This window comes from Lygodium microphyllum, chromosome 27 (genome assembly GCF_053477565.2).
Source record: "Lygodium microphyllum isolate KBCC chromosome 27, Lygodium_microphyllum_v1.1.10, whole genome shotgun sequence".
In the NCBI taxonomy this organism is placed as follows: domain Eukaryota; kingdom Viridiplantae; phylum Streptophyta; class Polypodiopsida; order Schizaeales; family Lygodiaceae; genus Lygodium; species Lygodium microphyllum.
In genome coordinates this window covers 7,432,799-7,504,887 of record NC_141161.1, presented here as the reverse complement: position 1 = coordinate 7,504,887, position 72,089 = coordinate 7,432,799, and positions in this window count along the sequence as shown.

Here is a 72,089-nt window from a genome sequence, read left to right as displayed (position 1 = left end):
AGGACAAGTCTGTTGACCTTGTCAAGATCTCAACTAACCAAAATCTTGTAGACTTGCTCATGAAAAGCCTCTCCACAGAGTGCTTTGTCTTGCTTAGGCTTTCCTCATCCCCTTGTATTTATGTACATGTTGTATTGTCTTTTTTTCCTTCTCACTCCTCACTAAGGCAGATTCACCTTTAAGTGGGAGGTTGTTGGAGGTAAAGGTGCCTTTGCCTAGCCACCCGTGTACTACTACACTGATAGTACCCGCACCTACACACTGCACGCGACGGGCACCCATCACTATCACTTCATTATTTATTCTTCTAGTGACATTTGAATAAAGGGAAGGCTGATCACACATTGTGACTGTTGGAGTTCCAAGATTTGGAGTCTCTCTCTTTCTTTCTCTTGCTTATCCATAGCTCTCACATTCGTGCTCTCTTGCTCTATTCTTCTCACCTTTCAGACTCCCTGGGGGGATTTCCTATGCACTACAATCTTTACTTCTTTGACCTTTTCTGATCCCTCAATGGGTTTGTTAGATGTGTCCTCGCACTTCATGCCCAACAAGATAACTACTAGATCAATCTTTTCTAATATCTCAAATAAGATCTTGAGGCTTCTTTTAACTTCAACTTTTTGACTTGCCAGTATTGTATTTTATGTATTTTTGGCTTAGGTGGGCTAGAAGTTTAGTATTATAGTTGGCAGATTGGGTTGGTTGGGTCAAAGTCACTACTTCCATATGTGTTAGAGTCAAAACTATATGTGATGTTATCTTAGACTTTTGTTGAGTCTTGTTTGATTATGAATACTTTAGTATTCAAATAATGATCATTGAGGTGGTACTCCATTTATTCATAGTCCAAGATCTCAAGGTATTTGAGCCATCCCAACTTTGAGTTTAGTTGCAGAATACCTGTATCAATGAGTAAGCTCTCAATATGAGAGGGTTTGGTGTTAGGAGATAAAACGGGCCCAATACTAGCTAGTAGGCTCCTAAAAAACCCCACACGATCTCATGGCAAGGAGCATATGGATAATATAAATGATTCTTCTAACTAGTGCATTTGTAGACGCAATTTTGGATTGTAGTTCAACTAATTACCCCTCCCAACTCTAAGAAAATGAGTTTTTCCCCTCCCAACTCTAAGAAAAGGAGTTTTTCCATACATGACTATCTCACCTGGAATCACATACATCAAGTGAACCTCCCAATTAACTATTGTGGCCCCTACAAGCTCTCCTAGATCCCACAGATTGGATCCAAGGTGCAATGTCTGAAACATAAAAAACATCGTAACATACTCCTCTCTCAATATATATCATTCCAATATATTTTTCATAACCTCACATAATCTTTCCCCTAAGAATAAATGCACTAACCTATGGCTAGGGATTCTTTTCCACTCCATGTGGATTAACTTATTTTCAAGCAATTGCTATGCATCTAGGACGTTTATTCCAATATTATGCTTTTATATTATTTCCATGCAAGATGGAATGCTCTAAAGTGCATGAATAAAAGAGAAATAAGATCATGTTCCATGTGCACAATAATATATTTTTATGCTTTTCTCCATACAGATTGCAGCGATATAGAAGATAGCACCAAGAAAACTCATGCTACTATTGTCCTTACACTAAATAATTGACCTATATACAAATGACAAATATAAGAAAAACAACATGTTTAGTCTCATTTTTTCCTTCTCACCACTCCGTAGTGACAAATTTTGCAAGTGTTGTCATATTATTAAGTATGTAGTGAAATGAGAGACCACATAGACATAATATGAGTCATGCTCAAGCAATCTCCATGCCATGGAACCCATATAAACATTGCACAAACATATATTTATTATTCGCCAACATTGCTATCCATCAAATCATTCAGTTTTCCTCAATATCCCATTCTCTAGAATTTTACTTAATTTTACTCATAAGAATGCCTTTAAAAGACCCATTATTATTACAAAAAACACACTAATCAAGCATTTTGAAAACATGGTTCTAATTTTGCCTTAGCAAGAATGCTTTATATGCACATATATCATTCTTTTTTTACCATTTTTAAATAAAATAAAACTTATCGTAAGATATTCTATAAAATAACTTTAAATTTTACTATTTTGGGATCACTTAAGTAGCCCATTGACACTCCACACAACCGCTAACAACCACATTCATGTCCTTTTCCTACCACAATAGCAGAGTGCATAGTTGATGCTAGCTCATGTAGATTTCCCCTCAAGCTCATTATGAGCCCATGAACTCCAAGCATAGTATTTATGTATTGAGTTTTCTTAAATCCCAAGGCCTTGGTGAAAATATTAGCAACTTGATCCTCTATGCTAACATAAACCAACTCAATATCACCTACCATGAAAATTTGGTAATGGACCTCTATGTATTTGGTTTGTGCATGATACATTGGATTCCTAGCCAATTGAATGCTACTAAGGTTATCATAGTAGATGATAACCTTCTTGTACACTTGCATCCCTAAATCACCAAGTAGCTTGCATAGCCAAGCTACCTCACATAGTGCAATTATAGTACCTTTGTACTCTACCTTTGTACTAGACAAGGAAATCATTAATTGTTTCTCACTACTTGAAGTAGCAACAATACTACCAACGGAAAATTTAAAACCACCAGTAGATCTCCTGTCACAGATACTACTAGCCCAATCTACATCAGTATAACCATGCAAGTCAAATGGTATGCCTATACAAGAGAATAATGCATAATCTAATGTGGATTTGACATAGTGCAATGTGCACCGCACTACATTCAAATGTGGCCTCAGTGGAAGTTGCATAAATTGACTCTCCAAACCAATTGTGTAGTTTAGGTCTAGCCCATTGATCATCAAATAGATAAGGCTACCCACAATCTTTTGATACATAGTGACATCCTCAATCAACCATGACTAGAGGAGACTCTTGTGGTCCACTCAATGTTAGTGAATTCTAACTTTTTTTAAGCATAGCCACACTCTCATGCTCATTAATCCCAATGACATTCTGCACATTACTATACTAACTACTCATTTCATTAAAAAAAACATCCCCGCTAACTCTCAACTCATGTGTAACAAGGCTATACCATCTATATCCCTTTTACTTAAGAGAATATTGCACAAATATACATTTTACTACTTTGGGATCCAATTTAGTGCACAACTCACTAAGAATATGCACGTAAGCAATACATCCAAATACTTTTAAATGGGATTGATTTTAGCTTTCTAATTGTAAACTTCTCTTTGAAAGTCATACCATGTACATCAACGGTGGGTGTTCTGTTCATAATGTAAACAGTAGTAGCACTTGCTTTAGCCTAATAGTAATGAGGCAAGATGCTTTCTGATGTCAATGCACGAGCCACCTTTGCAATAGGCCTATCAGCTCCATTTTTTTGTGGAGTATATCTACATGTATATTTCCTCTCTATACCATTTGTCTATAAGAAATTAGAAAACTCATTTGAGAGACATTCTCCCCCTCCATTTGGCCTTAGGTATTTAATGTGCAACCCTATCTCCTCAAGTGATGTGTGGCATGAGTATGTGTTTGTGTTGAAGTACGGTCCAAATAGCTATGCCATACTAGAGAAGTAGAATTTGATCACTCTTAATGATGTGGCTATCTTCACCAAGTTGACTTGGATTTCATTGCTCAAGGTAACAAAGGCCATGAAGAATGTGGTTGGGCTATCATGGGGTGACCATACTTTCAATGAAAAAGTAACATGTTTCATGGGTCATGGATTGGACTCTAAACATTTGTTTATTCATGTTGGCTTGTGCTAACTATGGGATATTTTTATGATAAACTTTTTCTTTTTCTCATGTGTACATTGACTCTATTGAGAAGGCATGCTAGAGAAAATATTGGTCAAGACTAAGGATGTGCTTTGTAGATTTCAGTAATGTTCCAAGTGGATTATCTCTGCCTAAGAACTTATCTATCAACCATTACTTTAAGGAGATAAAGATCCATTGCACAAGAGGTTCTTATTTCCATTGGATCTCAAGGTTTTTTTAAAGGAGAAAAGAAAGGATCTCAAAGGATTAGGAAATTTGGACTTGATATAGATGGTGTCTTAACAACTTCTCCACAGGTACTCAGACTTTGTCTTTGCAAAAGGTTGGGACTTACATAATATGAAAGGTTTTAATAATGTTTTATTTGGAAACATGGGTGTAGGTATTTTTAACTATTTGAAGGGACAAGAATACATGGATGCTCTACCTATAAGAACTAGGCATTGCATTGTGTTGGATGAAAACAAGGATGTTTATATGTACCAACCCTCCCATGCACATGCTATCCAAATGGGAGTTGCAGTAATGCCCCTAGTTCATTGATCTAGAGTTGGATACACACTAGAGAGAGAGAGAGAGAGAAGGAGATTTATAAGAATATGAAGATGGACCAAAGGAGAGATGACACATGCATAGAAAAGGGTAAATATTAATGACCCATCACATTAATCATACATCCCCTTGCAAAGACAAGTGTAAACTATTGTGCTAAATGAGAAAATTTTGCTAAAGGTAAAGGAAATGAAAAATTGAATGATGAAGTAAAAACTCAAGACCCTATGGATGTGGAGGAGGACATAGCAACCACTTTGGAGGGAAGCAAAAAAAAAGAGAAAAAAAAATCTATTTTTGGAGGAGCATGCACCACTTTCTCCAATGTCTAAAGAATCCCACACTCACATTGATACATATCCATTGCAAGAAACTTTCCATGTCACATGAAGAATCCCACACTCACATTGATAAATGAGCACATGGTGTGAGCAACACTTGTAGAGAGGCAGTATGTTAAGAAGGGCAAGGGTGTCTCATGGGATTCAAATTTTATCTTTTTGATATTCCATGTAGCATCATTCTATGTAGTGGTGAGCCATGTCCAGAGGAGCTAGGATGACAAAGGAGCTTGCACGATTTTTGGGATTGCCCTTGTTGCCTCTACATTGGCAAATTGTGGTTGGCTCTTGGTCATGGCATCATTTATAGGTACTTGCAATGTAAATCTATGTATTGTATTTGTAAATTGTGGTTGGCTCTTGGTCATGGCATCATTTATAGGTACTTGCAATGTAAATCTATGTATTGTATTTGTAATAGCGAGAGGTGATCAATTACATAACACCTTGTGTTATACTTTATGCAGGGAATTGTAATTGATGGGTGGAGAGTTATACCCTTTTTGTTTTTTTGGAGATATGTTGTTGAGTGGTGGTGGAGCATGTGCCCTATTTTTGGTGTTACAATCTTGGTGGTTCCTAGGATGTGGTCCATTACTTGGAGTTTGCCTTGTGTTTTTGTGTTTTCCTCAATGTTTGCAACACACTAATGTTCTAATACACCTTGTTTTTTTCTGTTATGATATTGATGTTGTTCACCATATGATGCCTTGGAATGGATGCATGTATGTATATGGAAAAGTGCATGTTGCTATTTACACCCTTCACATGCATCTAATGGATAGTGTCATCTGTCACTACATGTTGACTAGAACGAGGGCCAAGAGGCTTGATGGTGGAGATTGGCAATCAGGAATGGAGAGGAGCCATACTTTTCAAATTCTTCTTAGATTTCCTATGCCCTAGGAGGGTGTATGCCTTGAGATGGGTTGTGGCATTGCACCCATTCTCTAGGCATGCATTAGGGCTAGTCATATGTGTGGGTCCCTAGATGTGGGAAGTGGCATCATTAGCTCTTTCTTATAGCCATTGTTAGCATGGGGGATGCAAGGAGTAAGTATGGAGATAATTTCTTATGCACTCAGTGATGAGGTGGATGAGAGAGTGTATGAAAACCCTAAGTCTCTCACTTAGAACCCCTCACCAAGCATCAAGCTTTGTCTTGGAAGTTAGGACGACCGGGTCTAGTGATGATGAGTGGTGTCTCTGCAATTGTCAAATTTAATCTTGAGGCACATGGGAACCACTAGGGCTTTGGTTATAATTCCCATTGCATGCTTGATAGCGGACCAAGATAGAGTAGAAACCTTGCGAGCCTGGAAAGTTATTTTTGGAAGGCCTAGATGCTAACTAAGGGTGGATTAGTGGATGATGTCCAATGGACTTGGACATGGTATCCATGTATTTTGGCTATGGATCTTGATGTAAGGGACATAATGTCCGTGTGGCATTATGCCATGGAGAATGTGTAGAAATAATATATTATTTGCAATTGCTTTTAAAGATTATTTGACATTATCTTTACATTTGTGCCTAAAATTATGTGAACCAACCTCATGTTAATAGATTAATTAGAGAAGTTTTTTTTACATTTTGAAATGATTATGCTAGGTAATTAAATAATTAAGAAACTCTATCATGTAAAGGGAAGAAAGAGGAAGGATCCTTAATGAATCTATCCTATGGTAGGTTGGACTTGATAAGTTAAGAGTTTTCACATAGAATGGTAGAATAAATGGACTAGGAAGAGAAGTACTTAGGACTCTTACTAGGGATTGAATGTTGCTACTATGTCAAAGGAATCCTTCAAGAAATCTAGGCCATTGGTATTCTAAGAGTTGGCTTTATATGTAACACAAGAGATGGATTGTCACTTATTGTTTTCAAAATGAGAGGACTCTCAAGTGAATTGAGTTTATTGACAAACTTCTAAGGATCCCATTTATCCATTCATAATCAAAGCATGGAAAGCCCATTAAAAATTCATTCTAAACTTATTGCAAGTCAATGCAAAAGATCTACCTTATTTGCATGTTGATTTGCATGATAGTTGAGGATTTCTCTTGACTTGAAATCTTGAAGCAATCAAATGTTGATGTTGCTTTTCTATTCGTTCATAGTGTTAGAATATACAATATAGCAAATCCTTTGATATTAAAAATTTGGAAAGTATCTATAGCTTGATGTAAGATAATCTTTAACTAAAATGCATCATTGTGCATTCATCAATGTTAACTCACTCCCTTGCAAAATCATTGTAAGACATAACTACTTGATGAATGATTTAGAGAAGGTTTTCAAATATGATAATTCATTGAAGTATGAAGTTTTGGAATTTATAAGTTTAGATGGTATTGTACACCTTTTAGGCTTATCAACACCATGGAAAAATAAAGCATTAATCATGCACCCTTGAGGAAAGGACAATATATCCATGGTTGGCATCAAGGAAATCATGAATATCATCAAGGGAGGAATAATTATTGATGTCAATAAGCACAATATCAAACAATCAGCATTAAGGACATTTCAATCAGCATTGTAGAGGTGAGAATATCAAGCATCGATACATGATGGTATTCATCATGCTATGGATGGTTAAGAGCTAATGAGACAAAATCCATACACATAAAGCATCAATTCCCCAAGGCATCAAATGTTGGTGTAGTATGCTATTGCATTCAATGGTCTATAAATGTTCAAAACCCTTTCTAATATCATCATTTTTCCCAAAAACTATTAATTTTATTCTAGTTTGAGACATGAACAGACTTTCTTCCATCATCCACTAATAGCATGTTGTCAGATAACTTATTAGTTTGGTCCTTCCATTTTCAGAGACACAATTGTGCCTACTTTCAGCATGTCTCACATTGTTCACAATTGCTACCATTGTCAACACTTGCTAGGCCAAGCTCTCTAACAAAATGACTTTAGCAATGACCAAGACACAAGTGCCAATAGTTGGGTTCTTTGAAGAAGCTAATAGCACTCTACCACACCTATTGCTCAAGCTCCATTAACTTGTGCATACAATCTAGAACTGCACCATGCTACTAAGTGGTGCGCATACTAGTAGTAACAATCACATGTTTGCTATCAGTGCTTCTACTCCATTATCACTAGCAGAATCAATGCCATTGGCAACTCTCAACTCACAAGAGTTTTTCACTCACCAATATCTCTTAACCTCATTCAAGATGCAAACTAAAGTCAACACCTCTCTCTCTCTCTCTCTCTCTCTCTCTCTCTTCCATCATCCTCTATTTCTCCAACTTTAGAGAAAAAATACAAAAAGAAAAGATGATGATTGTGTATTGTAGAGTTCCTTGAGCTATAGAGGCACTATAAGTTGGGTAGAGAAAAAATCTCAAATTGTTGTGAGATTTGACATATAAGCTAAATGATGTATATTCCAAAACTAAGGATCTTAGCCCATTTCTAGTGTGTTTTTGGCCATTTGAGGTCACTCTGGGCCTTGTTTTAGCTCCCTAAGGTTGTAAGCCATAGATTTAGGGCATATTGTATCTTTGGATGTGTCAACCATTCTCAGGTATATAGGTCATAATTTTACAATCTATAAGCTCAAAGGTGTTTGCTAAGAAGCAAACACAAGGTTTATTTGCATACTACTTCTTAAAGATTGCAAAAGACTTGCTTATTATTTGGTACTCCATTTTGCATAATATCTAAGAACAATACAAAACCCACTCAGGGAAGTTACTATATTTATATCTTCTATATCGCGTGCATTCAAGGCCTATTTATAAATATCCTTATCTGTGAATTTTTTATAAATTAAAAATAACCCTATTTTATTCAATTTGTAAATAATCCCTTTGTATTACAACCTTCTCTATGTTAAAAATGTGTAAAATTTGTATTTTTAAAATACCTTCTTCTAAACCCATGTGATGCACACATATATTCATGAGTAACTTACCTGAGAAACCCCATTATTGAGAAGCTAGACAAGAATAACTACACATAATGGAAGTTTTGTGTAATGAACTTTCTTATTGGAAAAGTCTTATATAAGTTTGTTTTGTATGATGAAAATGAGCTAGAATTAAGTGAGCATTCGACTGTAGAAGAATTGAAGGCATGGAAATAATAGAATGCCAAGGATAGTGCTATATTGGTTATTATAGTCATTGATAATAGTATGTTGGGGTCTAATATTATAAACAAGGCCTACACAAAGCCTTGTCAAGCCTAATCAGGTAGGAGCCAAGATATGAAATGGGGGAGTTTTAATGGTTGGGTTTATGGCTACCCCTTCCTGTTATACCCTACAAATTGAAATAAACACTCAAAATAATGCTTCAATACCTCTGAAGCCCGAGTGGGTACTCAGGAAGCCGAGGAGTGATCAAAGCTCGAAGGAGTCGGATATGTCTGCCAAGAGTGAGAACCAATGGTGTAGGTATTTGAATGAATGCTGAAGGAGTCATGGACGAAGCTCCAAATGCTCAAGCAACCATGCTCTGATACCAGTTGAATGGTGAGAAGGATCGAAGCTTGCACGGGAGAGCTATGGCGGGAGAGCGAGAGCAAGAGAGAGAGAGAGACTCACAATGTGGGAACTCCAACAATCACAATGCGTGAGCAGCCTTCTCTTTATTCATCCATCATCAAAAGAATAAAGAATAAAGTGACAACGACAAGCACCTGCCACCTATAGTGTGAAGGTGCGGGTACTGTCAGTGTAGTAATACATGGGCGGCTAGGCAGAGGCACCTTTACCCCCAATACATGCATTCTACTTAAGTTCATGAAGAGGACATAATAGATCCTCCTCAAGAGGTCATGGTAAAGGAACATGTTACTGGTAACTGACAAAACATATTAAATCAATAGTTTGGTGACATGTAGATTTTAGGAGGTTATCGTAATTCTAGAGATAAGGAGAGCTCTAGAGGAGGTGGATGATAGAACAGAAGTTCTAATAATTTTGGTGATGTCTCATATATAGATTTTGGTGTATCAAATCACATAAATAGCTATGCTAAATGGTTTGGATAAATACATGATTTGAAAAGTCTAGATTATATAGGGATGGGTGATGTTTCATGCCATCGGATCTCGCATATTGAAAAACTTTCTTTATATTTGCATGGTGGTCAAAGAAAACCTTCTTCAAATGTATCATATGTGCCATCCATCACAAAATGTTTAGTATCTATTAGTAAAATGATACTGAGTATCTATTGGTCATATGGTTGGTTATGATCTATTGGTCAAATGGTATTTAATATATGTTCGTATGCAATCCTTCACAAAGTATTTAGTATCTATTAATCAGATGGTATTTAATATTTGTTGGTTAGATGGTAGAGAAAGGGTTGTAGATTGTTTCTAATGCTAAGGAATCTTTTGTTGAAAACTCTAATAATAAGTGCAAGTTGATTGCAACAAAAGGAAGTGAAGTTGGCCAAATGTTTTATCTTGGATATTGGAATGCCATCTATAAATATTGCTATATATGCTAAAGGCAAAGAAATATTTTGTTGAAAAATCTAATAATAAGTGCAAGTTGATTGCAAAAGGAATTAGAGTTGACCATTTACCTTGGATATTAGAATCCCATGTATAAATCTTGCTATGCATGCTAAAGGAAAAGATATAGTTGTAGATATTATTGAAATATGGTACAAATATATTGGACATGCAAATGTGCAACAACTAAAATTAATGTATTCCAAAGGATTAATTATAGGTTTGATTGCATTTAGAGTTGTAAAATTACCTAAAATTTATGAAGTATGTCAGTTTGGAAAGTGGGCAAGATTCCATTTTTTGCACGATAGAAATATAAGCACGAATATACTTCATGTTGTGTGTATGAACATGCGAGGGCCTACATAGAATGTAAATATTAGAAGTAACAATTATTTTGCTAAATTTATAGATGATAGAAATGTAAGCATGTATATTCTTGATGTTGTGCATACAAACGTGTGAGGATCTATGCAAAATGTATCTCTTCTAGTAGCAAATATTTTGTTACATTTATTGATGATTAGTCTAGAAATGTAACATACTAACCAAATGGTGGTCTAGGGATAACATTTGTTAGTTTTTGAGGGTCCTATCTTAGTTGTGGCCATCAAGACTCCACTAGAATTAGACTTTTCCAATTGGGCAGCCTTGGGTCTACCTTGCAACAAAGTGTATTTCCCTCAGCCCATGAGGATTAGCTTGAGGGAACCTATTGATCTAAAAGTCTCTAATAACATGCTAGTGCTCAGCTAGGAGAGATCACTTTGCAACGTAACTTGATGGAGGGTAGACTAATTACTACACTTTATTCCAGACTGTGAGAGATGTGAGGGAGAGTTGAAGTTGACCCCTCTACCCATAAGGCATAATATCGACTCCAACCCCCTTTCCTTCCTCCTCCCAAGAAAACAATTAGTTTGTTGTTCTAAGATTTGGCCCTATGAAGTCTTTGATCACTATTTATTATATTTCCATCTTTGGGAAGTATTCGACTAATCAGATCCACCTCCATCAAGTGCTCCTATCGGGGAGGTCTTAACCTACTTTCCCTCCACACAATTAACATGTTTTAGTTTTCCAAGTAGAGCATACTATAAAAGATTATCAACATTTACAATTAGCTTCATTAATTATATCTTAACACAATATTTGTTAAACTTTGTCATTAAGCACATGTACAAAAAAGCAAGTAAGCCTTTCCTTTTCAAAGAGTTGTTTAATAACTTTAGGATACTTACAATCTAGTTCCACTCATAAAAATAGTTTTTTGATAATTCTAGGATATTTACAATCTAGTTCCAAAATTTAAAGTGCAATAATTCTTAAAAACACTCTTCAAAGAAATATATTATTAACAATGGAATATTTACAATACCTCTCCTAGTCAAATGAGCCAAGTGGCAAGCACTAGGATTTATGACTTAGCTAAGGACTTACAAAAAACTTTTAAAGCTCTGTTAGACCTTCTAAGGCCCCTAAGCACAACCAAGATCTCACCTTTGATCTTAAACCATCTATGCTTGGGTACTAGTGGATATTCGAGTCTTCCACAGTTCTATTATTCCTTAGATTCTAGACTCCTTGCATGGTGACTACCCTTAGAACATTCCAATGAGTCAAGGCTTGATAATCATATCTTCCTTTGTCTCCCTAGACAACACAACTGTACAATCTAGAGATTCATTGGAGCCTACTTTCCTCACCCATTGTTGGAGTTGCTTGCATAAGGGCCTCACTTCTTTACACTCCCAAAATAAATGCCTTATTGATTCTACTTCCTACCTACAAAAAACACAAAACGGGATAATAAGCATTACCTTGCTCAGCCTCTCCCGTGTGGTTAGCTTGTTCATTCAAACCTTCTAGAGCATGAAATTAAGTCTTCTTGAAGGAGTAGACTTCTAGACCCTTTTGAACCTTCTCATCCAAGTTCGATTTTTAGTGCAAAGGAACCTTCTTCTCCAATACTCAATTTCCTTCATCAAAAATTTCTTTTCCCTTGGAAACAAAGCCCTTTGGCTCTTGCATTGCCACAATGGCCTCCTAGACTATGCCTTTAGGTATCTAGTGATATTACATTTTGTTGTGACTCTAGAGGAAGGCCAATCTTCTCTAACTTTATCCAAGGAATTTTTCATAGATTTGGCTTCTTTATCGGTCAAGACAAATTTCTATTTAATCACCTATATTGGTTTGAAGGACAGACTAGAGTGGTCCCAAATATCCTCCTATATACATATACCTATCTTCATTAAACTTCTCACCAGTCTAGGGGTTGTTACATTCTAGACTTGACTGGAAGATCAAAGGTGTGCTTAAAATACCACACTACTTGCTTCAATGAAGAGTCACCCCTCCTGTTCTTAGTTCCTCCCTAAGAGGCATTATCAAGGACAATCTACCAAGCTTGCACCAACTTTTCAACAACTTGAGATTGGGGGATACTAATCCTACAACTAGACAGTAGAGGAATATACCAAGCACAAATAGAGACTTGAAGCCTCCTTTCACCAAACTTCTCAAGCCAAGCCTTTAAAACAAAGGACCAGGGACACACTAAATCAATCCTCTTAATTATACCAAACAGTAGTGTGGTTGCTTTGATGCTGAGTTTTGGGTGTCCTAAACCACCCTCTTGCTCACTAGTTGAAATCTACTCCCAAGGTATAGATCTCCACCCTCCCTACCCGTGTTCCTTGCTTTAGAGAAAGTTCGCAAAGAGTTTCTATTCGAGCCTTGGTAATAACTAAAATTCAGCACCATTGTGAGGAAGGTGGTACCTAAAGCAAGCATGAGTTTAATGACCACTACTTTGCCCAAAAAGGAGAGAGATCTATTATTCCAAACCTCAATCTTACTCTTAACCTTCATGATTATCCAATTAGCTCTTCGTTTTGTAGAAACACCAATCTCTAAATAAGGCAGCCCAAATATCTAAAGACTTGCCTCTATTTAATGATCTTGAAGCCTAGGTTCAAAATCCAATTTGGGGATCTCATCAAAGCCAAAGAAAACCAATTTAGTTTTGGTACCACTAATAATAGAACCATGTTGAGAATCAAGCTCGTGATCAGTATCATAGACATGACCAACCTTTTCTAGATAGCTATTTTAGCTGTCATTGTACATGTGTGTTGTAATAATTGAGTCGGTCAGACTCAACCACAGTTAGTGGTAAAGTCAGTTAGTGACGTAGTGTGTTTATCAGTTATGTGATATAAGACTTTACTAAGCATTATGGAATAATGAGAAGAAGAGAACAATGATAGTTCACTACTCTCTGTTTTAGCTCCATGTCTTTGTCTCTCTCTCCCCGTCTGAATCTTGAACATGGTATTAGAGCCTAAAGCCTCAAGGCTTGGCAGTGGCCATTTGACATCAAAGACATCAGATTTGAAAAAACATCATCAAAGGAGACTGTGTCTATAGCCCATTTTTTGGAAGAAGCCATGTCTTACTACAAAAATGGATTTTCAAGAAACAACCCGTTGTTTTTTACCATTTTAACACGGTCTACAACTTTTCAGAAGAATTTTTCTTAATTCTTCACATATTTTGAGATATTTAGCATAGACCTATACAAATTCGTTGTTTTCTGCAGTAAACAGTAGGTGGTTCCACAAAACCGGTGGTTTTCATCCTAAAAATGTATATGACCATGGATTTGAGCATGGTTTTGGAGTATTAAATGCTTAGTTTTGGAGCTTATTAGCTAGTTGGAAAAAATGAACTGGTTGCTGTCCTGAATTTGGAAACTGTATACCTACAGGGTTGAAGTATCTGTGGCACTTATTTGCTATTGACAAATTCTTGGATCATACCACTTGAGTAGTAGATCCTTTTTGGGATACTCTGAGTGCTAAAAGTCCAAATTTTGGACTGATTTGTTGTTGGTTATACGAGGGTATTGGCTGGTTACGATCTAGGGTTTCTTGATGCCAGGAGGCATATTCCACGGTGGATTCCGTGCCACGGTGGATTCCGTGAGGTTTTACGGTGGATTCCGTAAACTTAGATGACCGGGGCTCATACGCAAAGAGGATTCTTTGTGCGAGAAGTTGATGGGGACGCCTGTCCTTTTCGGGCGTTTCATTAATTTAGTGTGTACATGGGTGATTCCATAGCGGGTGATTCCGCAAAATGCATATTAAATTAATAAACGTTTATGAGTTTAGAGTGCGCACTCGTAATAAATTAAGGTTAGGATTTATTTCTAACCAGTTGATTTATTTATGTAGCTGAAGACTGCTAGGTATTCACTTTTGTCGGTTTAATTGTGTTATTTTACTAACGATTGTGAATGCTTCAGTTGATGTGTAGAGATAGCAGCAGTGGCGGAGGAAAGCATTGGAGTCTAGCGGATTTTCGATCTTTGGACTATATTTTGATAGGCGCCACGCCTATATTTGTTATGTCTATAGAGACATCGATTATTTATTATTATTTTGTATGCGTTTATGCGCCTGGATATGTTATTTCTATTTGGACATTGAGATTGGGCGTGCCAGACACTATGGGCACCGTCCATTAGCTTTATTTTCCTATTTTTGGTAGAAAGCAAACTCAAAAGCTAAAAGCTTGTCATATTTTTGTAATTGGGCTATTTTTGAGCATGAAGATTGGAAATATACATTAAATACATGCTTTGTGAAGCGCTCACACAAGGCATGGGGGAGATTGAACCCAATTTGTCTCTTGTCTCATGTCGTGCTTGCTTTTACATTGGTTTTTGTGCTAAAAAGTAGAGTACTTTGTTCTTGGGGACCTTTGGGAATTCACTACGTGAGCTATCTGCGTCCGATCTGCGCACCAGTGGTATCAGAGCGGAGCAGAGATCAAGGGCTTCCAATCGCTACCAATCTCGGGCGAAGGCGGAGCTCCAGGAACAAACGGCCTCTACAGTCAATCTCGTCGCGAACCGTCGATACAGGCAGACTTCTGGCGATCAAGAACCCCTATTTCCACTGTCAGATCGCGAAGGACCACTCTCTGTCGGCAGAGGACCACTCATCAATTCTCTTCTTCAAGTCGTTGAAAAAAACAGTGAGAAAGCACTAATCTTCTTCATTAAAAAGCTTAATTACAAAGCTTAAGAGCTTAAGAGAAGCCTAAGCTTCAAATCGTCAAGAGGAGGACCCCCGAAAATTCCGCGTTAAAAAAAAAAAAACGGCCCCCCCCCTCACGATCAGAAACGGCGGCCTCTTTCTTAAGCTTATTAAGCTTAAGCTTAACTAATTAAGCTTAAGTCCCTCCATACTCTACAAGTCAGTGAAGGCAAACAAGTCTGCAAACTCTCGGTCACGCACTCCAGAAGTCAAGTTCAGCAAGTCACTTGGAATCAAGTCCTGTAAGTTCTGCAAGTCGGCTAAGTCCAGCAAGTCTACAACCCTGCAAGTCTGTTAAGTCTGCAACTCTGCAAATCAGACTAAATCAGAACTGACTAACGCTCGAAACTCCTAGAAGACTTGTTCGTTTGCAAAAACTCAGAACTGGAAAGTTGTTCGCAGCAAGCTGTTTTACTTATCTGCAAGTTCGTTGAAGTACTTTCAGCAAACGGAGACAGAAATATTTCAGAATTTCTGAAAATTGAAGAAGAAAATACCCAAAAATACATAGCCTTGTAACCCCAAATTTGAGCTACGCTCATCCCGCTAACTGATTTTGAGTGAGAAAGGTTTGTTGAGTTTTACAGGATGACTACCCCACATATGGATAATCCTATGGTTGAAGACGATCTACCCGAGCCTACCATGGAACAAAAGCTGGATCTTATCATGTTACAATTGGAAGAAGAGCGAAGAGCTAGGCAAGCCTTGCAAGTGCAATTGACAAAGCTACAAGGAGCGTCCACTGACAAAGAAGAACCTCAAGCTGAAGATATGATTCGCCGTACCATCGACGCCACTCTTGAAGCACAAACCATTCGCAAGGAATCCAAGATAAGTAAACGAAGTTTCAAGTTTCGTACTTTCAATGGCATAAGAGAAGGAAAGACTGTTTTATCATTCATTAGCCAGTTTGATGACTATTTCCATGAGGAAACTTATCCTGAGAAAGATAAAATCAAGTGTGTTACTAATCATCTGATAGACAGAGCATCACTTTGGTGGACTGTAGTCCGCAAGAATATAGAATGTCCTGCTACATGGGAAGATTTCAAGAAGAAGTTCATGCAAAATTTTCTACCACTGCAATTTCATGAGAAGGCTATCAAGCAATGGGATTTACTCCAACAGCGCGACCGTGAGCCTATTCCACAGTATACAGAGCGTTTTTGGAATGCACTCCTACAGCTACGCATGCTTGAAGACGTACCAGAGACGACACATAAGCGGAAGTACATGTCTGGACTTCTTGGACATTACTACGCTGAGGTGAACATGTTCAAGCCTGCTACCCTTGAAGACGCTATCTCCTTAGCTCACGACACTGAAGATAAGTTACGTGGAAGAGATCGACGACCACAACCATTCCAAGCAAACGGTAATTATGGATCTAAACAATTCAATTCCAATTTCAGAAGGTTTAATCCAGGTCGTTTTTCATCACCATCTTTCCGCAAGAATTGGCCTAAACCACCTACATTACCATCCACTGTCATTCCAAATCCTAAGCCTATTCAACAAGCAAATCCAAATACACCCAGACTCCCAGCCATTGCAAATAATGTGACCAAAGCCAAGCCCATCGTATGCTACAAGTGTCACCAGCCAGGCCATCTCGCAGCAAATTGTCATTCAAAGAAGCCATCAGCACATATCAACTACCTTGGAGCTATGGACGAAGACGAGCATGAGGATATGCCGGATTTCACTGAAGATGAAGATGATCCTACTACTACTTCCGACACTTTACCAGGTATGCCTACTTTACATTCATTGTTGACTATGAAATGTATGGTGCATGGAAAAGAAAGAACTATATTGCATGATGACGGTAGTACGCATGACTTTATTTCAGCAAAATTGGTAAAGGAATTGAAATTGCATACTGTACCTACGCACTATCGCATAAAAGCTGCATTTTTAGGTACTAGGTACAATGGCACACAAGAAGTTCAAAATTTAGAAATTCAAATTGGTCCATATATTGAAAGAAGAAATTTCTTAGTTGTCCCATTACAATCTAGCGACATTATTCTAGGAATGCCATGGAGACACCAACATAATCCCAATATAGATTATTCCACACACACAATGAATATAAATTTTCAAGGAAAATCTATTACATTATTTGGTATGCATGCATCTCATATGTTTCCATTGCTTTCGCATACTCAAGCAAAACATGCACTACGCAAGAACACTAAATCATATCTCATTTGGGTGAATGAATTGCACGCAAAGGAAAATCATATGCACCCTAGGCATAAGGAATTTCTCGCATATTTTAAGGACTGTTTTGCAGAAGACCTACCACCAGGTTTACCTCCATCACGTCCAGAAGACCATAAGATTGACCTAATACCTGGCACACAACCACCTTGCAAAGCCCCATATAGGCACAATCAAATAGAGCAAAAAGAAATCCAGAGTCAAGTAGAAGAATTACTAAATCGAGGCTTAATTCGACCTAGCAGTTCTCCATTCGGTGCACCTGTGCTCTTAGTCAAGAAAAAGAATAATACTTATCGGATGTGTATTGACTACCGAGCATTAAACAAGATCACTGTAAAGAATAGGTATCCTATACCTAGAGTTGACGACCTTATGGACAAACTGCAAGGATCTTCTATATTTAGTAAAATTGACCTTAAATCTGGATATCATCAGGTGAGGTTAGATAGATCCGACATATTTAAGACTGCATTCAGGACACAGTTTGGCCATTACGAATTCTTAGTTATGCCATTCGGATTAACTAATGCACCTGCTACTTTCAGTAGAATGATGAACCGTATTTTTCTAAAATATCAATATTGTGTGATTGTTTTCTTTGATGATATTTTAGTGTTCAGTCAAAGTGAAAAAGAGCATTATGAGCATTTATCATTAGTTTTTCAATTACTGAAAGAAAATCAATTGTTTGCAAATCCTGACAAGAGTGAATTCTTTAAGACAGAAATAGAATATCTAGGTCATATTGTATCAAAAGAAGGAATTAAAGTTGATCCTAAGAAAATTGACGCAATATTGCATTGGCCTGTTCCTAAAAATGTACATGAATTACGCTCATTCCTTGGTCTTGCTAGTTTCTATAGGAAGTTTGTACGTAATTTCTCATTACTTGCTTTACCATTGACCAAACTTCTTAAGAAAGGCATTGTTTATCAATGGACTGAAAACCAGCAGAAATCCTTTGATTTACTCAAACGTGCATTGACCAATGCCCCTGTTCTACAATTGCCTGACTTTAATAGACCATTCTTTCTAGTTGTGACTGATGCTAGCGGATCAGGAATAGGAGCTGTATTAATGCAAGACAACCATCCAATAGCATATTCTAGTTCTAAGCTGAAACCCTCTGAGCTTAAATATTCCACTTATGACAAGGAACTCTTAGCAGTTGTACAAGCATTAAAACAATGGAAGCATTATTTAATGGGTTCAGAATTCATGATAAAGACCGACCAGCAAAGCATTAGACATCTACTTAGCCAACCCCAAATTTCTGACCGCCATATCAAATGGGCTTCATTCATTCAAAGTTTCCATCCTATCATTCAATACCAACCTGGAAAAGAAAATGTAGTTGCCGATGCATTAAGTAGAAGACCTGCAATTCATAATATTTCTATCATATCTTTTGATTCTTTGATTACCATGAAAGACACATATCACCAGGATATTACTTTTCATTCTGATTGGCAAAAATTAGTTCAAAATAATTTCATTCCTGTTGATTCATTATCATATAATGATGGATTCATGTTCTTTGAAAAGAGACTGTGTGTTACTATTCCATTCCGATCTTTTGTTTTGAATGAAATTCATTGTCCCCCATATCAAGGTCATAGAGGTATCATTTCTACATTACGCATGTTAACTGAAGATTTTTATTGGCCGCATATGGATGCAGATGTTTCTAATTTTGTTTCTGAATGTCTGATTTGTCAAAGAATAAAAAGACATCATGGTAAACAGTATGGGTTATTAATGCCTTTATCCATTCCATCTAAACCTTGGGAACATATATCTATGGATTTCATTACTGGCTTATCAAATACTAAATCTAACCATGACATGATTTGGACAATTGTAGATAGATTTAGTAAGCAAGCATATTTCATTGCATGTAAGAAAACTTTAACAGCATCACAAGCAGCACAGTTATTTTTGAAAACTGTTTTTACTAACCATGGATTGCCGAAAGTGATTATTTCAGATAGAGATTCTAGATTTTGTAATAATTTTTGGATTACACTGTTTGCAAATCTAGGCACAAAGATTGATTTCTCATCTGCATTTCATCCAGAAACAAATGGACAAACAGAAGCCACAAATAGCACCATTCTAGATCTTTTACGTGCATACACTATCTCTAAACCTCAGACATGGGATACTCATTTACATTTATTACAGTTTGCTTACAATAATACACCGCACACATCTACAAAGAAAGCACCTTTTGAAGTTATTTATGGACATAGATTATCTACACCTGTTGCATCTTTGTCTAATAAAATACAAAGTGCCGATGATATTGCTGTTATGCATAACACTATTTTTGATGAAGTAAAGGATATGATTGCTAAAGCCCAACAATCATATACTAAACAAGCCAACAAGAAAAGACAAGCCATGAATTTCAAAGTTGATGATTATGTTTGGCTTAGAATAGAAAAGCGTAGACTGCAAAGTGTAGATAGACATCCAGTTGTTAAATTAGCCCCTAGATTCTACGGACCATTTAGAATCATTCATAAGATTAATGACAATGCATTCAAGTTAGAACTGCCATCTCATTGGAAAATTCATAATACATTTCATATTAGTTTATTGAGACCATTTCGAGGACAATTACCTATCCACCCTGTCTATGAAAACCCACCTTTACTAGAAGAAGAGACTGAAATACTTGAACCAGAAGCCATCATAGACACTGACTACATGACCACTAGAACTGGCCGAAGGTATTCTAGATATCTAGTGAAATTTAAGAACTATCCTGTAGAGGAAGCACAATGGATGCACGCTAGAGACCTAAATGCTTTCCCCACTCTGTTAGCTCCACATTGAGCTAATAGCAATTGAGGTCAATTGCTATCCCACCCCGGGGGTATGATGCCAGGAGGCATATTCCACGGTGGATTCCGTGCCACGGTGGATTCCGTGAGGTTTTACGGTGGATTCCGTAAACTTAGATGACCGGGGCTCATACGCAAAGAGGATTCTTTGTGCGAGAAGTTGATGGGGACGCCTGTCCTTTTCGGGCGTTTCATTAATTTAGTGTGTACATGGGTGATTCCATAGCGGGTGATTCCGCAAAATGCATATTAAATTAATAAACGTTTATGAGTTTAGAGTGCGCACTCGTAATAAATTAAGGTTAGGATTTATTTCTAACCAGTTGATTTATTTATGTAGCTGAAGACTGCTAGGTATTCACTTTTGTCGGTTTAATTGTGTTATTTTACTAACGATTGTGAATGCTTCAGTTGATGTGTAGAGATAGCAGCAGTGGCGGAGGAAAGCATTGGAGTCTAGCGGATTTTCGATCTTTGGACTATATTTTGATAGGCGCCACGCCTATATTTGTTATGTCTATAGAGACATCGATTATTTATTATTATTTTGTATGCGCTTATACGCCTGGATATGTTATTTCTATTTGGACATTGAGATTGGGCGTGCCAGACACTATGGGCACCGTCCATTAGCTTTATTTTCCTATTTTTGGTAGAAAGCAAACTCAAAAGCTAAAAGCTTGTCATATTTTTGTAATTGGGCTATTTTTGAGCATGAAGATTGGAAATATACATTAAATACATGCTTTGTGAAGCGCTCACACAAGGCATGGGGGAGATTGAACCCAATTTGTCTCTTGTCTCATGTCGTGCTTGCTTTTACATTGGTTTTTGTGCTAAAAAGTAGAGTACTTTGTTCTTGGGGACCTTTGGGAATTCACTACGTGAGCTATCTGCGTCCGATCTGCGCACCATTTCTACCCTAAGGATCGATCGACCTAATGCTAAAACTCGGATTGAGTTTGGAAACCCTAGGACCGAACATTGTCGGCCTAGTACAATTAGGGTAAGAAGACACCCTAAACCCTGCATCTTGTCTAAACAAAATTCCTTGATCAGGAAACACCGTTCAATGGGTGAAATGATCCCATGAGTTAGGTGCGACACTTGTGCAACAAGTTGCAACGTCGCATGGCCTTGTGGTTTAATCACAAGATAGATTTGCCATTCCTTGGAATGCGGTTGGCAAGTTCTAGCGCAAGTCTAACTTGCAAGAGGATGAGTAGACATCCTGTTGCATCACCTTTCTTGGGCTGATTTGCCAAGTTAAGGGAAGTTATGTATTGCTTAGTAAGCAAAGGATCAATCAAAATAGAGCGACATGGTCATCAGGATTTACTATCTTAACTTAAGAAACCTAAGATATTGGTTAATTTGGGTTGACAGGGTATGACCCTAACCCAAAGACAAAAGGGTAAACAAAAAAACCCTTGGGGATCTTTCTGACAGATTCGACATGTATCAACTCTTGCATAGAGTGGCAATTGAATGAGATGTTTAGGGGCTATTTTGAGGTCTGAATACTCTTTTTTTAGCAAAGAAAATGCTACTATTTATAGCAGTGGACTGGCTATAAACAACCTATTGTTAGAGTATTTGGTACTACTAATTGCATACATTACAAACATTGATGCATGTTTGGTCACATATTGAATCCCCAATGTATTGGGGCATGTCTGTGGTGGTTTAAGGATATTTTTGAGCTGATAAGACCCTGATTATTCCAGAGTTTATGCTGTTAGTCATAATAGGTTGCTTGCCTATCATAAACTATGGGAAACTCTAGTAAATGTCAACATCAGTTCTATGCATCTATTGATGGTTGTATGGACATAGTTTGTTGTTGAGATATTCTGCCACTACCATAGAATGTTTTGATCTTATTTAAGCTTGGTTTATGCTCAATTGACTATGTTTTTTCATTGCTGGAATATATTTTATTGCAAGTAGGTTGTCTTGAACTGCAAGAAACTGGTCATTAACGGCAAGAAATTGTTCATGAACTATAGGAAACTCGTCCTGAACTTTAGGAAATTGTTGTTGAATTGCAGGAAACTATTCTTGAACTACAGGAAGACTATTTCTAAATTGCAGAAAGTATGTTCCTAAACTATAGGAAGACTATTCCTAAACTGCACGAAGACTACTCCTGCAAAAAGTCTATTCTTGAAATGTAGGGAGTCAAGTACTTATAGGTTGCATATAGCATTGAATACCTTAGTTGCAAATATTGCAAATGCTCAAGGCACTAACAATATCACTCAAATTGTGGGAGAGAAGATTGATAACAAAAACTTTGATCTATGGAAGTTCAGGATGCAGAACTTTTTGATTGGCGGAGGCTATTGGAATTTATGTTCGGGGGCTAAAGCTGAAGCTGAATTGCCTAAATAGAATCCTGCACAAGAATAGTAGAGAGCTCACCGAGAGTGGTTAGAAAGAGCTAGTAAAGTACTGCATTGGTTTTCGTTATGCATTTTTAATGTGATGGCTATGTAGATTACCAATTGCTATTCCCTGAAGGATGCTTGGGATGCACTAATGAAGAATTATGGTAATGTCATGCATGCAAAAGAGATACATCTAAAGCAACAATTCAACAACATGTCTAGGAATGGCAAGAGCATTCAAGCATACATGATGGAAATAAAGACCATAGTTGTCCAGCTAGCTAGTATTGGATCTTGTGTTTCAGAGGATGATATGATTGCACTGACATTGAATGGGTTCGGCAAGGAGTATAAGGCATTTGATACGTCCATTTCTGTGAGAATAGAACCCCTTGCACTGTTGCTACATGAAGAAGTAAAGCTTGGCTTAAATACAGGTTCAAGCACATCTCAAGGCAGAGACACTGTGACATATGATTTTTGACATCGAGAAGTGCTTAAAAATAGCCAAAATTTTTGAATTTTAGGGAAAAAGTAGACTTCTCAAAGGCGGCAACTGCAATCAGTACGATTTTAAGCAGCAATGCCCAAAAGTGCTTTAAACTGGACGGCGGTCGGTGAATTTTCATAAATTTTCAGACTATCAGATGGGACTTTTGGAGATGCTTGGTAGTGCAAGACTTTGAGATGAATGCCCAGAGTTTTTTAGTGGCCAAATTGGAGGCCCGATGTGGGAGATAGGCCAGACGGGAAGCCAAGGCCAAAGTGGCCAAGTGGAAATAGACTTGAGAGGTCCCAAAGGATGTGACCTTTGGGACTCCCTTTGGGGCCCCCAACCAAACTTGATTTTCGTGGAGTGGGGGGTTGTTTTTTCGGGGCCAAAAAAAACGAGCTAAAGGCGCTCCTTGTGCAAGCAATGATTTGATTAGGGGGGGCTATAGTGGGCTGCAAGCAATTCCCCAACAGATTACATGGATGATCTTCCTCCTGTCTACACTCCATATCGCTAGTCTCCGTCTGAGGAATGGCTCCCTGGTTGCTGAGATACAAAAATAATCTTTCTCTCTCCTCCTTCTCTCTCCCCTTAAGATTGATATTTGGCAGAGGTGCTAGAGGGGTGGTAGTTGATGCATATCCTGAATCACCTCAAAGTGAGCGAGCTCCCCTATCTTCTATAGAGTTAGAGACAATGGAAGATGTGTCTCAAAGTGAGACGTCGTCGACTAACGAATCCAAAGAGGGATCGACCACAGATGATGTCTATCAAATAACACTAAATGAGCCATTAGAAGCTCAAGATAGAATAAGGGATGCAAATGGTATCGAACTAGACCTTGGTACACCAGACAATGAGTGACCAATAAAGCTAGGGTTCATGACTAGTACAGAGGAATGGGAGGATTATGTCACTCCGATCCAAGAGTTCCCCAATATTTTCTCTTGGAGTTATGATAAACTTAGGGGCATACCTCCCAGCCTCACTGTCCATAAAATTCTGTTGAAGGAAAGAAGTCGTCCTATGTGACAGAAAGTCTAGCGTATGCCGTTTGAGTTGTGGGATGGGATGTTCAAGGAGTTACAGAAATTACAAAAAGTGGGTTTGATCTTCCCTGTGCAACACACTAAATGATGTTCACTAATTATAATCAAGAAGAAAAAAAATAATCAAATCTGAGTGTGTGTGGACTTTCGAGAGTTGAATAAGCAAATAGTTAAGGATTACTATACACTGCCCTTTATTGACCAGATTCTGGATCAATTGGCGGGTAGGGAGATATATTCATTCATGGACTATTTTGCAGGCTATAATCATATGGAGATTGCAGAAGAGGATAAGCTCAAAACGACGTTCATAATAGTCTTTGGGACCTTTGCATATCATGTGATGTGTTGGCATTGTAAGCTTTGGTGTTTGTGAGTGTGTGTATGTGAAAGCACTCTTATGTGCTTAAGATTGTGCGGTGCATGAATATGGATGAGAGATGTGGAGTAAAGTGTGCCACATAGGGCACACATGTAAAGTGTGGGTTGTATGGTGTCACATGGGGACACACATGGAAAGTGTGAGGCTATGTAAATGAGGCCTTATCTCTTCTATAAAAGTATAGCCATTGTATGCAATGAAAAATAAGAAGAGAACATTTGTTGAGTGTGCATATTGTTTTCCTTCTCTTTGTAGCCATGGAGTTCCTTGTCTATTACAATCCTCCATGATAATGTATCAATTATTTTGTACACACCATGATCAACCCCACATTGGGATTATTGACATGGTATCAGAGCCGTAGTTAGGGCTCTTGATCATGGTGATTTTTTAAAATGTATGTAGCCTATATCATTGTATTCCCTTAGTATGTTTTAGCCATTATTTCCTTAAAAATCTTGCACACTCATTACTATTACGATTGCAAATGAGGGAGCTAAAAAATTTTAGGATTACAAAGAGGCCATCAACATCAAATGAAGGAGCTGTGTATTATGGAGGCTGAAAATGGAGTTTTTCACACAAGCCATGGAGCCATTGTCAAAAAAGAAGCTACTAATAGAAGTCAAAGGTATTTGGTCATTTTGCCTCTTAATTATTGTTGTTGAGCATGGAACAATGCTCAAAGAACATAAGGGTTTCTGTTTGTGGACATTGTTGTCCTATTGGCTCTTGCTATTGAGCAAGGAGCATGTAAAGGTGCATATGCTTACTGTCATTGGAATGGCAAGTGGTGTTTGGTTGGCTAAAATCCAAGATGGAGCATGTCGGGTGAGGCATGTCTCATGCATATGCTCAAGGAAGAGAATTCAGAGTGGAAGCAAGGAAGGCTTTCACATGGTTGGCACCTTGGAGGCTTTTCAAATAGAGAAGCATGGTAAAAGCATCCTTGATGATGCATGCTGAAAAGATCATAAATACCAAAGCAGGTGGTTGGAATGACCGGGATGATGATGCAGGTATTCATGATGATGTCTGCATGCAGACTGCACAAAGCTCCATGCAAACAGCATACAACACTGTTCAGAAGGGTGAAAATGAATCGAAGACTATTCAGAAGACCTTGCAGCAAATAGGGTTGCAAAGGTCAAGAAATTGATTGCAATTGATTGATTAACTCAAGAAGCCAAGCAGCTGCACAGCCTTTATAGAACAAGTAGGAACGCTGGTATAGACAACCCTCCTGGTAAGAAAATGGAGACTACTGCACGCGTCAAGAAGAAGAAGGAGAAGAGGATTCAAACTCTGTGATAGAGAAACTTCAGGGTCTTTCTAGATGGTGCGCCGTTTCCCGGGGCCATGCTTCTCCACACGTGCCCGCAAGGAAACCTCTTGCTTCGGCGTCCACTTCTGCTTCGGAGCCCCCATCAGACGCAGAGTTTCGCCGCTTCTCTTCTCCTCTTCTGCATTTTTCACAGGCAATCTACCTCACAATCTTGGACGCACTGTACATAAGCTCGATCATGGCATCCCTGGTCATCGAGTTGGTGCTAGAGAAGCTTTCGATTCCGAGAATATATAATCTATAGCAATAAGTGCATTATTGAAACACTCTAAGTAGGGCACAGAGAGAGAGCGAGATAGAAAGAGCGCAGAAACAAAGAGTCGAACAAAAAAGCTTGCCAGTGACGATAGGGCAAAGGAGTTGCCATGTGGCAACCTTATCTTTTCTGGGTTTTTGGCATGTGTAAAGCCCCATTCATACACCAAAGCAAAAGTTAAGTTATACATTCTAAATATGTTTGTGTAAAATAATGTGAAAAAAAAAAAACATTCACATTTGTATTGTGGATAATGATAACTGTACTTGAGAGTTGAAAATGAAAAATTGTACTTCATCCATGGTATGAGGGTACTCTACCCGAGCCCACCTAGAGACTCAAAATGAATGTATCTACATGCATGTGTGTCTCAAAAGAGTCTATTTGAGACAAGGTTACACAAGAATTGGCTTGTGCAGGGTTCTCTGCCCAAGATTGAGATCTCAAAAATAATTTTGCGAGTGCATGGTGTGTATACATGATTGTTGCACCTTGAGGTTTGTCATACCTTTCCCAAACATCTAGGATTATTCAAAAAGGATGGGGTAGGTTCACCCGAGCAAGTGGTGCTCAAACGAACATTGTACATGCACATAAAACATGCATATGGTGGACTAGATGTGTCTAGTCATATAAGCACTCCAATATAGCATTGAGGGGGAGTGTTAAGAAGTAGCGATTGCGGTCATGCAATGCTACATTGGATGGGTGACAAGGTAAAATTAAACACCTCACTTAAGAGGGGGTGTTGGCATTGTAAGCTTCGGTGTTTGCGAGTGTGTATATGTGCAAGCACTCTTATGTGCTTAATATTGCGTAGTGCATGAATATAGATGAGAGATGTGGAGTAAAGTGTGCCACATAGGGCACACATGTAAAACGTGGTTGTATGGTGTCACATGGGGACACAAATGGAAAGTGTGAGGCTACATAAATGAGGCCTTATCTCTTCTATAAAAGTATAGCCATTGTATGCAATGAAAAATAAGAAGAGAACATTTGTTGAGTGTGAATATTGTTTGCCTTCTCTTTGTAGCCATGGAGTTCCTTGTCTATTACAATCCTCCGTGATAATGTATCAATCATTTTGTACACACCATGATCAACCCCACATTGGGATTATTGACATGATGGTGTTTGGTCTATGCAATGCGTCTGGTTCTTGGCAACGAACTGCCGATAAGACCTTTGGCGACATTTCTCCTGAGGAAATAAAGATATTTATTGACGATTTAGGCGTGGCCACTGTTATAGAAAGGTAGTTGATTGTTTTACAAAAATGTTTTGAGCGATGCACACAATTTTGCATAGCTCTCAATCTGAGGAGAAAGTGTGTTTTTGGCGTACCTTGTGGGCTCCTGCTAGGCCATGTAGTTAGCTCGGTAGGGATTGCGACATATTTTGAAAAGATCAAAGCTATAGTTTCCATGAGTCCACCCCGGGTGATCCACTAGGGTTTACCGTATGGTACCACGTGAGTGTAAGGGAGGGGGATTATTTAAGGGAAGCAAGGTAAATTTTATAAGGTAAGGTCCCATAAATAGGGGGCAGATAAGGGTTATTTTCATATATTTATTGCACGCAGGTGATGTCTCCTTATTACTACTAGTGAATCCCCCGTTGAGTCCGCCCATGTACCTTCAAAGAAGTCCATAGCTTTGTGTCTGAATTGGATATTATCAATGGTTCATAAGCGTTTCGATAGAAAGAACGTTGACATTGACAAATCTATTATCCTTTAATTGTTTATTTATGTGGAGTGACCCTTGTAAGGTGGCTTTCGAGGATATAAAGTAGGAACTTGCAAGAGCACCTGTGCTGAAAGCACCGAAGAGGGGCAACATTTTTTATATCCTTTCAGCAGCTACCATGCATAGCATTAGTTGTTGTTTAGCGTAGTTGTGGGAAGAGAAGTGGTATCACCTAATTGCTTTCGCCATCGGAAGCTGGGTGTATCCAAAATTAATTATACTTATATCGAAAAGTTGTGCCTTACGATGATATTTGCAACTAAAAAGTTCAGGCACTACATCCTTTATGAGAAGGTTGTCATATATACGAAGGTGGAAGGGCTACGACTACTGATAAATAAGCTACAACCGCCCGACCATTTGGCAAAGTGGTTAATCACTTTGCAAGAGTTTGATTATGAGGTTAAGAGCAAGCCACCCAGGTTGCAGGGTATCATGGAGTGCGTTGTGGACTTTGGGGAGCCAAAGGAAGCTCTGGCTGAAGGTGGTGACTGGGACTCATTGTTCAAGATTGACACGGCATCTATTCCCTCCTGGTATGCAGTGATAACACATTATTTGTTGATAGGAGATACTGGAGCTGTTCTAATGAAGTCAGAAAAGCAAAAGATCAAGTAACAGGCTTTAAAATTCACAACAATCACAGGCACATTGTATCGGCAAGGTGAGGTCCCTTTCATCTTAGAAGAGTGCCATGACTCTGCTTGTGGAGGTCATTTTGCTAGGCGGTTAATTACACAAAAAGCCTTGAAGGCAAGAGATTGGTGGCCAGCCATCTTTCAAGATGCATTCAAGTACGTTAAAAGATGCGACATGTGTCAATGACATGATAGTCGAGAGAATAGGAAGTGACCACTCACTCCTATTATGGCGATCCTTCCGTTCGAGAAGTGGGGGAATCGACTTTGTAGACCCTATTACTCCGTCGTCCACTGCACAGAAAAGATATATTATTGTAGCGGCTAATTATTTTATTAAGTGGTCGGAAGCACATGCAACATGGAAAGACAATGCAAAGGAAACCGCCAGTTTTCTATTGGAGCAAATAGTATGTCTATTTGGTCCACCAAAAGAAATAGTATCGGACCGTGGAACCCATTTTTTGAACAAGGTGATTAAAAGCCTGACTGAAGCATGGAAAATCAAGCATAATAAGACGACCCCCTATAATCCGCAAGCAAATAGACAAGTTGAAAGTACCAATAAGAAACTTTTGGGTATCTTATCCAAGATAGTCTTTGAAAAGAAACGGGACGGGGATACAAAATTATATGTGACAGTATGGGCGTATAACACGACGTTTAAGTGAGCCACTGACCACACCCTATTCAAATTAGTTTATGGGGAGGAGTGCATCTTGCCCTTAGAAATTGCGTTACTGACCATAAGATTCGCAATCAATCATTCTTTGGGTGATGAAGATGCCCTATTCGAGCATTTTACGACTATAACCCACTTGGATGAGCTCAAATTGTAGAATTTGTTACACCAGGAAGTGGCTAAGCATCGAATGAGGTGGTTGCATGATCTAAAAGCAAAGAGATGCACTTTTAAGAAGGGACAATTAGTTCTATACTATGATGTGCATAGGAAGCTATTTCTAGGGAAGCTAGAACCTAGATGGCTTGGCCCTACAAGATAGTTAGGTTAGGTAAAAATAAGTCCATGACTTTACTAGCTGATCTACAGGAAGTGGAATTTAAGAATAAGGTTAATATTAATAAGATTAAACCTTATTATTTCTGAGTATGCTAACATGCTAAATGCATTGCAAATCCATGTTGAGGCTGATTTGAGACATGTAGAAGAGCTTAAACTGGTTGACGGGGCAGTTAATTCCTTATTTGGAGCAGCCATATCTCGAGCAAAGATATCATTAGGGAAAGCTCATCTGGTGGAGTAAAGGTTATAAAATGACTGAGCAAGACGATGGGACATTCATTTGGGAGATTAAGGTCTTGTGTCATCACTGTTTGCAAATTTTGATGAGCATCCGTGTAGTCTTTAATGAAGGTGGGATGGAGCCATCAGTTCATCCTCTCCATATGTTGAATTTTGACTATCATAACTACGAATAGGGGAGTTCTAGATGGCTGGCTACGTAAACGCATCGTGGACGTACACATTATACTTTGATGGGGAGTCTAGGGGTCCTAATAAAAAAGCGAGTGTTGGAGTTGTTATTTGAGATTCCTGACATAGAGTTACAATGAAATTAGCTACTTATCTTGGGGTAGGATTCACTAACAACATGGTGGAGTATAAAGCCTTGATTATGGGACTGAATGTTACCAAGAAAGGTGATATTCAGCAGTTGTTAGTAAAAGGGGATTCCCAACTAATCTTAAATCAACTCAATTAGATATATACAGTTCGGAATCCTATCCTTCGTATGTATCATCGAACTGCTATAACCCTACTTGATGAATTTGAGAGCGTATCTCTTTAGCTAATTTCACATTCTTTGAATTAGTTTGCAGATTCACTAGCCAATTTTGCTTATGAAGAGGACCTCTTCTTCAACTATGGTCCTAGTCCAGATGTTTCTCTTGATAATGAGATAGGACTTGGTCGCTTGTGGGGAATGTTATCAGACTACACGTTATATGTCAGGCCATGGTTGATATGGGTAATGCGAAGAGTAGCCGAGACCCATCTACTACTATTATCCTAGACCCATAGGTTGATTCAACGACATGTTATGCGTACGCCTCTTGCTATATATGTAGGAGGTATGGGTCACAACTTGATGCATTTAGTTTAGAGCTCAGAGCCCTATTTTTCCCCTTTTAATAGAGCGTATTTTCGTATATCTGCCTTCTTCCAAGGAGGGATCTATATGAGCTGGTTTGTTTGATTTCTTTAGGCCAAGATGGCCAATTAGTTTGCAGTACAAATGTGCTATTTCTTTAGGCCAAGAGGGCCCTATGTTTGTTTGGTGCAGGTATGGTTAATGGTTTGTTGTTTTAGTGATTGCATTATACAGGTTGATGAAGTCGTTGGAGGGAGCCTTTGCTGCAAAGGAGCTTCTTGTGGCCATTCCAAGTGGTTTCGCCCCATTTCCAAGTTTTTCCTTAAGCAAGTCACGATACATGTGTAAGGGGGTACTTTTTTTTTGTTTGTTGGGGATCGGCAATCGAGGCATGAAGTCCCAGGTTTAGATTATGTATGTCTGTGGGAGGTCTGAGTAGTTGTTGCCTCCTGTAAGGGCATTGTCGGGCACTAAAAGACCTGTTTTCGAAGGGAGTTCTAGTGACCATGTTCTATTGACCTACTAGGCGGCCGTTCTAGGAGTTTCTGTTAGTGTGAGACTGTTAGAGAAGCCTACTAAAAGGATGATATAATGAAGAAAAACCCTAGACATTTGAGAGAAGATCTATGGATCATGGAGGTGTGTAAAAAGGGGTTCTAACCCCTATAAAATATAGAAAAGGAAAGATAATATTTTTTTTGAGCAATTGATCATCACCTTGCGACAGCCTCATAGGTTCCTGGGGATGAGTCAGACCCAGGGCCGATGCCTTGTCTTCCTAGGGGTGGCCATCTAGCTGGAAAAATAAAAATAAAAGAAGGTTGGAGCGAAAATAAAAGTGAGTATTAGAAAAGGATTAAGTGTCACCTTGCGAGGGCTTGGTAGGTTCTTGGGTATCAAGACAAGACTTGAGGCCAATGCCTTGTTCTCCTTGGGTCACTACGCTCAGCTCCCTCCTTTTTACACACCCGAGTATGGAAAATAAGAGGCTAAAGGATCCATGTGCTAAAAGATAATATTTGTTGATCACGCTCTAGGCGTCCTCGCGTAGTAGGAGCTCCTACTTGAGTTGTCCTTAGTTAGGTAGGTAGTTCATGCCACCAGTTAGGATGACCTCTTTGATTGTTCTTTTTTGCTTGGGTGTGTTGGAACAGTTGGTTAGTGACTAGATTTAGGCTTTTTATTAGATTCTGCTAGGCCTACTCCTCATGGATTTCATGCCTTGGTTTTGTCAAGGGATAGGGTGAGAGTTGTGATGTGTTTTGATGTGTCTCTCTTTTGTATTAGCTTGATGCTCTTTATGATTGTGTATATGCAGATCTATTCGTGGGATTCGACATGCTGAGTCGCCCTATCCCGTGGTCGCCAATGACATATGATTTTTGACATCGAGAAGTGCTTAAAAGTAGCAAAAAATTTCTAGTTTTAGAAGAAAAATAGACATAGTTGAAGGCAACAGTTGCAATCAATACGATTTTAAGCAGCAATGCCCAAAAGTGCTTTAAAGACCCACTAGACGACAGTCGGTGAATTTTCATAATTTTTTAAACTATCAGACGGGACTTCTGGAGATGCTCAGTAGTGCCCGACTTTGAGATGAATGCCTAGAATTTTTCAGTGGCCAAATCATATGCCAAATGCGGGAGATAGGCCGGACGGGAGGCTAAGGCAAACTGGCCAAGTGGAAATAGACTTGAGAGGTCCCAGAGGATGTGACCTTTGGGGGCTGCCTTTGGGCCCCCCAACCAAACTTGATTTTTATGGGGCGGGGGGCTGTTTTTTGGGGGCCGAAAAAAACGCTTGAAGGCGCTCCTTCTGTAGGTGATGATTTGATTAGGGGGGGCTATAGTGGCTGCAAGCAACCCCCCAACAGATTACATGGATGATCTTCCTCCTGTCTACGTTGCATATCACCAGTCTCCATTCGAGGAATGGCTACCTGGTTGCTGACATACAAAAACAGACTTTCTCTCTCCTCCCTCTCTCTCCCCTTAAGAGGCACTTCATGCCCATGGAGAGGATTGAAGACTGATTGAAGACTGCTTGTCCAACATGGTACCGGATCACTCCCGGATTGGTGGAGGGCTAGAGTTTGTTGTTCGGTGGTGGGTTGAACCTTGAATGAGGGCTGATCTATAGCCCCACATCAGATTTTAAAACCCGCAAAGAAGGAAAAATTTGGTAATTCTATTTTACAAAGGAAAATTACTTGTTTTTTATATTTGATTGAGCCAATGTTGTTCTTATGGAGTGAAAATTGGTAGAAATGCTGTCTATTGTTTGTTCTATTCTTACATGATGAGAAAATCAAAAAAATAAATTCAAAATGCTGAAAATAATTTTTTGAAACCCGTAAAACATGGTTTTTATGAGGAAAATGGGGTTTTTGATGTTTTGGGGTGGGATAAACCAATATACATGGGATAAATTGCAAATAAAGTCTATATTTCTATTATTCTAAGAATCAAAAGCCATAGTTTTGAAAAGATATCAATTTTTAATTGGAAACAATAGAGGAAAATAGAGGAAAATAAGAGGAAAAATAAGAATATGCATTAGAAAAATACGAAAAAATATAATAAGTAGTTGTGGATGTATAGTGGGGCAAAGCATGAGGTTTGGCCTCAATTTTCCCTATCTTTTTGTTAGAGTGTGTGATTTCTTACTCTTTATACACTAAATCATGACAAAATAATCTCTATACACTTATGTAACGAAGCAAAACTTTAACGGTGGGGGAGAGTAGGATTTTGTGCAACACTTTGAGGGCTGAAATAATATAAATTTTGATTGCTTTTTTCTATGCATAGCATTTAGGAAATGGCCTATTTGGAAATAAGGGATCCAATAGCAGGAGGTTCATCTTGGTGCTAGATTTTTGCAACGAAGCATATACGTATTAGTTGGAATTCATGGAAAGACTATTTGTGTACTAGCACATAGGCTGATTTCGAAACATAACTGTTTGTGCACAATGAGACATCCACTATTGCATTGATCATACATGTGGCATCAACTCTTGGAAATGCATAGAGTTTTCTTTAATTATAGTTGACCCACGTTTGAGAGGGTGAGATTCCCCTTGCCATAGGATAGCCGTTCGTTTCATGGTGTTAAATTATTGGTGAGAAACATGGTATCTCTTAGATCTCGTTGACAAAGAGAGGAGTTTTGTGCAAATGTATTTATATGTAAAAGCAGCGCATCTAGGGGCCAATCCCCAAGATGTAGGAGAGTTGCAGTGGGGCCATGGCAATCAGCCGATGGGGTGCTTCTTGTGTCTGTGATACCTGGCACTTATTACCAATATGTGTGAGATACCCCCCTCTTAGGGGTTTTGGGAAAGGTGCCGTTGGACTCCTATCCAACTACAAACACAATATTAGATGTATCTAGTGTGCAGTTAGTTATTACAAATGCTCCTGGATCACAAGGCCATGTGGTGGTGGAGGTATTTGTTGTATGCACGAGGGTGTGGCTAGTGTTATAGCCAGTGCCAGCCCATTTTTGGTCCAATCACAGTGACTTTTACTCTAGTTAGCAAGCTAGAGGTGGTAGAGCTCATGGAGCTTTTTGAGGTCAAGGAGACACTCGAAACACATATGGACAACAACAACAAAATGCTTAGCATAGCTCAAATATGCAAGGATAGTGAGGATCTGGAACCTTTAGAGGCAAGGGGAGATCAGAGTCAGAGGTGGCTCCTGGCAGTCGCATGAGCAGTCTAACACGGATAAAGATTGTCATTATTCCGGAAGATATGGGCATATTGCGAAGGATTGCCATAAAAAATAAGCTAATATGAAGGCAAAAGGCAAGCAACATGGACATTAAGCATTTTCCACTAGTACTTAGGATGACTAGGGAGATAGACTCTTTGCTATGCAACATGTATCAAAGAATATGCCTAAGCAAGGTAGAGATGAGAAATGGTACATAGACTCAGGAGCATCCAATCATATGACTCCTCATTCTGAATGGTTTGATGAGTTAGTAGTAGGGTCTCATGGATTTGTATGTACTCGTGATGATACATAGTATGATATTCATCATACGTGTGTGGTTTTGTTGCTCATGCCCGATGGCAGAAAGAAGAGCCTACATGATACTACATGTACCTTCTATTACCAATAATTTATTCTTGGTTGGATAGATGGCAGAACATAATCTACAAGTCAGATTCAACAGGGATGGTTATTTTATTAAAGAATATGTAAATGGCTGTAAATTGATTGCTAAAGGCAAGAGAGATGGTAGAATGTTTACTTTGGATGCATCTATCACGGAATTGAAGGTAGCCATGTTTTCCCATGATAATGGAGTAGTTCGGGATGTAGAAATCTAGCACAAACGTATTGGTCATGTTAATGTACAGAAGCTAAAAAATATACAACAAAAAGATATTGTACTTGGCATGCCGAAGTTCAAGTACACTAATCTTAGACATGTATGCTCTGCTTGTCAGTTTGGGAAACAAGCAAGATTCCTGTTCATGAGACATGTCAGAAATAGTTCTCAACCTTTGTAGTTCAAATATTCAGATCTATGCGGTCCTACTCATAATGCTTCTTTTGGTGATGCTAGGTATTATGTATCCTTCATTGATGATTTCAGCCAATACACATGGCTATACATTCTAAAGCACAAGGATGAGGTGCTAGATGTCTTTAAGGACTTTAAGAAGCATGCTAAAAATGAACTTGGTTGTTATATCTCATGCTGGAGATCTGATGAAGGTGGAGAATATGTATCTAGAGAGTTTGACATGTACCTTGCTAAATATGGCATAAAAAGGCAGCTCACATGTAGTTACACATCTGAACAGAATGGTGTGGCAAAGAGAAAAAATGGGTGCTTATAGAAGCCGCTAGGGCAATGCTTAATGTAAAGAATTTGCCGGTTATTGTAGTTTATGTGCTAAACAGAACACCTACATCTAGGGTTCATGATTTGACTCCGTATGAGAAACTGTATGGGCATAAGCCCAACATTAGTCATCTCAAAGTATTTGCTTGCATGGACTACGCACATCTTCCTGATGAAAAGAGGAAGAAGTTAGACTTTAAGGCTATCAAAAGTGTTTTTCTTAGCTATGCATAGGAGAGAAAGACTTAGAAATTCTATGATCCATTCAGTCGGGAAACCCTGATCAACATGGATGTAGTTTTTGATGAGTTGGCCTCATGGTATGGTAATCTGAATGCAGTGGTCTTTGACAGACGAGCCATCCCTACTTATGCTAAAAATTATCCTTTAGCTATAGTACCTCTATGAGTGGATTGATAGGTGATGGCTTATTTATAATTAGTCCTTGGATAGGATGACTCCATAGTCTTGCTACTGCATCTACTGACACAGATATGTTAGTGAGGGGGAGATTGGATAAAGGAAAATAAAAGATGCTTGATGATGGAAAAACCATTGGATCAAAATGTCAAACTTGCAGTTGATGTTGGAACTGTATCGATAATGTCACTATGTACAAAAAGATGGTAGGTAGCCTAATTTACCGTACTATTACCTGTCCTAATTTGAGTTATGTAGTGGGGATGATTGTTGAGATATCGAGCTCCACTCGTGATACGCCAGGGTGACCGTTGTGTATTTATGTCACCGACTTGTCAGTTGCAGACGCGGTTGGTACACTGCCCATGAATAATAGCTACATGATAGCTATCCTTATCTACTCTAGTTCGTGGCTCAGTTAGTATGCCACCTTAGTTAGTTGAGTTTGGTTTGAGACCCATATAGAGGGTTCTTCTATTTCTTTGTACTTGAGTTCTTTTGGCTTACACAACTAAGAGAGAAAAACTGTTTTCAGCCTCCACCCTTGTGTGTCTTCCCCCATTGTGCAAGCAAGAAAGCTTCAAGCGAGACTCCTTCCTTCTCTCCCACAATCTTGACATGGTATCAGAGCCTTGTTCGTGGTAAGGAGCTCAAGAAAGCAAGCCAAGCTCGTGGTGTTCTGGTAAGAGGAGCAGTGTTGCTTTCATTTTTTGTTTTGGGAGCAGATCTCTGTAGGTAGCACAGCCGGAAAGTGCAGGAGTGCATTGTCTCAGGTTGAGACGCCCTTCGCGGTGAAGCAAGAGGGCAATATATGTTGCGGGTGAGGGCTTTAACCCTCGGCGACCCTGTTTTTTTGATTTGAGGCCATTTCGGGGCCTGTTTTGGAGGCGGAAGTTTTCTGCACGCACTCAAGAAAAGGCCCAGTTTTATGCAAGGCAGCCACTGTTCTACAGGTCGGTGAAAAGTTACTGTAAAAATTGCATTGTATGCTTGTGCGCAGAGACATTGGGAGTTACAGAATCATCCCTGTTGCCTGTTGATGCAAAATTGTCACTAGGAAGTGACTGTGTGGTCAAATACCACTTTCGCCAGTTTTGCAGATTTTCCCGTGTGAGGGTGAAGCTGTGGTTTTTGCAGTGACAGAATTTTTTCCAGTCTTCTGTAATGGCATCTGATTCTCTTTCACAGATTGTCACTGAAAAACTTGACAAGAACAACTTCCAAGCATGGAAGTTTAGAATGACAAATTTCCTTATGGGAAAAGGATATTGGGAATTTGTTGCAGGAAATGAAGAAGAACCAGTTCTTCCTGATGTTCCCAATCAACAGCAAATGCAGGCATTCAAAACATGGCATGAGAGAGCCAGGAAAGTTATGTATTGGCTGTCTATCAGTATTTCAGACTCTATGATTGTGCATATTCAGGATGCAAGTACGCCAAAGGAGGCATGGGATACTTTGTCAAAAATGTATAACACAAATACGCAAGCCAGGAAAATGCAGCTCAAGCAAGAGTTGCATAATGTGCAAAGAGAAAGTATGAGCATCAACGACTACCACATGAAGGTGAAGAAGATTGCAGATGCACTTGCTTCCATTGGGTCGCCAGTGGAAGATGATGATTTAGTTTCCGTGACCTTGAATGGTCTAGGAAAGGATTATGCACAGTTCCGAACATCCATTTCCGTCCGTGAAAGATTTCCTGATTTTGAGGAGTTGATTGCTCTTCTAATTTCTGAGGAGCAGAGAAATGGTGGTGCATCTTCTTCAGGAGGAACTTCAAAAGAAGCTGTCTTCTACTCAAATGCTGGAAGAGGTAGAGGCAGAGGTAGAGGAGGCCGATTTGGGGGCCGTGGCAGAAATCAGAATATGCAGCAAACTCAAGAAAACCAGTCCTATGGAGGAGGACGTGGTAACTCTAGAGGCAGGGGGAGCCAAAGAGGTCGTGGTGGATGGCAAAGAGGTCAAAATGCAAATAGTAATGTTGAATGCTACTACTGTGGTAAAATGGATCATATGGCTAAAGACTGCTATAAAAAGCAGAATGACATCATGAATGGAAAACTGCAACAAGGGAATTATGCATCTTCTAGCAGACAGGGTGATGACAGAAATGAGCAATTGTTCAAGGTGCAGGACATGAACAATTCTGTGACAAGTGCAGAAGAAAGCAATGATGTATGGTATGTTGACTCAGGTGCATCAAACCACATGACAGGTCATGCAGAATGGATGGAGGATGCAAGGAAAATGGAAAAACCAGGATTTGTGGAGACTGGTGATGATACTGCACATCCTATTGTGCAGATTGGAAAAATTCCCTTGTCTATGCAGGATGGGAAAAAGAAATACCTGTCCGATGTATTTCATGTCCCGAATATCACCAAGAATCTGGTTTCTGTTGGTCAAATGGTTGAACAGGGCTTGCAGGTCAGATTTAATCCTCATGGATGCTTTGTTGAGGATATGAAAAATAAAGGTCGCTTGATAGCAAAAGGAAAGAAGAAGGGTAGAATGTTTACATTGGATGCAGACATGTCTGAATTGAGTGCAGCAATGTTTGCACATGGGACCGGTGTAGTTGCAAATATTGATATCTGGCATAAACGCATTGGTCATGTTAATGTACAGCGACTTAAATCAATGCAGGCCCAAAATATTGTTGAAGGATTGCCCAAATTCAAGGTTGCAGAAATGCATAAGGTACGTGAAGCCTGTCAGTTTGGAAAACAGGCAAGGAAACCATTTCCTAGACATGTTCAAGAGAGTGAGAAGCCATTGGAATTAATCCACTCTGATGTGTGGACTACTAAAGCTGCATCTCTTGGAGGCTGCCATTATTTTGTCACTTTTATTGATGACTATAGCAGAAAAGTTTGGGTGTATTTTATGAAAAAGAAAAGTGAAGTTTTTGGGCATTTCAAAACCCTTAAAGCTATGGCTGAAAAAGAAACAGGTCTGCAAATAAAATGCCTAAGGTCAGATGGAGGGGGAGAGTACCTCTCAAATGAGTTTGCAAAGTTCTTGCAGGAGCATGGCATAAAGCAGCAATATTCATGCAGTTATACCCCACAACAAAATGGAATTGCAGAAAGGAAAAACAGGCATATTGGAGAGGTATCTCGTGCCATGCTCAATGAAAAAGACTTGCTAGATTTTTATTGGGCTGAAGCAGTTGCTACAGCAGTCTACATAATGAACATGACTCCCACTGCAGCAATACATGGAATGACTCCAGAGGAGAGGTATACTGGTAGGAAACCATATATTTCTCATTTGAAAATTTTTGGTTGCATTGCCTATGCACATGTGCCAGATGAGTTGAGATCCAAGTTGGATTCAAAAGCTGAGAAGTGCATCTTTATTGGTTACTCTCTGTAGCAAAAAGGGTATAGATGCTATAACCCTTCTACTCGTAAGTTTACAGTGAGCAGAGATGTTGTTTTTGATGAGATGAGTAGCTGGTATAAACCAGTAAATGTGATTGATGATGTAGATGCACAAAATGGTAATGCTGCACAGAATTCACAGCAGCAGTCACAAAATATTAATGGACCTGGAGCGTCCTCTAGCAGTGGTTCACATTCTTCGCCATGGACAGGCAGATTGAGATCAGGAGAATCTTCTCAAAGTAATGCAGATAGTGGTATGCAGGTATCACGAAAAGGAAAAGAGAAGGTTGATCAGCCCATGTTTGATGTGAATGCAGGTCACTCTTATGTGGATGGTGAATCCAGTGGCTCAGAACAGAGCATTGATGATGAGTTGGGTATTCCTTCTATTGTTACACCTGGAGTAAGGAAGACCAGGGATGTTTTGAGAGCACCTGGGAGTGAACCTACTTTGCGCAGGTCTACGAGAGCTAGGTATCCTGTGGATAGGCTGAAATATGATGGATTTACAGCCATTCACTATGCATATATGGTCAAAGTGATACAGGAACCAGAACCCACTTCTTTTGAGGAAGCCATGGGAAAAGAAAAATGGGAGAAAGTCATGGATGAAGAAATGGATGCCTTGGAAGCTAATGCTACATGAGAATTGGTACCTTTGCCTAAAGGTAAAAATGTAATTGGTTGTAAGTGGGTTTATAAGGTGAAGCACAATGCAGATGGTTCTGTGAACAGATACAAGGCAAGATTAGTAGTCAAGGGGTATGCACAAACATATGGTATTGACTATGAAGAAACATTCAGTCCGGTTGCAAGGATGGCAACTGTAAGAGCGGTCATTGGTATGGCTGCATCAAAGGGATGGTCTTTACATCAGATGGATGTAAAGAATGCCTTCTTGCATGGTGATTTGCAAGAAGAGGTCTATATGGAGCAGCCACCAGGTTATGTGCATGCTGTTCATCCTGAGTTTGTTTGCAGGTTGAAGAAAGCCTTGTATGGCTTGAAGCAAGCACCTAGAGCATGGTCTGACAAGATAGGACAGTATCTTGTCACTATTGGCTTTCAGATTTCCAAGGCAGATTTCTCACTTTATGTGAGAAAAACAGAGAAAGGTATTATGCTACTTGTCATTTATGTTGATGATTTGATTATGACAGGTGACAGTGATGAAGATATCCTTCATGTGAAAATGCTATTGAAGCAGAAGTTTGAGATGAAGGATTTGGGAGAGCTGCGTTATTTCTTGGGCATTGAGGTGATTAGATCACCAAGTGGGATACAGCTCTTGCAGAGGCAGTATGGATTGGACATGCTGTCCAAATATGGGATGACAGGCTGTAAGCCTATTTCAGTTCCTTTGGAGCAGAATGTGAAGCTGAGCACAGATGCAGGTGAGCTTCTAGAAGACCCTACTATGTACAGAAGCATAGTAGGAAGTTTGATTTATATGACTATTACCAGGCCAGATTTGAGCTATGCTGTTGGATTGGTAAGTCAGTTTATGCAGGCTCCAAGGAAACCACATTTGGATGCGGCTAGACGGATACTCAGGTATGTGAAGTCCACATTGCAGTATGGACTATTTTATGAGACTGGGGTTCAGATACAGTTGCATGGATACACTGATGCTGATTGGGCTGGTAGTATTTTTGATAGACGATCTACCAGTGGATATGTGTTCTCTTTTGGGAGTGCTGCAGTCACTTGGAGCAGTAAGAAACAGCCTACAGTTGCCTTGTCGAGCACAGAGGCTGAGTACAGGGGTGCAGCAATGGCTGCATGTGAGGTAGCTTGGTTGCATAAGCTACTTTATGATATGCAACAGTCTACAAATGGACCAGTTGTCATTTATTGTGACAACATGAGTAGTATACACTTGGCAAATAACCCAGTCTATCATGCTAGAACAAAGCACATTGAGGTGCATTATCACTATGTGCAAGAGAGGGTTTTACTAGGTCTTATTGATCTAGTTTATGTCAGCACAGAGGATCAGGTAGCTGACATATTCACGAAGGCATTGGGCGCAGAGAAGCTGCGCAAGTTCAGAGACCTGCTTGGTGTGCAGGAATTGGGATTGAGCTTGAGGGGGAGTGTTGAGATATTGAGCTCCACTCGTGATATGCCAGGGTGACCGTTGTGTATTTATGTCACCGACTTGTCAGTTGCAGATGCGATTGGTACACCGCCCATGAATAATAGCTACATGATAGATATCCTTATCTACTCTAGTTCGTGGCTCAGTTAGTATGCCACCTTAGTTAGTTGAGTTTGGTTTGAGACCCATATAGAGGGTTCTTCTATTTCTTTGTACTTGAGTTCTTTTGGCTTACACAACAAAGAGAGAAAAACTGTTTTCAGCCTCCACCCTTGTGTGTCTTCCCCCATTGTGCAAGCAAGAAAGCTTCAAGCGAGACTCCTTCCTTCTCTCCCACAATCTTGACAATGATTAGCTAGTTTATGTAGAAACCTTGAAAGACACACTTAGATGTAATCAGGAGGATTATGCGATATATGAAGGGTACTAGTGATTATGGTCTATTTTATGAGCATGGAAAATCATTCGACTTGATAGGTTATATGGATGTTGATTAGGCTGGTTGTCTCTATGACAGGAGGTTGACTAGTTGTTATGCTTTAAATTTGGGCAATAGTATGATCAATTGGAGTAGCAAGAAGCAGCCAACCATTGCTTTATCTAGTATAGAGGTAGAATATAGGGATGTAGCCTTAGCAGCATGTGAAGTAGCTTGGCTTATGAAATCTCTATATGACTTTGGTATACAGTTAGATAGAAAGGTCACATTACATTATGATAATCTTGGTAGTGTGATGCTAGCTAGCAGGCTCATCTATCATGCTAGATCCAAACCCATAGAAGTTCATTACCATTTTATTAGGGAGATGGTACTTTCTGGAAAGATTGATCTACTCCATGTGAAGATAGAAGACTAGGTAGAAAATATCTTTACCAAAGCACTTGGTAAAGAGAAGTTTGTGCATTTTAGGGAGGTACTTGGAGTACATCAGTAAGCTTGAGCTTGAGAGATGGGGAATGCTGAGAATCAAACTCATGATTAGTATCACTAACATGACCGACCTTATCTAAACAACTGCCATCTTAGTTGTCACTCTACATGTGTGTTGTAATAATTGAGTCAGTTAGACTCAATCATAGTTAGTGGTATGGTTAGTTAGTGACCTAACGTGTTTATCAGTTATGTGTGATTAGACTTTAGTAAGCATTATGGAAGAATAAGAAGAAGGTAACAATGAGAGTTCACTACTCTCTGTTACAACCCCATGTCTTTCTCTCTCTCTCTCTCCCTCTAGACCTCGAATAGATCGGAGAGCTCACAAAACCTATCATAGATATCAAGCAACTCCTTAGTAGACTACTCCTTAGACTTAACCAAGTTTGAGTTATTGCTCACAAAAAATTGTGCCACAAAATGATTACCTTCTAGGATAGGGAGACCTCTTACAATCCCATGTCTGATCTTGAGATCCAAGTTCCTAAGAATAGGATTAGTGATTATTGCAAAGAGTAGGGGGCCTAGGGGGCAACCTTGCCTATAAGATTCCTACTTTCAAAGGATTTTGGAAAAACCCCATTAACACGTAAGATAGTAAAAGCATTTGTAAACATAGCTCTTAACATTTTGATGAAGCCTGTTGAACCAAAGCCCATAGCATCAAACATGTCTAGTATGAATTGCTAGCTAATCTTGTCACAAGCTTTCTCAAAGTCCATGTTAATCAAGAAGAAATCTAACTTAGAAGATGGGGCTAGATCCATTGATAGCATTAAATTCAAGATAGCATCATGAATTCTCTAGCCTTACACAAAGCCATGTTGTTGGGAATGCAAAATTCTACCAAGACAATTTGATAATGCTGGCTAGCATATATCTTGTACACCACACTGTCATGAGGTTATAGGTTCATTAAAGAAAAAGCAAGAAAAAGACATCCATACAAGTATTTTGAATATGTCCTTATGGGTACTTAAACAGGATCTTTAATGGATTTTTAGGGAGCAGAATTGGTCCATCAAAATAGTATGAATATTCATTATTAAGTTCTAATAACTAATGAGAAGTTTGGATGGATTAAAATACATGAAAGGACTTATATTAAGTGCTATAAGTTTTCCAAAATCCAAAAATGTAAGAAAAATATACATTTTATGAAAAGTGGCATTTTCACCTATTTTGAGCCGATTTTCACAATTATACCGAAGCTTATAGACTAGGGTCATTTCAATGATTTTGAGTACTTGTGTGATTATATTGAACGTTTGTATGACAAATTGATGGCCAAAATAAGTTGCAGCCAAGACTCATGGCCTGCCAAAAAAAAGAAGAAGAGAAAAGTAAAGGCAAGGAAGGCAAAAACAAAAATAGAGAAATAGAAAAATAAAGACAAGGAAGGAAAAAGCAAGCTTTTGTGTCTGGAAAGCAAGATTTTGATTTTGTAAACAAGGGATAGAGTTATATAAATAGAAGTATGGATGAAGGAGAATGCCTAGGAAATTAGAGTTCCAAAGATAACTTGTATCTTTGCAAAAAAAGATGCGAGCTTGAATTGTGATTGGGTGCCTTAGCCTAGAAGGATACCTGAATAAGGAGATTGAGCAAAGATTTTACTCAACTTAGTTCTAAAAGTTGAAGATTGCATGGAGAATAATCATTATTATATTATTAGATTTTTCTTGAGGGTTTCTCATCTTTGTATGGTGCTTGTATTCTATGATACACAATGTTGTTTGTTGTCTATTCTTCTTGTCTCTTGTCTTCCATCTTGTTTATTCATGATCCCTTGCAGTCACTAGCTATTCATGAATCCCCTGACACTTGGTGAACCCAACATAAAAGCCACATTTTGATTATTAGCAAGCAAGATGGGATCCTTGTGATGAATTGAAGTAGCTTTTACATACTTTCAATGCATATCTATAGTAGCAACAACAACATCATCAAAATAGATGTTGCAATAGATGAAATTATAAGCCAATGAGTCGTATGAGGTTGCAGGAAGCTACCAAGGCTATGGAAGCCGTGGAAAGCCAAAATAAAATATTTGATGGTCAGAATATCTCGAGCTATTTAAAGTTTTATGAATCAAAAATGGAGTTCTTTGGGGTGTGACTCATATGATGAGCCAATATTTTGTATGACTTGCAGCTTCTTCCCTAAAGTCGTGCAAAAACAAAATTTATGCCTTGAGCCCTATTTGACCTATTTTAAAGAAAGCATTAAAGGAAGAGTAATTTTTGGAAGATCTCTGAATGGATACTAGACTTCTCTTTCTTGACTAGATTCATTAGCCTAATAAGTGCTTGGTTGCTACCGAGCTACTACGAGAGTTTGAATTAAGATTCAATGAGATGGATACTGAAGGGAAAGTAGCCTTAGAGCTCAAGAAGGTGGAATTATTCTTACAAGTTGTGGAATCAATACTTCAAGCACAATTAGGAGAGCTCTTGGAAGATAGAATGTAGCCTATTAGTCTTAAGACTAATTGGCAGGATCATAAAGGATGCAATCACTAACTTGGTGAAGTGGCAAATGTGGAAATCTACATTGCAAAGTGATATCGTTACTTCTATAATTCCTTCTATTTTCGTACCTTCTACTATTTTGAATGTGGCTTATGCTATTATGCCTACACCAAGCAAGCCTATTCCTATTCCTATGCCTACAGTTGTTCACACTAGTACCTATGGTTCCACTACTAGCTTCTATGACTTTTCAAGAATGTCGATATGGATGAGTTATTTAAAGGTGTAAGAGATCTAAAGATTGATATTGCTAGAATTTTAGGGCCCATTATCGCACTAAAAAAGATAGGTCCTTCATAGGCTCCACCTAGGAGGAATATGTTAAGAGATGTATTTTGTGTGATAGTCCTAATCATCCATATAAGGATTGTGAGTCATCTAGAGATGCGAAGAGAAAGAACTTGGTATTTTGGGGACAAAATGGAAAACTCCACTTAACTAAGATAGGTGCACCGATGACTCATCTAGAGATGCCAAGAGAAAGAACTTGGTCTTTTGGTGACAAAATGGAAAAATCCACTTGACTAAGATAGGTACATTGATGACTCTAAACTTTGGCAAGGGTGGTATGAAGAAGATTATTGAGAACATGACTATGGATACATCTCATGTAACCAAGGGAGGAACTTTAGCTTATGAAAAATCCACTTGACTGAGATAGGTATCCCGATGACTCCAAACTTTGGCAAGGGTGGTATGAAGAAGATTCTTGAGAACATGATTCTGCAGACATCTCATGTAACTGTAACGTGTCTGCCTGTAATCTTCAGGACACGTCTTAGCAGTCCATCGGAAAGGATGTCTAGAAAGCTCCGCCCGGAAATCCATGGAATGTCACGGGGTTTGCGATCTAGGACTTTCCGCGTCTGCCACGTAGCGAAAGTATTCTGGTCATTCCCACTTAGAACCGACCTAAATCAGGGTTTTTTCCTAATGGTCATTTCCTAAACGGCAACTAGCATCGAACTCGAGAGAACTACTTTACGCAGAAACGCCAGGTCCGAAGCGGATTCACGCTGCACTTGGTTCAAGGAGAATGGGAAACAAGAGGGATGCAAGCTCAACCTCTCTGCCATAAAGCATAGTCCCATTCTGTTCCCCTAAAACAACGTAAATCAGGATTATTATAACTTAGACTCTAGGTCAGCGTCCTTGCTGTTCATATCCTTTGAAACGATCTTCTTGCTGTCCATCATGATTGAAAAAAGTTCCCGGCCAACCAGGACCACCCATTCGTAGGATGGACTCATGGACACATCCACCGCACTTTCCTCAAGTTGTTTTAGTTATCTAATTACCTACCACATTTAGCTGCACATGCATCAAACAGCTTCCTTAATTAGTCCGTTAGGCACCAGTTCATTCATGTAATCATAGCAATTGACATAGAAAAGCAGTGTCAAACAAGTTCCTTTTCAATAGGATATCATATCTATCTTTGGAATACATTTATAAAGTCCAGCACATAGGCTTATCCATAATCTGCCCGAAGGCTATCTAGCAATCCACAGGGATTATTAATCCAAGATTCCGCCCGTAGACTAGTATGCGGGCCTCAAGATCCAATCCTGAGTCACGTTGGCCTCTTGTGCAGTGCCGAAAGGCGAGGGATTTACGGCCAGAGCCCCTTGGCACCCAAGCGTCCTCCTGCTCCAAGTAGCCCTCAATGGAGAGACCTCTCGTGGGCGGGTTCAGTCCACCTTCCCGATGCGGTTAATAACCCCCTTGGTTAGGGCCACACAAACAGTCGGGGGTAACTGAGGCTGCCTCTCCCTTTAGGCCTTCATCCTGAAGCATTGGATATCTTTACGTCCTTTAATTCCTTGAGCAAACAAAGGAAGCAATGCTCTATACAAGTGTTACAAGCACAATCATTTCCAGTGGTCGTTATTTGGCCAACTGCTAAAGCAGTGAATCCTTCTTTTAGAATGCATTCAGCATTCAATCTGGGATCAATTGCGACTTGGCAAGATTCCCAGGGGATTATTTGTTAACCCTATATCCTTGGGTTAGGGCCGTACCCTATTAACCCAACTTAACCAATACCTTAAGTTCTATTAGCAGTAAATATGTTATTCCAATTTACTGATTGGTCCTTTGCTTCCAAGAAAATATCTACTCCCCGTATCTTGGTCACTTTACCCAAGAAAGATACTATATCAAGACGATTATTCATCCTCTTGCAAGATAAACTTGCGTAAGAATCTGCCAATCTCATTCCAAGGAATTTGGCCATTCCCTTGTGATCAATTCACAAGATCATGTGACTCTGCAACTTCTTGCACGAGTGTCGTATCTAATCCATGGGAGTATTTTACCCATCAACGACATCTTCTAATCATGGTGTCATGATTAGATAGGAACAGGGTTAGGGTGTCTTCATGACAATCCGTTCCTGATTGCATTAGGCCGATATTGTCGGGTCCTAGGGTTCCAATTTCAAATCGAGTTTCATCCTTTTAGCAAACGAACCTTAGGGTAAAAACCCTAGATCATTTCTCGCAAGTATGTCCTAATGTCCCTACATTCTGTGAATGTGGACATGTCTTTAGGTTTATAAGAGTTTCAACTTGACAATAAGAGTGATTAGGTCACATCCTCAACGTTCTAAACCCTAGTTAGCTCTTTGGGATATGTTGCATTGATTGAACCCTTCCTAAGCGATTCCTTCGCGGTTTTAGGTGTTTAGGTTTAAGCCAATTTATTTGTCTATTCTTGAAGATATTTATGATACCATTTTCGTAACCACATGATTTATTGCCTACGTATGATGAGATTTACAGTCCCTAACTTTTTTGGTTAAGATCAAAGCGTAAGTTAAGTTATGGCATAATTCCTATTGGTCCTTCTGTACATGCAATCAAGATTCGTGCTACCGAGATTTAGGGTTTTATGATTGAACCATGCATCCTTTTCTAACAACTATGCAGTTGAAACGAGATTTATGCCATTTGCCTAGAGTTTAATCTTCTTCATGCAGCTTAGAGTCATTTCCATGACTAGCGATTTCATACGGTTGTTAGCAACCTTCTTTAAAGAATCATTTCGAAGAAAAGATGTTCAATAATGCGACTTGCGATTTATTCCTTCCATGCATAATCGAAGTGTACTATCATTATTTTGACTTGTAAAGATGGGCATTAGTTAATCTAAGTTTGTTACTTTGCAATGCATAAAAATCACTTGCTAGGTTCGCATAGAGATCTTATGCTCTTTTTTTCATTCGTTTATTTGAAAATACAATTGACCGATTGTTTAATTGTAAGCTATTTAGCCAAAGTATTTCAATCGAAAAAGTGCATCTTAATTTCATAAATGATCCATGCATAATTTGAAATATTACGACCTAAATCAAAATGAGGAAGAAAAACATGGACTTCTGGATTCGGTGAAATGTCCACATGAATGTTAGGAGAAGATCCTCTTGGGGTTGCGCCTTGTGCCTTCTTAGGGCCCATCGCAAATTTGGCCTTTCCGCCTTGGACGCAGATTTATGTTCTTGGGCCGTCTCCTTTGCACGTGAAACTCCCTTTGTGATTCGTCTTCCTTGATTGATTCTACCATCTTTCAGAATCGAGCTTTAGAAGTGGAAATTTATGAACTCCCCTTCTTTTCGTAGAAGTTCCGGGAATACAAGGGTTCTTCATGAAAAGGGGCTTAACCATCTAGTGTGGGAATCCACGGAAAGAAGAAAATATAGCTTTGTAGTATGCAAAGGGGGAAAGATAGCTTAAATTTCGGGATATAAAGAACCCTTTAGAAATGGTTTATAAAAGTCACTAGGAAGGGCTTTTAAGATAATGTGTGAGGGGGAAATCCACGGGATTCCGAGCTAATTGGCTATTTGTGTGGGAAGGGTTTAGAAGGAACCCGAGTTAAATAGTATTGGGGAAATGCTATGAAAGGGCTTAAAACCGGCTAGGGGAGGGGAATATCCACGAGAAGGGATTTGAGGACTTGTGTGGGAAGGCTAGAAAAAGGCCTTTAAAATCCGACTAGTGTGGCTTATGGGGGAATGCAAGGAGAAAAGGTCCAATTTCCGGGGATATAAGTGACTACTTGGGAAGGCCAATAGAAAGGGAGTTCTAAAGGACCCCGAGGTTAAAACGAACCTTTGTGGGACTTGCAATATGAAAGGGGGCTTAGATCCCTTCCCTTAGAAGCTTCCAAGAAGCTTCTTGGAAGCTTCTGTGGTCTCAGTAACCACGTGGGAAAAAAAAAAAGAAGAGACGATTTGCTTTATGGCGGCTTGTTGGCGAACCAGGGCGAAATGGTGGCCGTGATGGATCTCGGCGGCGCTCCTCCCTCACGGCGCAGCGGTGTTACGCTCTCTCAGCTTTCCCTCTCTCACACGCTAGCGTCTGATTCTCACAGCCTCCACCTCCTTACTCACCCCCCCCCCCCCCCACAGGGGGTTTTTATAGGGTGAAGGGAGGGGAACCTCCCTCCCCCATGCGGCCTTACGCATGGCTATAACCCTTCCATGAGCTCCAGCAAGGATGCTCAGTCATCCCACCTCCCCTCCCTCTCCTCCAGCACGACCATCGGCTGGGGGAAAGAGGGATAATTACCAAAAAAAAAAGTCATAATTGCAATATTATCCTTTTGGCCTCCTATAAAGAGGAGGTTCTTATGAAGAACCTGGGTTAGGAATCGGAAGTATTACATTCTCTCCCCCTTGGAGGAATCGAGATGTCCTCATCTCGAGATAAACTGGGGATATTGATGGTTGAGAGTGCTTTCATCTACCCAAGTGGCATCCTCCTCGGGATAATCTTTCCACTAGACGAGGCATTCTCTCAAGGTTCTGGATCTCAGTTGTCTCTCCCTAACATCTAAGATCTTGTGAGGCCATATTTCAAGGACTCCTTGACTAGGCATTACAACTTGTTGATCATCAAGTACATGGTTAGGATTAGGTACATACTTCTTCAATAGGCTAATATGAAATACATTATGAACCTTTAGGTTCTCGGGGGGTTGCAGTTTATAAGCATTAGGTCCTAGGAACTTGAGGATCTTGTATGGTCCAGAATACCTTGGACTTAGCTTTTTGCAATCTCCTAAGGATAGAGAACTCTTCTTTGGGCGTACGCGAATGAAGACCATGTCTCCTTCCTCGAAGATTCTATCTTAACACTTCAAATCCACGTATGCCTTCTGTCTATTCTTGGTGGCTTGGATGTTCTGTCTTATTGACTTTATTTGGTCATCCATCTCTTTCAACATCTGCCTTGAAGCTTCAACCCTCAAGGTTGGATCTGAGAAGTTTAGGGGACTTCGACAGTCATGACCATACAATGCTTGAAAAAGGGGTTATGTGAATGCTTTGTTGGTAGGAAGCATTGTAGGCAAATTCAACCAGAGGCAAGTATTGAATCCACCTTTTTGGTTCACGACAGCAGTGTGCCCTTAGCATATCCTCAATGACTTGATTTACCCACTCTGTTTGGCCATCAATTTGGGGATGGTAAGATGTGCTAAAATAGAGTTGAGTCCCAATGGCTTCAAAGATAGCTTTCTAGAAGTGTGATGTGAAGAGAGAATCACGGTCACTAATGATTCTTCTGGGTAATCCATGTAGTTTGAATATCTCCTTGATAAACAAGCTTGCAATGTCTGAGGCTTTATAGTTTGTCTTTACCGAAATAAGGTGTGCAACCTTAGTAAGCATGTCAACCACAACCATGATGGAGTTGTATACTCCTTGAACTTGGGGTAGGCCAATAACAAAGTCCATACTGATGAATTCCCATTTCACTTGGGGAATGTCGAGTGGTTGCAACTTCCCTAGCATTTTGACATGTTCGGCTTTGATACATTGACAAGACAAACACTCGGTGACATATTTGAGAATGTCACCTTTAAGCCTCTCCCAATAGTAGCTCTTCCTAATTGCATTGAGAGTCTTGGCATAGCCAGGATGTCCTAAGAAAGGGGAATCATGAGCTTCCCACAATATCTTCTGCTTAAGTGACTGGCTTGCCAGTATACATAGCCTCGTTCTATAGTAGAGAAGTCCACTATTGATAGAGAATTCATGATACTTAGCCTGTAGCTTTTGATCTTGGTCCTTGATAGGGATCTCCCTTAGCATCTTTTGATAGGATAGATCATGGCATGCTTCTTCTCTAGCTAGCTCAAGCATTCGATTGTTTGGCATGGACACCTTTGTAGCTAGAGATCTAGCTGTTGATGGATTTTGGAAGATCAGAGAATTAAGGAATGCCTTGCGACTGAGTGCATTGGCAACTACATTCTCCTTTCTAGGTCAGTACTTGATTTCAAAGTCATACTCTTCCAGCACTTCAATCAATCGACGTTGCCTCATGTTGAGCTCGTTCTGGATAAAGATCCACTTGAGACTTTTATGATCACTCACTAGAGTAAACTTGTTACCCGACAGGTGGTGCCTCCAAAGCTTTAGAGCATGGATGAAAACTAACAATTCTAGATCATGGGTAGCATAATTCTTCTCATGGCTCTTCAGTTTCCTTGAAGAGTATGCTACAGGATGACCTTCCTGCATGAGCACACATCCTAAGGAAAGCGTGCTAGCATCAGTTACTACCTCAAATTCCTTACTAAGGTCTGGAAGTTTTAGGATAGGTGCTGATACCAAACTTTGCTTCAATCTATAAAAACTAGATTGTTCGGCAGTTAACCATGCAATGGATGTTTGCTTCTTCAGTAGATCCGTCAGAGGTGCTGCAATCAAGGCATAATTTTTTATGAAGACCCTATACCATCATGTCAATCCAAGAAAACTATGTATTTCTTTGACAATTGTTGGTATTGGCCTTTCTAGAACATCTTTGACTTTGGCCGGATCCACTGAGATTCCTTCCATTGATACAATGAATCTCAAATATTCAATTTAACGGTTGAAGAATGCACATTTCTTCATCTTAGCATACAGCTTGTGTGACCTCATTGTCTCAAGGACAATCCGAAGTTGGGGTTCATGATCTTCCTCCTGTTTGGAATAGAATAAAGTGTTCTCGAAGAAGACGAGTATGAAGTCATCAAGATATGGCCTAAAGATATCCTGCATTAACCTGTTGAAGGTGGCAGGCGCATTCGTGAGCCCGAATGACATAACTAGGAACTCAAAGTGTCCATATCTTGTGTTAAGGGCCGTCTTTGGGATATCTTCTTCCTTGATCCTTATCTGATAGTAACCAGACCTGAGATCAATCTTGGAAAAGATCTTCGCACCCTGAAGACGATCAAGAAGCTCATCTATTCTAGGAATAGGATACTTGTTCTTGACAGTTGATTGATTCAACCCTCTGTAATCAATACACAGTCGAAGCGTTCCATCTTTCTTTTTCTGGAACAATACTGGAGCTCCCCATGGTGAACTGCTAGGACTTATGTAGCCCTGATCTAGCAATTGCTTGAGTTGTTCCTTTAGCTCAATTGCTTCCGAGATGGACATTCTATAGGGTCTATTTGCAATTGGCACAGCTCCTGGTCCTAGCTTGATCTCATGATCCACTTCTCTTTGAGGCGGGAGTTCTGTCAACTCTTCAGGAAATACATCCGCGTATTCCTTTAGCCATAAAGGTCCTTCACTAGACTCATGCTTCTGATCTAACTTATTGAGACATATCCGCCTGTAATCTTCAGGACACGTCTTAGCAGTCCATCGGAAAAGATGTCTAGAAAGCTCTGCCTGGCACTCCCATGGAATATCACGGAGTTTGCGATCTAGGACTTTCCGTGTCTGCCACATAGCGAAAGTATTCTGGCCGTTCCCACTTAGGACCGACCTGAATCAGGGTTTTTCCCTAATGGTCATTTCCTAAACGGTAACTAGTGTCGAACCTGAGCAAACTACTTTGCGCAGAAATGCCAGGTCCGAAGCGGAGTCACGCTACACTTGGTTCAAGGAGAATGGGAAACGATAGGGATGCAAGCTCAACCTCTCTTCCATAAAGCATAGTCCCATTCCGTTCCCCTAAAACAGCGTAAATAACGATTATTATAACTTAAACTCTAGGTTAGTGCCCTTACTGTTCGTGTCCTTTGAAACGATCTTCTTGTTGTCCATCATGATTGAGAAAAGTTCTCGGACAACCGAGACCACCCATCCGTAGGACGGACCCATGGCCACATCCACCGCACTTTCCTCAAGTTGTTTTAGTTATCTAATTACCTACCACATTTAGTTGGATATGCATCAAACAGCTTCGTTAATTAGTCCGTTAGGCACCAGTTTATTCACGTAATCATAGCACTTGACATAGAAAAGCAGTGCCAAACAAGTTCCTTTTCAACAAGTTATCATATTTATCTTTGGAATACATTTATAAAGTCCAGCCCGTAGGCTTATCCATAATCCGCCCGAACGCTATCCAACAATCCACAAGGATTACTAATCCAAGATTCCGCCCGTAGACTAGTATGCGGGCCTCGAGATCCAATCCCGAGTCATGTTGGCCTCTGTGCAAGGCTCGAAAGGTAAGGGATTTATGGCCAGAGCCCCACTGGCACCCAAGCGTTTTCTTGCTCCAAGTAGCCCTCAACGGAGAGACCTCTCGCGGCGGGTTCGGTCCACCTTCGCGGCACGGTTAACAACCCCCTTGGTTAGGGTCAAGCAGATAGTTGGGGGTAACTGAGGCTACTTCTCCCTTCAGGCCTTCAACCTAAAGCATTAGATATCTTTACATCCTTTAATTCCTTGAGCAAACAAAGAAAACAGTACTCTATACAACTGTTACAAGCACAATCATTTCCAGTGGTATTTGGCCAACTGCTAAGGAGTGAATCCTTATTTCAGAATGCATTCAGCATTCAATCCGCAATCAATTGCGACTTGGCAAGATTCCCAGGGGATTGTTTGTTAACCCTATATCCTTGGGTTAGGGCCGTACCCTATTAACCCAACTTAACCAATACCTTAAGTTCTATTAGCAGTAAATATGTTATTCCAATTCACTGATTGGTCCTTTGCTTCCAAGCAAATACTAATCCCCGTATCTTGGTCACTTTACCTAAGAAAGGTACTATATCAGGACGATTATTCATTCTCTTGCAAGATAAACTTGTGTAAGAATTTGCCAATCTCATTTCGAGGAATTTGGCCATTCCCTTGTGATCAATTCACAAGATCATGCAACTCTGCAACTTGTTGCACGAGTGTCGCATCTAATCCATGGGAGTATTTTACCCATCAACGGCGTCTTCTAATCACGGTATCATGATTAGATAGGAACAGGGTTAGGGTGTCTTCATGACAATCCGTTCTTGATTGCATTAGGCCGATATTGTCAGGTCCTAGGGTTCCAATTTCAAATCGAGTTTCATCTTTTAGCAAGCAAACCTTAGGGTAAAAACCCTAGATCATTTCTTGCAAGTATGTCCCAATGTCCCTACATTTTGTGAATGTGGACAGGTCTTTAGGTTTATAAGAGTTTCAACTTGACAATAAGCGCGATTAGGTCACGTCCTCAACGTACTAAATCCTAGTTAGCTCTTTGGGATATGTTGCATTGATTGAACCCTTCCTAAGCGATTCCTTCGCGGTTTTAGGTGTTTAGGTTTAAGCCAATTTATTTGTCTATTCTTGAAGATATTTACCATACCATTTTCGTAACCACATGATTTATTGCCTATGTATGAGTAGATTTACAATCCCTAACTTTTCTGGTTAAGATCAAAGCGTAAGTAAAGTTATGGCATAATTCCTATTGGTTCTTCTGTACATGCAATCAAGATTCATGCTACTAATATTTAGGGTTTTATGATTGAACCATGCAGCCTTTTCTAACAACTATGCAATTGAAACGAGATTTATGCCATTTGCCTAGAGTTTAATCTTCTTCATGCAGCCTAGAGTCATTTCCATGACTAGCAATTTCCTATGGTTGTTAGCAACCTTCTTTAAAGAATCATTTTGAAGAAAATATGTTCAATAATGCAACATGCGATTTATTCTTTCCATGCATAATGGAAGTGTACTATCATTATTTTGACTTGTAAAGATGGGCATTAGTTAATCTAAGTTCGTTACTTTGCAATGCATAAAAATCACTTGCTAGGAATGCATAGAGATCTTATGCTCTTTTTTTCATTCGTTTATTTCGAAATACAATTGACCAATTGTTTGATCATAAGATATTTAGCCAAAGTATTTCAATCAAAAAAGTGCATCCTAATTTCATAAATGATCCATGCACAATTTGAAATATTACAACCTAAATCAAAATGAGGAAGAAAAACCTGGACTTGTGGATTTGGTGAAATGTCCACATGGATGTTAGGAGAATATCCTCCTGGGGTTGCGCCTTGTGCCTTCTTAGGGCCCATCGCGAATTCGGCCTTTTCGCCTTGGATGCAAATTTATGTTCTTAGGCCGTCTCCTTTGCACGCGAAAGTCCCTTTGTGATTCGTCTTCCTTGATTGATTCTACCGTCTTTTAGAATCGAGATTTAGAAGTGGAAATTTATGAACTCCCCTTCTTTTCATAGAAGTTCCGAGAATACAAGGGTTTTTCACGAAAAGGGGCTTAACCGTCTAGTGTGGGAATCCACAGATAGAAGAAAAGATAGCTTTGTAGTATGCAAAGGGGGAAAGGTAGCTTAAATTCCGGGATATAAAGACCCCTTTAGAAATGGTTTATAAAAGTCCCTAGGAAGGGCTTTTAAGATCATGTGTGAGGGGGAAATCCACAAGAATGGCTAAAATTGCTATTTGTGTGGAAAGGGTTAAAAAGGAACCCAAGTTAAATAGTCTTGGGGAAATGCTATGAAAGGGCTTAAAACTGGCTAGAGGAGGGGAATATCCACGAGAAGGGATTTGAGGACTTGTGTGGGAAGGCTAGGAAAAGGCCTTTAAAATCCGACTAGTGTGGCTTATGGGGAATGATAGTTGCAAATATAGTATTAGTAGATGGAGTAAATAACATACAAGTTGGATTTAAATATGTAGATACCATGAAAGTTTTGGATACTTTGCTTAAGGATGATCATATTAAGATGCAAAAGATTGAGAGGAATGCAAAGAAGGTATTCTAGATTTTAGATATATCCAAGCAAGAGTATGATTCAAGAGTGTCTAGAGAGCATGATATGATTGATGTTTTACCTTTTGATCTAGAATACAATATTTAGGTTGCATGCATGATTGAATGGCTGAGTATGCTATAGTTGCTAGATAAGAGATGTAGAAGAGGCGGATGCAGGATAGAATCCATTGAAAGATGAGCACTTTGATAGTGAAGATGAGGATGAGGAATATATGTTGCTAGAAGTGCTTGAGCTTGAGATAGCATATGATCCTAGTAGATTTGGAGGTTGGATGAGCTATCCTTGGATGCATAGGGATACATACAAGATTAGAAGACATGTGTTTGGATTTATGATCATGGAGGTAGAGTGATCCAAAGTATGATATTTTGGAAAATGCATAGATGGGTTTTTTATCTAAGTGGATTACATTGTATGGCCCATCTAGAAGATATGCAGGTTTAGAGGGGGTCGATGTTGTGAGGCTACATGTTCAGTGAAGGAAAAGAAATCCATACAAGTATTTTGAATATGTACTTATGGGTACTTGGAAAATATATTTTCAACATTTTTAGGGAGCACAATTGGTTTATCAGAGATATCCATGATTAAGTTCTAATAACTTAATGAGAAGTTTAAGTGGATTAAATACATGCAAGAACTTATATTAAGTGGTATAAGTTTTCCAAACCCAAAAGTGTAAAAAAATGATACATTTTCCTCTGTTTTGAGAAGATTTTCATAATTGTACATACATTAACTTGTAGACCAGGGTCATTTTGATCATTTTGAGTACCTAAATGATTGTATATAGAGTTTGTATGAGAAAGTTATGACCGAAATAGATTCAAGGCTTGCAAAAAAATAAAAATAGAGAAAGCAAAAGTAAAGACAAGAAGGGAAAAAGTAAGCTTTTGTGTTTGGAAAGAAAGAATTTGAGTTTGTAAACAAGGGATAGAGTTGTATAAATAAAATCATGGAAGAAGAAGAAGGCATGGGCAATTAGAGTTTTGAGGATAACTTGTGTCTTGGTAAAGAAGATGTGAGCTTGAGTTCTAAATGGGTAACTTAGCCCAAAAGGCTACCCAAATAAGGAGATTGGGAAAAGATTATACTCGACATTTTTCCAAAAGATAAATGTCTCATAGAGAGTAATAATTCTTATATTATCAAAGTTTTCTTGAGGGTTCCTCATCTTGTATAGTGCTTCTATTCACTGTTGTTTGCTATATATTCTTTTTGTCTTTCATCTTCCATCTTATTTGTTTGAGAACCCTTGTATTTAGTGGCTATTCGCAAATCCCCCAAATAAATTAACCATAGTTGATGGGACCTGAAACGGGCCGGCACTGGCTCATGCACTAGCCGGACCTCTATCATGCGCTCAACAACCCCACGGCCTCACGGCCAGGAGCGTGGATGACACATACATCATCTTCCTAAACATATTGCGTTTGTATCACGTCTCGTAGTCCAACTCTAACCCAATTAACACTCCGCAGAGGGAGTCCCAGCACATTGCCAAATAGCACGAAGTACAAACATAGGAGATCCTCCCACGGCTGACTGCCGCTACCTCACTGCGACTCTCCTACACCTTGGGGATTGGCCCCTCGATGCGTCACTAAACATATATAACACAATATCGCACACATTTCCACTCAAGGTACCAATTGATCGTATCCAGGAATGTACCATACCTCACTTTCTTTCCCCTTAGACCCAACGCCTAGCCTACAGCTTGGGCAACCTTACTCACTCAACGTTGGTCACGATCCTCTAGAAAGCAATTTTCATGCATCCAGGAGGTATTGACTGATACCTTTTATCATTTCATGCTTCATGCAAATTGTGAATGTCCAGGTGCTCAAACAATTAAGAAAATCAGCATTTGTGCTTAGTGCAAAAGCATTCTTTCAATGAATTTAACTATCGCTCGTATGCGGCGTTGCATGAACCTAGCACCGAGAAACCCTCGTGCTACTAGGTTCTTAATTTTTAATTATCGACCAACCTAAATGGTATGCATAAAAATCAGCAAGCTTTTCATCATTTCATTCAACAATTAAACACCTTTCATACACTCTACCCCCTCACCCGTTTAGGTTGTGCATCGTTGATCGGTTTAGGGTTCATTTTTCATATTTTTATTGTATGAAAAGCAATAAAAACTCACTAAAACATAAAGGTAGGGCTGAACCTTGTACTTCAGATCCCCCTTACATCCACAAATATGAATCTTATTTTTCTTTAATTTTCGACACTCAAAATCCATTTTTCCCCTATTTGTTTTCCTTTTTCCTATTTTTTTCATGTATTTTTCGCAATATTAAATGATTGAAAATACAAAATGAGTTGTGGGCTGTGGCCCTTAGGTTCATTTGCAGAAAGAACACAAGTTTAGTTGGTGTGTCTTGTTATGTTTTCCATTTATATCTCAAAAACACCCAATTTCCCCATATTTCGCGTGTTTTACGAGTTTTACACTATTAATTTCATCCACAACACTTATGATTTTCTGATTTTCTGATTTCAAACAGTTGGAAGACATTGCAAACAACATTATAATGCATAATCATCCCATGGGAAAACGTATTCATGAAGCAACTTGCATAAAACATCAATTTCCTTTGTAAATGAAGAAGGTGGGATGGAGCCGTCAGTTTACCCTCTGAGCATGTTCAATTTTGACTATCATAATTACGAATAGAGGAGTTCATGATGGCAGGCTGTGTAAACCCATTGTGGACGTACACATTATATTTTGACGGAGCATCCAGGGGCCCTAATAAAAAAGGGAGTATTGGAATAGTAATCCGAGATCCCCGATGTAGAGTTACGATGAAGTTAGCTGCTTATCTTGGGGTAGGATTCACTAACAATATGGCGGAGTATAAAGCCTTGATTATGGGACTGCATATTGCCAAACAAGGTGATATTCGGTGGTTGTTAGTAAAAGGGGATTCCCACTTGATCCTGAATCCGCTAGATGGGACATACATAGTGCGGAATCCAATCCTTTGTATGTATCATCAAACTGCGATGACACTACTTGAGGAGTTTGAGAGAGTGTCTTTTCAGTTGATTCCACATTACTGGAATCAGTTTGCGGATTCACTGGAAAATCTTGCTTATGAAGAAGACCTTTTCTTCAACTGTGGTCCTAGTTTGGATATTGGCATCAATAATGAAACAATACCCGATCGCTTGTGGGGAATGTTATCAAAGCATGCAATATATGGCAGGCGATGGTTGATATGGGTGATGCAAAGAGTAGCTGAGACCAATGTACCGTTGTTATCCTGGACCCATGGGTTGATTAGACAACATGTTATGTGTACGCCTCTTGCTATATATGCAGGAGGGATGGGTCATAACCTTATGCATTTAGCTTAGGGTTGTGAGTCCTATTTTTCCTCCTTGGAAAGGAGCCTATTATTGTATATCTGTACTATTTCAGGGAGGGATGTGTAGGTGCTATTCTGTTTGATCTCGTTAGGCCAAGAGGGCCCGTTTTGCGAGGTTTTACATGTTTTATCTCATTAGGCCAAGAGGGCCGATCAGTTTTATAGTGAAGTGATTTATTTCATTAGGCCAAGAGGGCGAGTCGTCTGTTTAGTACAGGTGCGGTTAATGGTTTCTTGTTGTAGTCTTGTGCTAGACAGGTTCGAAGAAGAGCTTGGAAGGAGCCTTTGTTGCGCGGAAGCTTCTTGTGGCCCTATCCAGGTGATATTTCTCCTTTATGAGTACCATGTTTTTATGCTATATGCATCTGTGTGCTTGTAGGGGATTTTCTTTTCTGGTTGGGGACCAGCGTCCAAGGCATGAAGTCCCAAGATTTAGGTTAGGTATGTCTGAGGGAGGTTTGAGTAGTCGTTGCCTCCTGTAAAGACATTGCCAGGCATCGAAAGACCTGTTTTTGAAAATAGTCCTAGTGACCCTGTTCTGCTAGCCTGCTAGGTAGCCATTCTAGGAGTTCTTGTTAGTTGTGAGGCAGTTAGAGAAGCCTGCCAGAAGAAAAATAATGATGATAGAGAGAAAAACAAAACCTTGAATATCTTAAAGACAATAGATATATACTAAGGTTTGTAAAAAGGGGTTCTAACCCCTATAAAAATAGAAAAGAAAAGAAAGAAAAATTTATAAGCAGTTGATCATCGCCTTGCGAAGCCCTAGTAGGTTCCTAGGGACGAGTTAGACCCGGGGCCGATGCCTTGTCTTCCTAGGGGTGGCATCTTGCTGGAAAAGAAGAAAGTAAGGAAGGTTGGAGCAAAAATAAAGTGAGCGTTAGAAAAGAATTAAGTGTCGCCTTGCAAGGGCTTGGTAGGTTCTTGGGTATTGAGACAGGACCTGAGGCCGATGCCCTGTTCTCCTTGGGTCACTACGCTCAGCTCCCTCCTTTTTACATGCTCGAGTATGGAAGAAAAGAACCTAAAAGAGGAAATGTGCTAAAAGAAAATACTTCTTGATCAGGTTATAGGTGTCCTCGACTAGTAGGAGCTCCTAGTTTTGTTGTCCTTAGTTAGGTAGGTAGTTCAGACCACCACTTAGGGTGACCTCTTTGATAGTTCTTTTTAGTTTGGCCGTGTTGGAGCAGTCGGTTAGTGACTAGCTTCGGACCTTCTATCAAATTATGCTAGGCCTACTCCTTGTGGATCTCATGTCTTGGTTTTGTCAGGGGGTAGGGTGAGCATTGTGATGTGTCTTAATATGTATCTATTTTGTATCAGCTTGATGCTTCCTTTCGTTGTTTTGTGCAGATCTGTTGTGGGATTCGACGGGCTGAGTCATCCTATCCTGTGGTCGCCAATGAGAGTGGAGTTTTGAGCCCAGGATGTGCCTAAAATTTGCCAAAAAATCTAGAATTTAGGGGAAAATATTTAACATCGAAGGCGGCGGCTCCAGCTAGGACGATTTTAAGCACCAAGTGAAAGACGACTTTTAAAAGGCACTCGAGTGGCACTTGTGGATTTTTGATAATTTTTCAAACTGTCCTGCAGGTTGTCAGGAGTTGCCAGTCAATGCGGGATGTCAATCCGGACGCCCAGGATTTTTCAGAGCTCGATTTGGATGTTGGACGGAGAAGGAGCCAACAAACAGTCAAGATTTGAAAGGGTGGCAACAACATGGACCCAAGGGGGGGCGTCCTTTTGGACATTTTAACCCCCCATCCAAAATGCATGAAAAATATGGTCAGGAGCATGGAAGAGCACGATGTCTGCACACTGGCGCAAATTGTGTCCTCTCTCCTCTCTCATCAAGCATGGGGGCTATGAAGAACCCCTGGAATCGATGTTATCCCCGTTCTTCTCTCTATGGGCTGATCTTATCACTTGTCCTCGCCCATGAAATGGCTGTGGAAATGAAGAGATGGAAATCTACTTTTTCTCTCTCCTTCCTCTCTCTCCTTTAAAGGGTTGTTCCTGCGTGCAAGAGGAAATGAAGAACGGTGAAGGAAAGCTTGTCCGGTTGGGACCGGATTGCTTCCGGATCGTTGTAGACATGAATATTGCTTATTGTGAAGATGATGGACATTGAATGTGGGCTGACCCGCAGTCCCGCAGCAAAATCGAGATCCCGAAACACGAAACCTAAGCGGCAATTCAAATTTTTATGAAGAAAAATGAGTTTTTTTGCCATTTGATTGATGAAACATTGTTTCCATGGCTTGAATATTCATTATGATGTTGTTTTCTATGAGTTTCAGTAGTTTATAATCAGAAAATCAGAAAATCATAAGTGGTATGGCTAAAATTACTGTTATAAAACCTGAAAAACACGCGTTTAAGGGGTAAAAATGGGGGGTTTTTGCAAGATAAATGGGAAATATGAGACATAATGCTTACAAAACTTAAAATTTTGCTATCAAGGAACCTAAGGGCCATAGCCCACAATCAATCTTAATTTCTAGTCATTTTTTATTGAAGAAAATAAAGGAAAAATACCAAAAAATGGTGAAAATTGGGTTTTGAATAGGAGAAAATTAGGAAATGGTAAAAGGAAAATTCCAAAAAATTATATGTGTATTTGTGCAGCATATAATGGAGGTAAAGGACGAGTTTGACCTCAGTTTACCCTCGTTTCTATGTATCCGTTCATGTTTATCGCTTTCTTTGTAAGGAAACACACATAAAACGACCCTTTCACCTATCAATGAATGCAAAACATTAAACGGCTAGGTGAGAGGGGAGGTTGAGCGTCAAAATATAAACTAAAATCTGGTTTATGTGTTGTATCATGCTTGTAGGACGTTTTTTTAAAATAAAGAGAAAGGCAACATGAGCGTACGGCTCGGTGTCTTTTCTCATTACATAAACGCTAGCATGGAAATCATGAAAAGATTGGTTTCGCACAATGCACAATGCTGATTTTCTTCTGTTTGTGCACTAAACCGTTCACATTATGCACAATGCATAGTTCATGGTATCAATGGAAAACCTCTTGGGCTGCATAGCACTTGTTTTCTTAGGAATTTGACCCACGATTGAGAGCGTAAGGTTATCCCTTGCCATAGGATAGAGGGTCGGTTTCCTGAGGGAATGTTAAGTAAGGACACATGGTATATCTCCTGGAGACGTTTGAAATGAAGAGTGGAGTGTGTTCGTTTGTTTTATATGTTGAGCAGCGCATCAAGGGGCCAATCCCTGCAATGTAGGAGAGCTGCAGTGGGGCCGCGGTGTTTCTACCGAGAGGTTGCCTCCATGTATGTAATGATCGTGGCATTGCCAATGTGTATGGGTTCTCCCTCTGTGGAGTTTATAGAAAGGGAAACATTAGACTATAAAACTATAAACGCATAGTGATGGGACCTCAAACGGGCAGGCACTGGCTCATGCACTAGTCGGACCTCTATCATGCGCTCAACAACCCCACGGCCTCGCAGCCAGGAGCGTGGATGACACATACATCATCTTACTAAACATTTTGCGTTTGTATCACGTCTTGTAGTCCAACTCTAACCCAATCAACACTCCTCAGAGGGATTCCTAGCACATTGCCAAATAGCACGAAGTACAAACATAGAAGGTCCTCCCATGGCTAACTGCCGCTACCTCACTGCGACTCTCCTACACCTTAGGGATTGGCCCCTCGATGCATCGCTAAACATATATAACATACAAACACAAACTTCTCTCAAGGTACCAATTAATCGTATCTAGGAATGTACCATACCTCACTTTCCTTTCCCTTAGACCCAACGCCTAGCCTACAGCTTGGAACAACCTGACTCACTCAACGTTTGTCATGTTTCTCTAGAAAGCAATTGCCATGCATCTAGGAGGTATTGTCTGATACCCTTTACCATTTCCTTATGATTTATGCAAATTGTGAATGTCCATGTGCTCAAACAAAGAAAAATTAGTATTGTGCTTAGTGCAAAAACATTCTTTCAATGATTTTGACTATTTCTTGTATACGGCATTGCATGAACCCAGCACCGAGAAACCCTCGTGCTACTAGGTTCTTAATTTTTAATTATCGACCAACCTAAATGGTATGATAAAAACTAGCAATCGTTTCATCATTTCATTCAGCATTTAAACACCTTTCATACACTCTACCCCCTCACCCGTTTAGGTTGTGCATCGTGCATAGGTTTAGGGTTCATTTTCCACATTTTTATTGTATAAAAAGCAATAAAAACTCACTAAAACATAAAGGTAGGGCTGAACTGAGGCTAAACCTCATACTTCAGACCCCCCATACATACACAAACATGAATCTTATTTTTCCTTAATTTTTGGCACTCAAAATCTATTTTTTCCTTATTTTTACAAATTTTTCCTATTTTTCTTATATTTTTCGCAATATTAAATAACTAAAAATACAAAAGGAGTTGTGGGCTGTGGCCCTTAGGTTCATTTGTAGCAAAAACATAAATTTAGTTGGTGTGTCTTATTATATTTCCCATTTATATATCAAAAACACCCAATTTTTTCATATTTCGCGTGTTTTACGGGTTTTACATCATTAATTTCAATCATAACACTTATGATTTTCTGATTTTCTGAGCATAAACTAATCAAACTCATAGCAAGCAACATCATAATGCATAATCATCCCATGGGAACAAGTATTCATAAAGCAAATTGCATAAAACATCAATTTCCTTTGTAAAAATAAGATTACCGCTCTTTGCGGATTGCAGGTTTTTATTTGCCATATCTTGGGACTGATTTTCAGCCACCATTAATTCTCATGACAGTCCAAAATCAGCAATCTTCCTTCCTCTTACACCACGGAGCAATCCGATCTTCATTGGACAAGCATCCGTCATCCATCCTTCTTCTTCTTCTTCACCACATAAATCTGCCTTTAAAGGAGAGAGAGGGAGGAGAGAGAAAGACTGAAATCAAAATTCTTCACAGAGACCACCATTTCTCGGGCGAGAGGCGGCGATATGATCAGCAGGGAGAAGGTAGACAAGGCCAATGATCATTTGCATTGGTTGTGTGCAGCAGGCAAGTTGGCTCCTCCCATCCCATGGCGTGATTTTCGGCGTCATCTGTTCCTCACGTTTCTTGATCTCTCTCATCCCACGATTCCTCATTTGCATACCTTTTGGTTGGGGGGGTTAAAATTCCCCCAAAGGGCACCCCCCCTTTGGTCCATGTTTTGGCCACCCTTTCAAATCTTGACTATTTCTTGGCCTTTTCCTCGTCCGGACTCGGAATTGAGCTCTGAAAAATCGTGGGCATCCGGCTTGGCATCCCGCATTGGCCGATAACTCTTGTTAACCCACACGACTATCTGAAAAATTATGAAAAATCAACAAGTGTCGCTCGGGCGCCTTTAAAGGACTTTGGCGCTTAAAATTGTCCTAGATCGAGCCGCCGCCTTCGATGTTGAACAATTTTCCCTTGGTATTCATACTTTTTAGCTATTTCTAAGCACTTCTCGGCACTAAAATTTCGCTCTCATTGGCGACCATGGGATAGGACGACTCAGCCCGTCGAATCCCACACCATATCTGCACAAGAACAACCAAAGAAAGCATTAAGCTGATATAAAATAAATACATACTAAACACAGCTCAATGCTCACCCTACCCCCTAACAAAACCAAGGCATGACATCCACAAGGAGTAGGCTTAGCATCATCTGATATAAGATCCGAAGCTAGTCACTAACCAACTGCTTCAACACGACCAAACTAAAAAGAATTGTCAAAGAGGTTGCCCTTAGTGGTGGTCTGAACTACCTACCTAACTAAGAACAACACAAATAGGAGCTCCTACTAGGCGAGGACTCCTATAGCCTGATCAAGAAGTATTTTCTTTCAGCACATTTCTTCTTTTAGGGTTTTTTTTTTGGACATAGTCGGGTATGTAAAAAGGAGGGAGCTGAGCGTAGTGACCCAAGGAGAACAGGGCATCGGCCTCAGGACCTGTCTCAGTACCTAAGAACCTACCAAGCCCTCGCAATGCAACACTTAATCCTTTTTTTATGCTCACTTTTTTTTTCGCTCCAACGTTCCTTCATTTTTCCTTTTCTAGCAAGATGCCACCCCTAGGAATACAAGGCATCGGCCCCGGGTCTGACTCGTCCCCAGGAACCTACCAGGCCTTCGCAAGGCAATGATCAACTGCGTATAATTTTTTTTTTCCTCTTCAATTTTTATAGGGGTTAGAACACCTTTTACACACCTTTGTATATTTATTTGTTGTCGTTTGGGATATTCAGGGTTTCTTTTCCTTTATCATCTTTTTTCTTTTTTTTCGGCAGGCTTCTCTAACTGCATCACAACTAACACGAACTCCTAGAACAGCTGCCTAGCAGGCTAGCAAAACAGTGTCACTAGAACTCCCTTCTAAAATAGGTCTTCCAATGCTTGACAATGTCTTTACAGGAGGCAATGACTACTCAGACCTCCCTCAAACATACTGAACCTAAACCTGGGACTCCATGCCTTGGACGCCAGTCCCCGACAAGAAACAAAAAACCCCTTAACAAGTACACAACCACATATATCATAAAAACCATAGTACTCATAAAGGATAGATATCACCTGGATAGGGCCACAAGAAGCGTCGATGCCGCGACAAAGGCTCCCTCCAGCTCCACGGAATCTGTCAAGCACAGGACTCAAACAAGAAACCATTAACCGCACCTGCACTAAACAGACAACTAGCCCACTTGGCCTAATGAAATAAAACACTTCACTACAAAACTAAATCCGCCCTCTTGGCCTAATGAAATAAAGCATTCAAAACCTCGCAACACTGGGCCCTCTTGGCCTAACGAGATCAAACAAAATAACACCTACAAATCCTTCCCTGGAATTATACAGATAGACAATAATAGGCTCCCTCCCAAGGAAGAAAAACAGGCTCGTAGCCCTAAACTAAGTGCATAAGATTATGACCCATCCCTCCTGCATAGATAGCAAGAGGCGTATGCATAATATGTTGTCTAACCAACCTATGGGTCCCAGATAATAACGGTAAATTGGTCTCGGCTACTCTTTGCATCACCCATATCAACCATCGTCTGCTATATATTGCATGCTCTGATAACATACCCACAAGCGACCGGGTCGTGTTTCATCATTGATAACAATATCCAGACTAGGAGCACAATTAAAGAAGAGGTCTTCCTCATAAGCAAGATTTGCTAATAAATCCGCAAATTGATTCCAGTAATGTTGGATCAGCTGAAAAGACACTCTCTCAAACTCCTCTAGTAGGGTCATAGCAGTCCGATGATACATAGAAAGAATGGGATTCGGCACTGTGTATGTCCCATCTAGCTGATTCAAGATCAACTGGGAATCCCCTTTTACTAACAACCAACAAATACCACCTTGTTTGGCAATATACAGTCCCATAATCAAGGCTTTATACTCTGCCATACTGTTAGTGAATCCTACCCCGAGATAAGCGGCTAACTTCATCGTAACCCTACGTCGGGGATCTCGGATTACTACTCCAACACTCCCTTTTTTATTAGGGCCCCTGGACGCTCCGTCAAAATATAATGTATACGTCCACAATGGGTTTACGCAGCCGGCCATCAAAAACCCCTCTATTCATAATTATGGTAATCAAAGTTTAGCATGTTAAGAGGATGAATTGACGGCTCCATCCCACCTTCTTCATTGAACTCAACAGGGATACTCGTCAATAGTCGTAAACAGTGATGGCAGAAGACTTTGATCTCCCACACAAAGGTTCCGTCTTCTTGCTCAATCATTTTATATCCTTTGCTCCACCAGATGAGTTTCCCCTAATGGTATCTTTGCTCCAGATATGGGTGCTCCAAATAAGGGATTAACCGATCCATCAACCGTCTTTAAGCTCTTCCGTAGGTCTCAGATCATTCCTAGTATGGACCTGCAATGCATTTTCCTTGTATTAGCATACTTAGAAGTAATAAGGTTTAATCTTATTAAGATTAACCTTATTCTTAAAATCTACTCCCTGTAAATCAGCTAATAGGGCTGTAGACCTATTCTTCCCTAACCTAACAATCTTGTAGGGCCCATCCCATTTAGGCTCCAATTTTCCTGGAAACAACTCCCTACGCGCATCATAATACAAAACCAGTTGTCCTTTCTTAAAGGTATACTTCTTCGCTTTTAGGTCATGCAACTGTTTCATGCGACGTTTAGCCACCTCTTGATGTAACAGGCTTTGCAACTTAAGTTCATCTAGGTGTGCTAAAGTCGTAAATCACTCTAACAGGGCGTCCTCATTACCCAAAGAATGGTTTATTGCGAATCTAATGGTCGGTAACTCAACTTCTAAGGGTAAAATGCACCCTTCACCATAAACTAGTTTGAACGGCGTGTGGCCAATGGCTCGCTTGAATATGGTATTATATGCCCATACTGCCACATATAGCTTCTTATCCCAGTCGCATTTCTTTTAAAATACGACTTTCGATAGGATACCCACAAGCTGCTTGTTGGTACTTTCAACCTGCCCATTTGCCTGCGGATTATAAGGAGTTATTTTATTGTGCTTGATTTGCCAAGCCTCAATCAAGCTTTTGATTACCTTATTTAGGAAATGGGTTCCACGGTCCGACATTAATTCTTTCGGTGGACCAAAACGGCATATTATCTGCTCTAAAAGGAAACTAGCAGTTTCTTTAGTATCATCTCCTTCCTTGTTGCACGTGCTTCTGACCACTTTGTGAAGTAGTCAGTTGCTACAATAATATACCTCTTTTGCACAGTCGAGGACGGAGTAATAGGGCCCACAAAGTCTATTCCCCACTTCTCAAATGGAAGTATCGCCATAATAGGGGTGAGTGGTCTTTTTCTATTCTCTGGACTATCATGTCGTTGACAAATATCACATCTCTTAACATACGCGAACGCATCCTGGAAGATGGCAGGCCACCAGTAACCTGCTCTTAAAGCCTTTTGTGCTGTAAGCCGTCCAGCAAAATGACCTCTACAAGCGGAATCATGGCACTCTTCCAAAATGAATGGCACCTCGTCAGCCATCACACATCGGCGATAGATGTCATCAACCCCTTGCCAATATAGTGTACCTGCGATCAAGGCAAACATTAATGCCTGCTACTTAATTTTCCTTCTCTCAGCTTTAGAAAGTTCGGATCCAGTCTCTCCTGTTGATAAATAATGCATTATTGCAGTATACTAGGAGAGAATAGACGCCGTATCTATCTTAAATAATGACTCCATGTCACTACCTTTAGCCACAGATTCTTTCGGCTCCCCAAAGTCCACAAGACATTCCACAATACCTTGTAACCTTGGTGGCTTACTCCTGATCTCATAATCAAACTCCTGCAAAGTGATTAATCACTTCACTAGATGATCAGGTGGCTGCAGCTTATTCATCAATAATCGAAGCCCCTCCGCCTTCGTATAAAGCACAACTTTCTCATAGAGAATATAGTGCATGGATTTCTTGGTCCCAAAGACCATCGCAAGACACAACTTCTCCATGTAGGTATAATTGATCTCGAATAACCCCAGCTTCCGGCTAGCAAAAGCAATCGGGTGATACCACTTTTCCTCCCAAATTTGGGCTAAACAGCAGCTAATACTATGCATGGTGGCTGCTGAAAATATATAAAATACCTCACCTCTTTTAGGTGCTTTTAAAACGGGTGCTTTTACTAGCTCCTGCTTCACATCCTCGAATGCTACCTTACAAGGGTTGCTCCAAACAAACAAACAGCTAAAGGAAAAGAGATTCGTAAGCGGCAACGTTCTTTCTACCAAGGCGTTTATGAATCTACAGTAATAACCAATCGAAGATAGAAAGCTATGAACTTCTTTCGGAGTGCGTGGTGGACCCATGGCAACTATGACTTTGACCTTCTCGGGATCTGTTGCAATTCCTACCGAACTGACCACATGGCCCAGCAAGAGCCCATAAGGTACACCAAAAACACACTTCCGTGGGTTTAGAGCGATGCAAAATTGCCTGCAATGCTCAAAGCATTTTCTTAAAATGATCAACTGCCTTTCTCGCATGGTGGGGGACCCTAAGTCATCAATAAACACCTTTAACTCTTCAGGGGATATGTCACCGAATGTCTTATCTGCTGTTCGTTGCCACGAACCAGGCGCATTGCATAAACCAAAGGCCATCACATGGTATGCAAAAGTACCAAAGATAGTAATAAAAGTCGTTTTCAACTTGTCTTCTTCTGCAATTGCCATTTGGTTATATCGTGCAAAGCAATCCATAAACGAATATATCTCCCTACCTGCTAATTGATCCAAAATCTGGTCAATGAATGGCAACGGGTAGTAATCCTTAACCGTTTGCTTATTCAACTCTCTAAAATCTACACATAATCGGATTTGATTATTTTTCTTCTTTCTGATAACAACTGGAGAACACCATTCCGTGTGTTGCACAGGAAAAATCAAACCCGCTTTTCGAAGCTTCTGTAACTCTTCAAACAGACCGTCCCTCAGTTTGAAAGGCATACGCCTTACTTTCTGGCGCACAGGGCGGCTTCCTTCTTTTACAGGAATAGTATGGACAGCCAGGCTGGGAGGAATGCCTCTCAGCTCATCATAACTCCAAGCAAAGATATCGCGGAATTCTTGAATTAGGGACACATAGTCCTCCCTTTTTGCTAAACTGAGCATAGAACCTAATTTAACTGGCCGCGAATCATTTGGCGTGCCAAGGTCTAACTCGATAACATCTGCATCTCTTATACGATCTTGGGCCTCTATTAGCTCGTTCAAAGTGATCTGATAGATGTATTTCGTGGTCGATCCCTCTTTGGACTCATCACTCGATGATGTCTCACTGGTGGATAAATTCTCTAATGTCTCCAATTCTGTGGAAGATAGAGGAGCTCTCTCATTCTGCGGGGACTCAAGATAAGCATCAATCACCACGCGTTGAGCACCTCTGCCGAATATCAGTCGACCGGTGGGTATATCCACTTGGTAGTCCGCTTGCAAGATCCAAGGTCGTCCAAGTAATACTTGGTAACTTGGACGCCCTGCAAAACGAATTACCCTAAAGTCCAACAGGCATTCTACATTTGCAATAGTAACATGGACCTTAGTAATGCAGCCTTCCTGACTGTCTCAAATTATCATCTGCCATTCTGAGAATTGTGGAGGTATCTTTCTGATAGCAAGACCCAACCTTTCCATCAGTTCAGAACTCATAATGTTAATAGATGATCCCGTGTCCACAATGGCATAATCTACTAATATCCCATCGACATAGGCTACAACCCTTCGGTAATGCTTCTCAGCATGCTCGAACCAATCATCACCAACTCGCGCAATATCCAAAGGTTCTACGATATACCCAGTACGCAGGATCTTTCTAAATTCCTTGCCTACTCCTGGGGAAATCTTAATAAGCTGTGAAAGGTTCACATCTGGCTTGACTTCGCAAAGAGAGCTCGCCAAATCGAATTCATGATAGTTCGGCAGAGTTCGTTTTTAACGCCAAACCATCCGCTCTTTAGGTCACTGAACTGGTTTTACTGCTTCTTTTTTAACTTTCACCTTCTTCCTCGGTGGTTCCTTATCCTTCTTCACATCAGCTTTACTCTCCACGGGCTTCAGAGGTCCCCCTTCCATGGTAGGATCCAGAACTTGCATTCCTTTGTCGCCTTGTTTAGGGTTTCCGTCGACAGGCTTATCCTTGTCGGCCTCTCTAACCTTTTGACCTCTTGTAAGGACAGATCGCAGATTAGAGGTTTCAGCATCATTAATGCGCACAGCCTCAATCAAACTAACCCCACTACCACTAGGCAGCTCCTCCACTCTAGTCTTTGGTCGTTGGAGTATTTGTTTAGGCCCGTCTTCTCGCTGGGAATCATTTCCTTACGCACGATGATTAACAGGCCCTGGTTGCCGACTACCTCGCTAGAGGGAACTAATCTTACTCCACCAAGTGGCTGCTAAATGGCCGGATTTTCCACAGATGTCGCACTTGAAATTTGGGCAATTTCTTGGATAATGTTGCCCACCACACCATTTGCAGCTAAACCTCGAAGGTGCACCCTCATCTGGGTATCTGCTTTCTATCAAATTTTGTTATTTTTTAAGGAAGTTAACATCAACGGCTATTTGTCGATACTGCTCCGTAATCATGTCGGTATAATGCTTCATCATGTCCTTAACCTCGCCAAGAACATTGGAAGCACTCGACTCGTAGCCTTGATCATTACCCTATCGTTCCATCGGCCTAACAATTCGATTAAGCACTGGTTGTTGAACCACAGGCATGGTATTAGGATTAACTGCCTGGCCTCCACCATTTGGAGCCATTTGACTGCCCACAGGCATCGACATGCTAGAGGGAGCTGGTAATAAAGGCACATTATGCATCATGTTCCCTCTCCCATTAGGATTAGCCATCACTATCCCTTGGCTACTACTACCATTGGCCGTCGCCATATTATTTCCCAATGCTAGACCCATATTCGAATTGCCTCGAGAAGAATAGGCTGCTTGTAGTCGGGATTCCACTTCTTGTGCTTGTGTAATGGCAGTATCTATATCCCCCAAAGGGACACTACTCAACTGCAATTGGATATTAAAGTCCAAGCCA